This window comes from Anneissia japonica, unplaced genomic scaffold (assembly GCF_011630105.1).
Source record: "Anneissia japonica isolate Jap-2015-1 unplaced genomic scaffold, ASM1163010v1 scaffold287726_len2788222_cov184, whole genome shotgun sequence".
Taxonomy (NCBI): Eukaryota; Metazoa; Echinodermata; class Crinoidea; order Comatulida; family Comatulidae; genus Anneissia; species Anneissia japonica.
Window position 1 is genome coordinate 1,144,736 of NW_022705125.1, and position 53,499 is coordinate 1,198,234.

General features: G+C 33.4%; 2 protein-coding genes across 2 annotated transcripts; both read right to left on the bottom strand.

Moving 5' to 3' along the window:
• Window positions 1-6,794: 6,794 nt before the first annotated feature.
• LOC117105282 (HEAT repeat-containing protein 6-like) lies at window positions 6,795-40,633 on the bottom strand (the record flags this gene model as incomplete). The annotated part of the gene is given in 21 exon segments (XM_033246390.1): window positions 6,795-6,962; window positions 9,128-9,259; window positions 10,923-10,999; window positions 11,696-11,856; window positions 12,788-12,912; window positions 14,477-14,599; window positions 17,295-17,429; window positions 19,084-19,185; window positions 21,904-22,093; window positions 23,395-23,782; window positions 26,762-26,861; window positions 27,511-27,640; window positions 28,992-29,068; window positions 30,868-30,987; window positions 32,368-32,904; window positions 33,604-33,699; window positions 34,331-34,445; window positions 35,973-36,088; window positions 38,677-38,817; window positions 39,327-39,431; window positions 40,440-40,633. Coding segments are annotated over 21 exon segments (3,303 nt in total), but the record flags the coding sequence as incomplete, so codon positions are not given.
• A 3,471-nt stretch (window positions 40,634-44,104) lies between these two features.
• Window positions 44,105-46,024, bottom strand: LOC117105319. The gene has a single exon (XM_033246439.1). The coding sequence runs from the start codon at window positions 46,022-46,024 to the stop codon at window positions 44,105-44,107; it is 1,920 nt and encodes a 639-aa protein (XP_033102330.1).
• Between the last annotated feature and the right edge of the window lie 7,475 nt (window positions 46,025-53,499).

Genomic DNA, 53,499 nt, shown 5'->3' on the forward strand with positions numbered 1-53,499 from the left:
TCCCCCATTGGACAAGCGATAGAAACTTTCTCAGTGAACACTACCGGGGATATTTATTCTGATATCCTGACCGAGGTTCAAGTCGGCCCCTCATTTCGGACCCCCTGCGGGCAAATTTCTGGAGCAACCTCTGGTGACAGCATCATTTTTCTCACGACTGAAACAACTTTACTTCCCTAATTAATTACCTTTACTTAATTAATGGGTATACGGACCACCCTCACAAGAGGGTACAAAGTATTTAGTTTTAATTTACAGTATGTTTATGTGATATACTTTTATGAGTTATTTTTCTTTTGGGAAATTTTTGAATACTGCAGTTTAGATCTAACTAAGTATCATTTTGAAGTTGAATTTTGTATTAAATTATGGATGCGCCGTTGTGTGGATAAGTGCCGGTGTTCTAAAAGCGTATGCTTCAATAAATTTGATTTGATTTGCCTTCCCAGGCCTTGACATGAGGCTTAGTTTATAAAGCATAAATGGGCCATGTGGGAGAAAAGTGGATATCTGCTGAACCAGTTATATACCACTAAGAACAAAAAAATATTATATAATATAAGAAGGTATAGTTTTTAAAGATGAAGCCTGAATTGGCTGTTTGATGGATTGATGCCAATATGGGAGGATGAATAAGTAACTATGACGATGGATGACTGGGTGAATAAATAGCAGATTTGAGAATGAGTTTTGATGGATGATTACGACAAATGTTGACGGATGAACGAGTGATAGGTAGTTAAATAAATGAATGGGTCGCTAGATGGATAAATGAGTGAGTGGATATTATGTAGGTGGATGAATGAGGTTTAATGAGCATGAGGTTGGGACGGGCAGGAATGAATTGGTGTTAATCACTAGTGTAACAGGTATATAAATGCATGCAAATCAGGAATCCGGTTTCAATAATTTAACTTGCATCTAGTTTTTACTTTTAATGCCTTTCCTTCAAAATATATATGTTAAACTGATCATGATAATGGTGTTAAATTATTCAATGGTCTTTCCTTTAGTTACTAGAAATATTACTTGCAGAAACGATTTTAGAGTAGCAATTAAAAAAAAAGTATTTATTAAATATATTTCAGATCCATTTATTTAATTCATCTTATCACATACATAATTTTTAATTTTATAATTACTTTTGTTTATAATATTTGTTATTTCTTTATCTCCTGCTTCCGTTATTGCTCGTCCAAATTAATTTATTCAACTTATTGTAAATCTAGAATAATTGGTTTGTATTGTTTTTCATTAAGATGGTGTTAAGCTTAGATAAGTTTTAACTATACCTTTGTCAATTATGATATTATTAATATTGCTGTTGACAACAAAGTTGAAAGTTGAATTATATTAAGACTGTCATTTGCCAAACTCATTTTCCAATATGATGATTACAAAAAGAAAAAGCACAAGATATCAATGGCATATTTAAATGCAACTGGATATACAGTACTAACATTGATGAGTATTCTTGAATAACGTTATCAACATGTTGATATATGTACCAAAAGAAATTGTGTCATGACAATGCAGGAACGTGCAGTTTGAACTTTAAAAGGCAAAAGTTACAGATAAAGACAATTTGCTGGGAAATTTATTTAGGCTGACGTCGATCCTGAACTTTAAATTCCTTGCAGTCTGCGAAGAGCTATAAAAAAAAACCCTTTAAAAATAAAATAAAATCATTTTGTATTGCTTTACTGTGTATATTTAAGAAAGTTATTAACTGTCAATTGAACATTTTAATGAAAATTTTTGCTGCAAATTAATGGGCAAATAAATAATAATACTCAATTTCTTTTGCATAAATGATTAATAGCTAATTTAAAGGCGAGACACTCTTTATTGATTAACTTATGAAACTCATTTAAGTAAAAAGTATCAAAATCAGCAAAAAAACCTTAATTGTTTCTATGTGTAAATCACTGAAACCTAATAGCATATTTGATATACGCTTTTGAGTGTTTTCTTTGAATTTTCCATATCTTTGAAGAAGCTACTGTACTTTAGCATATGGTTTCTAATATGTTATTTAAATGTGTTATTATACATGTTTTAGCCTACAGAATCAGATATTATATTTATGTTTAAATATTTCATAAACACCAATTTTTAAACTCTAAAATTGGTAATGAAATAAATCAAGTTTCATATTCTGGACAAAACCATACTATTCATTGCATTGTTGGAATATTAAAAAAACAATTATTGGAATATAATAAACAAATTTGACAGTGTAGCCATAAAATACATATTAAATTTACACAGCTGTTTTGTGATGATTATGCAAAGTGCACTCCAAGCCAAGCTTTAAGAATAAGCACATTTGAATATCTAATCAAATGAGATTTAAGTACACAACTTGTACATTACATGGGCAGGTCGAGTGGCTAGGCAGGGGCATCACAGCCTCTAGACGTAAAATAATCCAATTCAACTGCACAGGCGCATATCAAAATCAACAGACCTTTCCCAAATGTTAATCAAACTAAACAACCGACTAATCATAACAGCGCTAGGAATACGCAAACACACGTGTTGTTCCACAATCGCATGTTTTAACATTTTCATCTTGTGGGACCTTAACAAGAATATCCAAGGGGCGGGACTTAGCAAATAGATCCATTGACAAACACCATACATACACACAACATTGGTTAATGTTGATTGACCTCTATTGACCTTCGATACGAGCAGGCGCGGCGGTTTCGAAACCTCCTTGTTGGTTTGTTTTGGTAGTTTTCTTGGATAAGCATTCAATTCACTTCTCGCTCTGCCGCTGTTGTGAGAAAAAATGGGCTACCAAGTTTTTTTCAGAAGCATGATATGCATCAGTGTATGATACAAACCATTATTTGTTGCATTCCTCAATTTCCTCGATTTCGATAAACAAACAACTTAGCTCCCTTTTATTTTCAGACTTACATGTTCCAAAAATGAATGAATGCCACAGTATGATAAATACAGAATTTATTAACAAATAAGATTAAGTATATTAATAATTAAAATTTTAAATTTGCTAATATTAAAAAATTTTTATTTCTTAAAACTACCAATTATCAAATATAAAAATAAACATACAAATTCTAAATATGAAAATCTCTGGCTGTGAAACCATTAATGGGTGAGGTTTGGTGGGGTTCCATTAAAAATGATTTTAAGCTATAATGAAAATTACATGACAAAATTTAGCTGTAAAAGCCATCAATGGTCAAGGACACATTTGCATATAAATTACGTAGCATATCACATATAAATATTCATCTGATAATTCAGAATATGTATGATAATATAATATACAGAAAAAAACTCAAAAAACACAAAATAAATCTGACCTACTTATTATTTTCAACCTTAATGCTTTGCTTTTTAATTTAATTTTAATGCTTTGTAGTATCAGAATAGCCTTCCTTTAAGGATATAACGCTGACATTTATTCCTATGAATGAATATTACTGTGTGGAAACAAATTAACTGATTAATTAAAATATATTAATTGCATAATTGCACATACCTTATACCAAATACAATGTGCTCTATTTTGTAATATTGTACAGTGTATAACCATGGACCTATTAATAGGTCCATGATATAACTTATCACAGGATAAATAAATTAGATAATATCATCCGTAATGCTTCATAAATACTATATTATTTCAAACACAAAACCATAGACTGTAAAATGTTGCCACTTTTTGTTACGATTCCATATTAGTATTTAATACAAACTTTATATATGGTAGTTATTATATATAGTACTGTTTTTCATATACAATTTTAAAACATGTATATGATGTATTACAATAATATTTGTTCTATCTGGTCAAATATCAATTTGTAAGTCCAATTAAACAAATCACAAATGAGCACAAACAACGGAATTTGAATTTAATACCAGCCAATAATATTTATTTGCATATGACATATGGAAATGTCTATGGTATTCATACGTCTACAAATATGCACACGTGTTGAATACTTATATATCAGCAGGTGTGGTTATATGTCTATAAAACGTATAAAACTCCATTCACAAATGCTAACTGCTTGCAATGGGGCAATTCTATTGCAGGGATTTTATCTACAGACATGGTTTTTTTTTTTTTTTTTTTTTTTTTTGTAAGAAAGATGACCCAGTAATGACAATCTCTAGCAGTTAACCAAATATTACTCAGTATATATCTTGAATACTTGATCACATCACAAAATTCCTCATTCATCTCTCCATGTAAAGTCGACATGATACTTAATACCTCTTAACCGGAAAAAAAATTTACTTGAAGACTGCAGACTAATTTAAGACTCAATGAACGGAAACGTAGTCATGTTTCTGAAAGTATCATCCCAACCCCGAGTTACGCCAGGCAAAAGGTCACGGCTGCGTAATGAGTTCCGACCGAAGCGAGGAACGTTTTTGGAGTAACATGCCGGTAATTAGAAAGGGAAGCATGTAATTAGAATACTTCATGGTTATAGTGGACTACATGCACACGAATTGTCCAACGTCAGCTATGATTGAGTACTCCGAGCGGTAGTAATATATGCAACTTCTAACAATTTACACTGGTAATCGCTAACGAGCAATTTCCAACTATCAATAAACTTCCAAGTAATAACTTCTGACAAGTTCTGTTAGTTCTTCTTTCTAAACAACTGAAGATAGTAATATTCAAAAAAGGACCTACACAGCGAAGGCTTTGGATAACCAATACCTATTCTTTATCTGTGATCTATTACAAGGAACATAACCTTATGATTGAGGAGAAACACCCTCGGGCTTCTATTTATTTACATTGCTGTAACAAGTCTAATGCTTCTCCACTGCCTTTGGCAAGTCGTGAACGCTGATTTTTTTCCTTCTTCATGATTTGCATTGAAATTGACATAAGCAACATTTTGAACAAGTGACAAACGAGCGTATTTCTAGATCTTTAAAACCCATGAGTAACATTACAACTCTGTCATCGTGTAGTCCTCCAGCTTTGCCTTAGTAAATAAACCGCTAAAGCAATCTTTAATGATGAGAGGTAACACTAATGCATACGGAAGGTTTTCCTGAATAAACGATATCTATCGATCTATATAGCGGTTTCAGGGATTCCTCAAAGATGTTTTATTAAACTTGTCACAGATACGTGACATCAAAATAAAATTATCTCGTAAGATTTAAAATGAAGCTGCCTCAGCTCCCCCTATTTAAATATTACACAATTTCAAATATTATATGCAAATCTTCTACACATGTTTTATGTAGTGGTTATATATCATATTTTTTCCATCATTTTAATTATATTTTAAATGTGAACAGATTTTGCCCAAAGGGCCACTGAATAATTTCAGATAAGAAAGTATAATACACACTCGAAGCATAGACAAGCTGGCGTGTATCTCCACAATTGGAGTAAACATACTCTCTAAGAGCTTTTATGGCATGCTTTTTTTTAATTGGGATATTATATTATTGCATGAAAATATCAAAAGACCTTTCCGCACTTAACATTCAATTCACCTTCTTAACCAATCTGTTCATAAATATGTCAAAAAGCAATATCAGAATGAAATTGTTTAAACCGGAAATGAAATAAAACATTATGTAGTGGTATAGAAAGAGATTAAATGCAAGCATAGTTCTCATTAGAAATTGCAATAACTGGAATTAAAATGAGTAAATCCAAATATATGACATGATCATATGACGATGCGAATCAGGAAAATGTTGCCAAGAAATGGTCTTGGGAATGTCATTAACTACTAGAGATTTTGTAAACAGATCACGTCAATAACGAAGAAAGCGGCTACCACAACGGTAATAGTATCATCGTAGCTAACTGTTATTATAACAATCTGTCTCGAAAAGTGCAAAAAATAACAGCAAAACAAAATACAAAGCACAAAAAATCCGGGGTGGATGCAGGATTTGGCGGTAGGGGGTGTGTGAGAGTCCACACTACCTCAGTCCCACGATGGTTGGGGCTAAGGTGAGATCATTTTGAGAATATGGACAAGGAAATTACACTCTCATACCTTAAAAATCTTTACTGGTAATTCATATCAACAATACAACAATTGTTTTTCTTAATACAATTTAGGGGATGCACCTTCTGCACCACCCTGTATCCACCCCAGCTCATCTCGCTTTAGAAAATCCTTTAACCCTAAATCAATTATGGTTTCAGTGATAAAGTATATCTTAAGTACAGTGCTGTGCAATCTAAACATGTGTATTTAATTTTATTGTTCATCCTTTGTTAACACAATTATTCACTCTCACTGCCATTACCTCTAGCCATCTCACCTACTGTAGCCTATTGTTTCTAACATTTTTGCCTCACTTCTAACGACAGTTAAATTTGCCTAAGTCGATCTTATTTTACATACTAAATTTTTGCGTTTTCCATTAAATTAACAATCTTAAGTCCAATTTTATCTAAGTCGAACAATATTTCAATGGCATTTTGGATTTGACTTAGGCAAGTTCAACTGTATTTACTCTCTGGCTCTTTTTAGCCTCACTTACTCGCCACTGAGGAAGGACTAGTGTTGTTCGAAAGCTCTGGTTCTATTTCTGGGTGTTCACTTTTTACTTGTTGCTTATCAAATTTGTATCTCCACTGAGATACAACCACTGTTTCCAATAGTCTTGTTGTATTTTGCTTTTTAATCTTTATTATGTATTAATTTTATGTATTTTTGTACCTAATATTTTTTTTTATATTTTGGTCATTTATGCAAGTGTAAAACAAATTTCTGTAATCTCAGACAATTAAGCATCTCATGTGACCCTCTTACCTGATGTGTTAATGTCTCCCTGTACTTCAGTTCAGATGCTGCTTCCACCTTGCCACTCTTCTCAAGGCCTTCAACTACACATGTCACTAAGTCAGTAAACTGTTTCTGGTTGCCATAGCAATGTCTCGTCATCGGTGAGCACAACGCTAATGCGCCGTTAATTCGTACCTGTGAAGACATTATTACTAGTAGAATTTCATCATCAAAATTATGAATGTTCATATTTTGCTGCATTAAACGGTTATAACTCGATTGCTGAGTAGTACAATTTTAGAAAACGGTAAAAGAATATCAAAACATGTGTAATGAAATCGTGTACAGAAAAAGCTGTTTTTGAGATGCTGCTTTACTGTGAAGCTATTTAGCGATTACGCTGCAATAACCCTAAAGGCTGGTATACTGGCTTTGCGGGTCAGGTGACGTTATTGGGGGTAACCACCTGACCAGTTTGAGTAATATGATGTAATTTTGTGACATCATCATTGCCAAGTCGTTCTGACAGCCTCGTACGTGTTGATTTTTTTGAAAAAACAAATTTATATTGAGTAATTTGACAATATACAGTATGCCAACATGCTTTACGATTGATACTTTATGACTCCCAAGAAAATATTGATGATGACGATTATCCAGGAAGTGATTTGGAAAGCGAAAGTGAGGTACACAGTGTAGTTTCTAGCCCTAGGCTAGGCCGATCACGATAGTGCTAGTGCCAGCAGTGGTACTGATGATAGTTGTGCGTCGGGTTGATGGATGGCTATGGTAGCGGTACAGGGCCTAGAAGGTGGTGGTGATGATTGTAATAAAAAAAAAAGCATATTTTGTCGAAATAACTCAGGGTGAGGGTGCCGCAAGATGTAAATAATGCAGGGTTCAAAGAGTTAAAGAGAGGTTTTATATTAACAAGGGGGTTGCAAATAAATGATATTTTGTGAACAGGAGTTGTGAGAAAGTGTTACTTCACTTGCAAGCAAGTTATGTTAGATGTTCAGGTTAAATTCTATGCAAGGAGGGGGATATAGGCATGGGTGGTATGGAGAGGGCTACAGGAGTGTGTTTTTGGTAAAGGTTGCATTGTATGAAAAGAGGGGGGGTTAGGTAATGGGGTGTTGTGTTTAGGCATGAGTATGGGTGAAGTGTCATGCAAATAGGTGATGTAGTGCTGAGGGTTGTGCAACAAGCATGAATTTTCTGTCTTATACGCACAACACATAAAATTTTATGATTTTAAATCATGTTCGTCTTATGTGCGGATCGTCCGTAACATGTAAATTTCCTAACTGTTAGTATGAATAAACACAATTTTAAATGCGGAGAAATAAGATTTTGATGAACATTTAAAAGCCCATAAAAATGGTATTGTTTGGAAGATTAGTCCTACATTTGGCTTGTTTTTTTTTAAACCAGGTAGATGCAGTATCAAGACTATAAAGGACAGCAAAATCTAGGAATTATCACAGTGAAATGGGTGGTGGGTGGGGTACACCCCACACACAAAATTCATCCAAAAATCATCTCAATCGAGGATACTGTATATGGTAATGTTTTTTTTTTTTCTGACCCCATTATTCTTAAAACAAATTTCAGTCGTAGTTCGAGCTAATGAAACGTCATTTCGTATGAAAACGAACTTTAGCACTACGACTAAATGACGCGAACCTCGACCAAAATGATAACTCCGCAGGTGTTTTTCTAACTCACGATAAAGTGAAACGAATAAAAACGATTGTATACACAGGTTTGATATATCTTCGGTGTGTTAAACAACAGAGACATCAAGTTTAACTTCCAAAAAGAGAAATTAACATGTTTTGCTAGCCACATGCGATATATTTGCACGAAATCCCCTCGCGTTGCGATCACCTACTGTAGCTTCACTATAACAACAACAAAGATGACGTCACCTTCGCTCGGGCTCAACTATATAGTTCTCCAAAGAAAGCAAAGTTTCAGTGACTGTTGGAATTCTTTATCGTAATATGTTAACAACTAATATAGTTATTATTATAGAAAATTAAGCGAATGATGGTCTATTGTGAATTATGAGGAAATACGTTTTTGAACCAAAGAAAGCAGCTTAATATTCATCCGCGTTACCGGATCTCTAAAATTTCGTCTGCCATTAAAGTTAGCCCTTTTCATTGGTTAGTTTGATAGTCGTGGCTTGCCAGTCGTCTTCTGTTTAACTAAAACTAGGACTTGATTTAGTCGTAGTTAAAACTTTGAATGTTTGTGAATACAAATTGAAGTTGGAAGTTGCAACTAGCACTAAATGAAGTTCTAGTTCAAAGTTCGACTAAAGTTTCTTTTAAGAATACGGGCGTCAGACTTACTTTAAAGTTTTTACAATCCAGTATAATGTTTGATATAGCTTTGTACAAATCATTAGTCCAAGAGGCAGAGCCAATGTCAAGGTGGGAGTTCTTGAAGGCATTGCTTATAGCATAACAGGCATTCCAGCGAACCTGTGAAACAAGTGAAATAAGTTGTGGTTATTTTTGCCGACATATGTATAATTTTCAAAAAAATATTACCACACTCATCAATGCCATAACAATGAACATCATTACCACTATTATCATCATAATATTGTCACTATCATTGTTATCATCATTATATTATCACCACACTATTATTTTCATTATCATCATATCACCATCACTATCATCATCATATTATCATCATCAACTACATCACCATTATCCCTATCATCACCAGATTTCATTATAGTAATTATAAGCATTTTACACGTTATCATCATTTTTAAATAATAATGTTGTATATATAGCACACATTGCACATTGCAATGTGTGCTATGAAATGGCAATTGGTTAGGATGATATGATCGATAATGTAAAAACACAAAATTGCAAGTAGATGACATCACGCATGACTGGTCACATTGAGAAGCTTATTGTGACTATTCCAGGCCAAGTCAAATGTTCCTTGAAGCTGCCACATGCGTAGCTTGCGGCAATTTTGAGATATGGTGCGAACAAGAAATGGGGAGAAATGTAGAATTAAAAAAAAGATCTCTGACAACAACAAGAGGCGATCTGTTCTGTGAAGCGGATCACCAATAATAATGATATAATAATAATAAAAATAATAATAATAATAATAACAATAATAATAATAATAATAACAATAACAATAACAATAATAATAATATTAATAATAATAATAATAATAATAATAAATAATATTAATAATAATAATAATAATTTCTTTTACCACCCCGACCTATATCTTTATTCTTCCCATTTTCTCTCATCTGCATAATCATCTTCATAAACCTTGGTATGGCATGATCACTCAGCATCCATCACTATGGCTGTCAGCGTACCTGTCGCAATGACACTTCCTCTCAAGCATTTCAGATGTGTGTAGATAAATCATCCTTACATCTGGCCCGTTGGCATGTTCCTCGTTTTAGTCATGTGACTCAAATATCCAAGGATTAACATAACTCACTTGCCACACTAATTCTTTCTCATCACATTTTCATACAGTTCCCAATAATGGCTGCTGTACTAAATATTCTGTACTCATATACAGCAACAAATGCGATCTAACTCTGCTCTTTTTACAGATTTGGCTTAACACACATGTTTGACAATATATAATCTTGTTTGATACATATAGGTTGGGTCAACACTGTATTATGTATTCAAGATTTGTATTGAAGTTGTCAATGAAAAAAAAGTATGGATTATATTTCTTTTCCAGAAGGCAGGAGAAAAATGCAACACTGTCCAAAATGCATATATAGTATCTAAAAACAGTGAAGTTTGGCTAATAACTGCAAAAACGAAGATGTATTTCTCGTTTGCAATTTGATCATCCTCTTTGAAGTTTTTTTACTTTTGAAAAATATTGGTAAATTTATTAATGTCTAAATATCCATATGTGGAGTTTATAAAAAAAACCAATTTTAGAGAAAAAAAAGAATCACAATGCTGTATATATTGAACATATTTTAAGTAAAGTGATACACCAATATTGAACAATTCATGAAGGAGATTGAACAATTCATGAAGGAGAAATTAGCAAACAAAACACCGCTGATTGAGATAACACATTTTCAACATGTACGTATAATAAACACCTCTGGTAATGGATACGCACCTTCATTGCACCGCTTCTGATGTTTTTAATTAGTGCATACATTGTTCGATCAACCAAGGAGGGAAAATTACCTTTTGCTGTGAGCAGAAGTGAAAAAAAAGAGCAATTTTTAAAATATAAATTAAAAAATGTTAAGCCAATAGAAAGATTACGTGCCATTGTTTAATCAATATCATTTAGGAATAAATTAATCTGTGATGAATCTAGAGAGAGTGTCTAGTATTTGAGGCAGGGGGAAGAAATTGTAGAGCAGTTATATGAAATATTGCTATGTGAACTATATTTTTTCTTATATAGAACTCCAGGCAGAATTCTTATGTTTTGGAATATATATTTTGTGCTCTGGACTCTTGGCTATGTAACAATGTATTAGTAATTTATTATCTCATGAACTTGTGCTTAAAGGCAAAGCATACTGTAGTGAATAATTTAATTACTATTCTTGCTTCATTATCATATTATCAATAAAATGTATTACAATAATTATAATCATAATATTATGTTAATAATCATTAAAATTTGTAATGTTTAATAATAATAATGATGATGATGATAATATATATTGAAACATAATATTAATAATAATCATAATAATCACAATCAAATAATCGAAATAATAATATAAATATAATATTTCTTAAGCCACGAAAATAAGAAAATTAATAATATAATATAAAAACATAATATATATATATTAATAATACTATGTAAATTATACTTATGTAAATTTCTTATCTTTTATCAATTAGATAAATAAAAAACAGGGATTTTACCTAGTGTTTGCCGGTTTATGAAGCGTATAAGATTTCCGAGCCCTCGAACAGAGTTCGACTTCACTTTATCATGGTCAGTCGAGCCTTTGATTGCTGCTTCAAAGAGTCTTTGCAACAGCAAGTCTGAGAATTCTTCTATAAATACAGAATCATCATTCTGCCTTTAAAAAAAAAAATCTATCACTCAGGACACTTTTGGTGAAAATTAATGCTCCACAAAGATGCCGAACTAATTTGTAGCATCTTTACATGATGTGCTGTGGTGTTTTGCAAAACAATAAATTCCAATCAAAACATTATACTTTAACAGTAACACACATTCAATATAGACAAAACACACCAAATTATCATGTAACTGTTTTGAATCAATGCTGTATTTAATGTTCATAAGTGGAACGCTAAATAACTCGCAGTGTGTGACGCAGGTTTTCACATTACTTTCTGCGTTAGTGAGAACATTTCTAAAAGCAGGTTTGATATTTTAATTTGGTTCGAGAAAAGATTCTATATATGTAACAAGGTTTTTATCTAATGGATTAAATAACAAGATTCAAGAATCAGGATTCATTTTATTTGGCCAAAACAGGAAAATAGGTCGAGTAGTGAGTATATTTAAAAGATAGTTAAACAGAGGAACATGAAATATGTCTTTATGTAAACTTTGTGGATATATTTAATTTTCTTTTATTTATTTAAAAATTCACACTTATTATTTCAAAAAAAATATATATTAAAGATGTTACATATAACCAAAGTAATTATGGTTAAAAGGTAAAGAAAATTTCTATCAGATGGCTACGGAAATTCATAACATAAAAAAAGAAATAAAAAGGAGAAAGACAGGATGCCACATACTCCACAACAAGCTAATATTCAATAAAAATTCATGTATCAGTCTATGGCCAAGCATTTGTAAACAAAAATCGTAAGAACTGCCTCTCTAGATTTGATGCTGATTTTTTTATCAGCAAAGTGAATAGAATCTAAAAATAATTTTATTGTTGTTATCAACACAATGTCAAAGAAAAAAATTGAATTGTGTAAAAAAAACTAAAAAGAACTGGCATTATATTTACTAAAATTGAAACCTACTTATTGATAATAAGTGCATCACTCAAGTTACCCAGCGACCAGGCTGCTTTCATTCTAACATTTATGAACGAATCTTCCAATGCACTTAGGACAGCATTAGCCGAGTCGGCTACAAACATAACATCCTGTAAAACAACGCACAGAGATGAGTATCATCAAAATAAAAGCTTATTGAATTTCAAGATCCTTTGCTTTGATAATCATCAAATTCAAAAGCACTTTGTGCACTAATTCATAATAAACTGTTTGATAACCATCTTATTAAGGCAGATTATAAAATGAAATTTACTACCACAATATAAATTTTTACAAATTATGATATGTATTGACGTAGAATATTAGTACATGAAAACTCCAAGATTTTCATCATGTTAAAAAATAAAACCCTCATGAATATCTGACCAACTCTAGCAAAAACAGACTGTCTTGAAAAATGAGATTACAGATTACTAATTAATTATAGAGACCAAAATTGCTAAGACCATGGAAACCAGACTGCAATAAGAGGAAAGGGAGACCTGTATTAGATCTTTGTAATCTAGAGGTCAAAAGCTATAATTTATGCAAAAATTGTTAAAATCGGATAACAAACAGCAAAGATATGATAATTTATATTTTTGGTCCACCATGAAGATGGTCAATACATTTTCGCTAATTTGAAGACTTCTGTTTTTGAAGACAAAGCATCTGGTTTTGCCAGAGTCAGACATGTATTGCTATTGGCTATTAAATTCCTTGTACTTGTGCCCAAAAGTGTGAGTTTGTAAGGTGATTATCTTAACTACCATCCAACACTTTCATTCTTTCTCGATAAAGGCAAAATATGAATTATCTTAAGTAAAAAAAAAAATATTATGAGTCATTCTGTGATTAATGTGATGAAAATGAATCACTCTGTTTTTCGTGGAATAAAATTGAATCATCGTGTTTATGTGGGATACAAATTAATAATCCTGTTATTAATAGCATTAAATGACACAAACAATGTTTAAGCTCCTACTAAAAAAAAGATACAAAAATGAAACTTAAAAAAAAAAAAAAAAAATCAAAATTACTACTTATTTAAATGGAGTTGAATAGCTCAGTGGTTAAGATGCTTGCCTTCTGATCCCAGGATCCTGGGTTCAATCCCTGTCACGGCAGGAATTTTTCTCACGACTCAAAACAACCCCACTCCTTAAGCATCATAAAGAGGCTTAGTTTATAAAGAATCATTCTCATCCTGCAAGTGATGAGTGTACTTGCTGTTGAATGTGAGAGAAATATAAAAAAAAAAAAAAAAAAAAAAAAAAATGTAAAAAAAAAAAAAAAAAAAAAAAAAAAAAAAAATGTCTATCATTTATGTTTTAAAGACGTATATTTTGATGTGATATAGAAATTAACACGTTCGCTGCCGGGAAGCGAGTTCACATCCAGCAAGTTTTACTCAGGGTGCAAGATGTGAGTTCCCGTCCACACCTGCCTAAACATACAGTACCACTATCTATTGTATTGTACGTTAACTCGCTGAGAGTGATTGGTAGCATGTGTAGTCTCGTTAATGGGAATGATTTTCAGTATAGTGGCGCCCTTTACGCCTTGGCATACACGATGAAACTAGAAAAAAAAGGCTTGTCAGTCAACATGTTAAGGATGAAAATAAAAATGACAAAGAATACATTATAAATAAAAGAATTAGAATTGACTCACTTCTCGAAGGCATGGGTAGAGAATATACACCCCCAGGGCCCGGATGGCTGACGCTTTGACGCGGTGGTCTTCATCATTAGACAAGCCAAGTAACAAGGTCACACAAAGTATCCTCTTGTCCAACTGAAATTATATAAATATTCTTTTATTATCATCTGAAGAGATTTAAGAAGAAAATATTAAGGATATACAACATATGATGATGATGGTGATGATGATGATGATGACGATGATGATGAAGTTGATGATGATGACGTTGATAATGACGATGATTATGTTGGTGATGGCAATGGTAATGACGATGATAGTGATAAGATAATGATAGATGATAATGACGATGGTGGTACATATAATGTAAAGATACAAGAATACGAATGCATAACAATAAAATTAAAATTAAAACCACAATAACAATAAGGTTATACAACAAGAATCTTAACTGTTTAATAATAAATAGTACAATATTCTTATATTCAAAAGAACATGTTTTTAAAATAAATCTAATAATTGTTAGAACCCCCTTTTCTAAGGCAAAAGAGACTTGAAAATTCTTGCCAAGAGACCAGGGCCCATAGGGGCAGGAGCTTATCCCCAGTTCCTGTAGCATTACGCGCATGAGAATGTGATACTCCTTCCTGGGTGGGACACTAGTCCACCGCAGGTTACTCCTAGCAGTTTGTTGGTACCCGTTAATATATAAGGTAGACTGAAGCAATATACTGTAGAAAGTGCCTGGGTTCAAAGAAAAATCAAAATGCACAGCAAGGGATTGAAACCCTGACCTTTAGGTTGGGAAAACCAAACCATTTCTTCTGTGCCCAAACCTTTTCGAAAACATGAACTATCTTTGAACTGTTCAAAATGAAACTTACTATTAAGTAATAATTTTATTCAAGGAATAAATATATTATGTATATTTTATTAACATACTTATGACAATCAATCTTAATTATAAGTTAAAATATGCAGGGTATCTAGGGTATCGTAATGAAGGCAGTGAATATATAAATATATTTACATACAATGCTACACTCACACAAACACAGCTTTACAAAGTTCAAAACTATATGGGGCTTGCCATGTCAAACCAACGTCAGTGGCCAAAACAAGAAAATTTACTTCTTTGATATATTCACATTCTCCACGTTAAAGACGTATTGTCCCCATGCTAAATATTTAAAAAATCATAAAAATATTTTTTGAAATTAACTTGCCCATTTTGAAGTAACATAAAAGTTTTGCCCATTTTGAAGTAACATAAAAGTTATCAACTTGAACATAGAAATTAGTGTTTCTAAAAATGTCTTCTTATCAGTTTACAGTGAAAAATGATAGAAACACTTCCAGTCACTGGAAGTGTTTTATTATTTTTAATTATAATTTGTTGGTTTAAAAATCAGGGCACACATTTTTTTAATTCAATAATTTCTATGCACAAATTAGTAATTTGTATGTTACTGCAAAATGAGCAAGTTTATTTCAAACTTATTTTTTTATGATTTTTTGACATTAGCAAGGGACAGTACATCTTTAAAGCATTTCAAAATAATGGGTCATTTACTTGAATCGACTTTAGTGTTGCCATTATAAGTAAAAGTAATTACAGCTTCTCTGTACCACAATACTCCCACATTTTGATCCTAATTATTCAGTATAACATTTAACGACAGTATGCTTGTTATGTAATGGCAGGCCCCATGTGAAATTACAATCTTAAAACAATGAATATAACATATAGTGCAATATAATAATTTTGCTTATTTAAATTATCACCCCATGTCATTGAATAAATCTCCTATGAAACACATTTTGAGCTCCTTTATGGAGGACCATTTTATAAGCAGCTAGAATCAGCAGTTGGCACGGGATCATACCAGGTACAAAATTACCACGCCTCACACACTTGGCGCATTTGATTTCAAGCTTTCATGCCCACAAAACATATATCACATCCTACTTTCAGCCCGATGTCAGATTGATAACTCCACTCCACAAGTTTCATTATTAGACTTAGTTATTAAAAGCATAATTAGGCCCTGTGGGGGGAACAGTAGATATCTACTAAACAGGAAACCAGTATAATGATGAAAAATTATCTATAAAGTTTCCCGTTAAAACATCATCTGCGATTTGCTTTAAGTTATATACAGTATGGACAAGATCATGTCACAGCACATGGGAACAACACGGGTATTTTCCACAAAAAACTTCGAAAGTGTGGACTTCTAATGTTGCTCTGTTTAAAACCTGATGGACTTGTGTTGTTTTCGTTCCTTGATCTTAAAAATAGGTCAAAAATGTCCTATTTAACGTTCAGTTTAAATGGTTTATTAGGGTTCATTGATTTAAGAAATTCCTTAATTGTTCACACTTAATATTGAATTTGAAGTAACTTTCTTCAGTTTATAATTAACCTTGTTTTACAAAAGTTTTAATTACAATTCAATTTCCATCGCGGTACTCGATATCTTCGCAGTGACGAAAAAAATGAGGAATTTTTTTTTTGCACACAAACCTAAAAAAATTAAACCAAGCATCCACTACTAAAAAATTATTGGGCTGTGGCGATAGGCAAATAACATTGGGAATTGCAGTGATGACGTCACGATCGACTTATAAATAAATCTTAATCGACAAAAACATGTGATATGCCTAAATATGGTCATGATGACATCAAATCATGACCATATACATAAGCACATCATGACTATATATGGGCATACAACAGTTTTTTTGTCAAATCAAATTTAATAGTCTGGGAAGCGCAGGTGTGGATTAACAGAGGAACACGGGGAGTACATGTCTGCAGCGTACTTACCGGAAGCAGTTCGAATGCACAAGGCCCGATGGTTGACAAGCAGTCACATGCAAACGCTTGGAGGACGAGTGTACGCGGGTGCTGAAGAATTACAGGCAATGGACCATTCAGCAAACTTAACCACAATGTAACAACCTGAAAAAGAAGACATTTTTTTATACTTTGTTTTGCAAACCCACCACCTGCCAATATTAAGTACGTTGAATAAAAATAAAATATTCTATTATGACAACCGCAGGCGTGTGAATTGAAAAATCTAGGAAAAAATAGTTTTTTCGCAGGCATCAATCAATCAATCATTCCATTTATATGGTGCCATTCCAACAGTCCTTGTATGACGTCTGCTGGTAAATATTTTTACTTTTAATTAAATCGATATTAAGCAATATGTATCAGTCTACTGAACAATTGTAAAATACCAATGTAATGAGATTTCAGGCATGGGTATAAAGGGTGCCCTCAACTACTTTTTAAACTGTTGCATTTCTCTATTTCTATTCTTCAATAAAATTTCATTTTTCTTTTCTCCTCCACCTAGATGCATTTCTCTATTTCTATTCTTCAATAAAATTTCATTTTTCTTTTCTCCTCCACCTAGATGCTTATGGTAAAGCCATTTGCAAAACTGAGAAACTAACACTGTATTTTTAGTATTATTCTTTTTTTTACTAATCTGAAAGTCATTCAAAATCAAGCTTGTTAAAAGGTATAAAAATAGTCTCACCCAAACTGTATAAACAAATATAAAAAGGAATAAAAAAAACAACTTCTTTATATTTTCTTGTAAGAATGTAGGTGAATTATTCACTCTTACGTCTCCGTAGTAAATTACATCATTCTTCAAGACATTGTTGAATTTCTGTTCCATGACAACTTTAATGTCATTTGAATTAAAATAAAATTTATTGGTCAAATACATAATTTTTTTTTCCCAATTACAGAAGTTTGGTACTTGTCAGAGACTCATATATGACCTATTTATCATGAGCATACACGCAAGAAAGGCTATAAAGGCCAACAATACAGTGAAACTCAGAAATGGTATGTGATTTGCCAATTGAGCAAGTGCTTCTGATTATTAACAACTGTGATATCTACATTTAAAAAAAATTCTCAACATAATAATCACTTTTGATTGCCTACATTTCTCTGTTGTTAATGTTAATTTACATTGCATTGTTATAATTCATAGACCTATGCTATGGTTCAGTTCAACCACTGTTGTTGTGGAATGATGTGAACTAAGAGCCGTTAAGGTAGGCTATTAAAGTAGTCATGGACCACGGCCATATGCAATTCAACTATTATGACACTGCGAATCATGGGTTATTCCAACTTTATCCTCTTTATTTAACACAGTAAGGATACGCTATAAATGTATTATACTAATGATTTATATTTTAGTGGAAATCTCAATGTTTTTTTTTTATGTAATATAATAATTATTAATATCTTTTTTCTTAAAGGAAATCGTTTTCGGAAGTTTTCAGGTATTAGACTACAACTTGAAAGATAGATTCCAGAAGAAAAAAAACGATGTACAAACTGATTTTTCTAAAATACAAAAGTGGTTTTTGAAAAAAAAACTGGGGAAAAAAGGTATGGTATTTTAATAACCAAAAATCTGTATCTCATTAATCATTCCTGAGATTTTTGTCAACACTTTTTCTGTGTTTTATAAAAATCACTCTTTTCCTCCAGAGCCTGGTTTGAATATAAAAAAAACCTAAGTTTTGAACTTGAATGTCAAGAAGATTTAATACCAAATATAAAGTGAAAGATGCAATACCTCATCAACATTTATGGGAGGGTGAATTGCTTGAAGTCGTCCTCCTACACTACTATCAGGATTCAGCTGGTAAAGTAAAGCTTTGCCAAATTCTTCTAACACCTACAAAATAATTAAAATAATCATAATAATTGTAATAACCGTAATACACACAATAACGTTAATATTGATTTATAATATATGTTGTTGGTGAGGCAGAACAATGGTATGACAATTTGTGGGATAGAGTGGAATAAAGGTGGCGAGAATGCCTAACAGATGACAAGACAAGTGAAATATGATTCTATATTTTGTATGGGGAAAATAACTTGAATTGACTAAGGCTGGGCCAGGGGGAACCTACAGTAGGTCTTTTGTGAGGGCTAGAGGCAAGCACATATAAGTGGATCAAGCATACTAGTGGTACAAATGATTTTGATTGGAAATAGGGACCATGTTTTAAATACAGATTGATTTTTTTTTTCTTTTTTGACTGACCAAATAGACATGTAGGTTTTTTTTTTAAATTTCCCCCACTGGTGAGACAGGTAGTGAGGATGGTGGTAAAAAAAGTTGTGAAATATGGAACGACAGGTGGTTGTGATTAGACATTTTCAATAAACACCTATCTTAATTAAACGCAATAAAACAAACATTTCTAAAAATTATGCAAGTGGCCTGGTGCTTGCTAATACAGTATGTATACTCTACTTCTGATAATTTGTTATACATTTCCAATTTCAATTTGAAAAAGGACAAAAAAAAAATTATATATTACATATTTTTTGGTTCATTAAAAGAACATAGCTAATAGATAGCAACAGAAGCTCAAAATTAGCTCAGAAGTCAAATAAAAAAAAATCTGTCAAAAGCAATAAAAATTCTGATGAAGTATTACAAGAAATATCATATTTTACGACAGAAAAAAAATGAAAATCAGGAAATATTTGTTGCTATATATCACAGTTGCTCTGTGCTCTGAGACCGGTAAAACTATAATAACATTAATAAAATCTCCTTTTTTTCACAAATATAGGCTAGTAGCATACAAACATGCAGTTGGATATGTATTTATACAATCATGCATTAAATGAGTAATTACGTCGCCATGTCACAATACCCCATAATTACTGAGCAACAACAGTACCTGCCAAGTGGTTGTTACAGTTGAACGCCTCCACAGTTAGTCACAGTTTAACACACAAAACTTTAGCAGCATGGTTTATACTATGTACAGGGGCGGAGCCAGTAGGGATGCACAGGCAGGGGCATGCGCACCTCTCCCCCTCCCCTGTTTTGACATTAATTTAAAAATTTCAATGCATATTAGTGTTATGTTACTTATCTATTCTGAAACTGTTGTGTACCTGCATCCACACCACATCACCCTGTTGGAAATACTGTACTCTGGATCTGCCCCTGATACATATATTTGTCAGTGTAAATGTACAAGGAAATATAGAAACATCGCGGTGAAGTTAACTTTAATTGAAGTCACGTCAATTGAAAGGGTGCAAGCCGTAGCTTAGCTGTGAAACACTCAACTGTAACGACTGCTTGGATAGCATTGATATCATTAACCAGGTGGTTTCACATGGTGTTGTAATAACAACACAGAACTCACCAGGGAATGAGCAAAAGATGGCAGTAAAGAAAACAAAGTTATTTTGGTTTCTGATATCTATAGAGCTCCAGACAGTAAACCTGTATTTTTTTTTAGTATCAGTTGGTTTTATTTTATGTTCACTTCATTATTATATAATAAAGATGAACGATATATTATATAATATATTTCATCTATAATTATAGTAATAGCAACTGTTTAATTGGTATTATTTTATGTTCACTATGATAAAGATGAAATATATATTATATATTTAGTCTTTAATATATGATAATTAAGTGAACATAAAGACGAAGCCAACTGTTAGGGTATCAGTTGGTTTTTACTTCATGTAACCGCGAGTGTTATTCATAAAAATAAAAATCATAATGGTAACAATAATAATAATAATAATAATAATAACAATAATAATAATAATAATAATAATAATAATAATAATAATAATAATAATAATAACAGATATTACTAATAAAATAATAACCATAAAAATTAAAAACAATGTTAATAATTTAAATAAAATTTATTTAACCATCAAAACATTTACATAACATAAATACAAGGAAATGAAAAAAAAGAAATAAAATATAAAAAAATAAATAAAGCAATTATTATAGTCAGGTTCTGAGTGCACTGTTGGAAAATAAAACTCAAAGGAGCAACTATTTCCTGAAAAAAAACCCCAATATGTTAAGGCCCAGAGCCCTGAACGCAATTTTGTAGGAAATAACCAAAATAACAATAATTGCTTCAAGGTTCAATCACCTTGTTATCTCAATGGCCTATTTTTTAATCAAACTGTGGTAGTAGTGGTCAATTGTTGCTAGAGTGATATGACCAATATCCAATAATAATAAATAACATAATGATGTCATTATTAAGTTATAATAATATAGATTTCAAAAATTTAGAGGAGGGGGGATGGGTGGAATGGACTACAATAACATTACAGAGCTTTCAAGTAGAACAACTAGGAATGTAGAATGGATTCACTCATTTGTGACTGTCTTCGCGCATGTTTTAATTCTTTAAAACAATTTCAATTTTTTACAACTCATATGTGGATATATCACAAATGCAATGGCTGATTCACCAACGTTTAATACAGTACAGCGCTCTTTCTGGCCAACAACCGTTTCAGATTTCAGAAAATAACGTAACGCACAAATGTTCTACGTTTTACATCATCGCAAAATCGAAAGCTCCTTATTGTAGATTACCTTGAGACCATGAAGCTGCATTGATGGGTCCGGATCATCTATACAGCTTACAATTATGTGCGATATTGATTGTAGTACAGGTCGGACAACAGCGAAATAATTCTTAGCTAGTTGGACCAATACTTGCAAGGCCTCAAGCTTCACTGGTAATACCTCTCCTACTGCGGCACTTGTTGGGGTCAGTTGAAGCCTGTTATGTATGAAACAATTTTGATGTGAGTTTGCTTCGGGAAAATATCATAGGAGTGATGTTTTGCCCTACCTTACGTGCTATCGTACTGAATACTCATTACGTTCTTAAATAAAAATGTGCGGTACTGATTGTGGTACAGGGTCAAACAATGCTGAAATAAATAATACTTGGGGATCGAATTCAACACTAGCCACAAAGCGCAAGCTTGGTGGTCTTGTGGCTATAACACCAGACTAGCTATGTGGAGGTCGTGGGTTCAAGTCCCACAAGAATCACTTGGGATTGCTTTTTCGAAAATATTTTGAAACGTAAGCCTACTGGGTATTCAGTACGATAACATGTCAGGTAGGGCAAAAAATCACTCCTATGTATAAAACAAGTAATAAATACATAGTATAATAAAAATTATAATTATAAATTTGCATAAACTATAATAAAACAATAATAAAAAATTAAAAATATAATAAAAATATTGAACATTGTTTGGAATGCTGATGAATACAAATTTCGTGGATGGAACACAACATCAAAAATTCAATAAAAAAAAAAATTAATTGCTAATTTAAAAATGTTAAATAAATAAATAAAATGTTAATCAATAAAGATTTAAATATTTGGTTTTTTTCAGAGATTTACATACATATTAATACCAATGTTTTTGAATTAATTACTATACAACATAAAGGATTTATGAAAAAGAGCAAAAGAACACAATTACCTTCATTTATAAATCATACATGTAGATTTATATCTCAATTATATATACACATGTTTGTTATAAATAATTATATTCCAAAAATTTATCCACAAAAAAGGAAGATAAATCAATTGAAAGAAAATGATTCTAACACATATGTGAATTTCCTTCAAAAGAAATTCTGATACTATTAACTTGTCACCATCTTTGTGTATAGACAATTTAAGAGTACATACATACAACCTTTGATAATTTGATTAATACTAAGATCTATATAGCCGATGAAAAAAGTAATAAATTTCTCTGTCGAAAAATATAATAGTCTTTAGAAATCTGGAACTGGAGTGTGTCACTGAAAGTGCATTTACAATAAGACAGGAATAAATAAACAAAATCCCTCCAGTTATTAAACATCTAAAAATCAGCTCCACAAGTCAAGTAGAAAACATTCCACAGTTGAGCACACACAATTCACCACTCATTAATTTCAACTGTTCACTCGTTAAGAATGATTATCACCATCAATCAAACGGCCACAAACATTATAATTTTAATGGAATAAAGAAGCTGTGATTATCTTATAATATCGATCATGAAGTACCTGTTTATTAGTCCTGTGCAATCTGAATTGGTACTTGGGATTATAATCCCGCGACAAAATCTGATCACCCATGGCAACCTATCACTTGTTTCTGATTGGCTGCTAACTGTTGAATCCTGAACGGTTAGCCTCTGACCTCCATTAAGGTGGCTCTCTTGTACAAAACCTGATGATTCTGTGTGGCTTGCGTCTGAGTTGCTTACGGCTATGTTGTCACATTCTGGGGCAATAACTGCGGCTGCTGCTGCCATATTAGGAATGGTTCCGGAACCAGTGGATGTAGGCATCTCTTTAGCTTGGAGGAGTAGCGAGACCTCCGGGAGTGGTGGGTTAGCGGCAGCTATGATTGACCCAAGACAAGTCAGGCATGCTGTTCGAATGTTATTGTCTGAATTGTGAAAAGAAACAAAAGAATTCCCATTTGTAATACAAGAAATGTTTTTTCTGTAAAAACAATATAAAATGAATACAGTTATGAATTATGTTTTCTATTATAACTCCTACTAAAATAAAGTAAATAAAAACCGTAAATACAATAGTACACTAATAATACTACATTGTACACAATACAAATTGTGTCAAGCTCTCCAACAAAAGGAAAAGCTACTCTTCCCAATGGCCTCCTGGCCCACAGTTCTTTCCCTACTAGTGCCACCACTGCAAAATAAAGATCAATAGCTTTTTATTAGCTAGTATTTCTATAAATGAAGATTTAAAAAATTACAAAAAAATTTCAAGACATACAAAATTAGAGTAAGTCTAACATTCAGATATTAACAATTTGAAGCAGGCTTGCCTGGCTATGTGAACCACATACGACAGTTTATGACCACATAGTGGTTGTTATTGGTATTTTTAATATTTGGAATGTTACAAGTGTTGTTTTCATCTGGGGCGAGTGGGGGGAGGGGGGATGGAGGTCTACGACCCAAGGCCATATTGCTTGGCCGAAACACTTAAAAACACACTCATCGGTCAAAGGGCAAACTGACACCAAATTAAGCCTGCTCTAGACCAAATGTAGGCCTACCCTAGGCCTACAGTAGCACTCAGTACAAGATCTCAGGAGTCATAGTGTTCGATTCCCGGATCTGTCAAAGTGAAGCGTAACCTAGACAGACTACTATGAAGCCTGGCCTACTGTACGATGTAGTAGGCCTAGGCCTATTATTAGCCTACTACTACTAGACTAGCTAGGTTTGTTCCTTCCGACCGCCAATGAGGTTGGGACTAAGGCCTGGAGGAGGCTGTCACTAGGTGAATGATTGGCGCACTTCAGTATGTACCGTAGATACATCATTTATGCACAAGTAATTAGCGATACCTAGCAGCAACAATCGCAACTTGTGTATCGCGAAAACAATACAATCGTATCATGCTGTAGAGGATCCATTTCAACTTGAAAATAAAAATTGACGGACCACACGCGGTAGTAAATGGACAGCGTATATTTGAAAATCTTTAGCACTGTCTTCTATTTCTGTATTCTTGAATGAGGTTGGGGGTGTATAACATCACAATATACTGATTTAATGTTTACCCTAAAATGTTTTCAAGCAATATGGCACAAGTAAAGGAACAGTGACAAAAATCATAACAAACAAGTGTTTGGAAATGCATTTGCGAAATTGCCTGTTTGCGAACTATGAAGATGTAACATACACATACAGACACAGACACATACACACACACACACACTCACACACACACACACACACATACACCATGTTGATCACAAAGGTTATGAAGCAAAAAAGTGATGATGACAAAAATATAAGACCAACTGATGACGATGGTCACAATATAAGACCAAATAATGATGATCATGATCACAATGCAAGACCAATGACATTGACAACAATATAACACCAAATGATGAGGATAAGAATATACTGTAAGACCAAATGATGATGATGACAACGATGATGGTGAGAATATACATGTAAAACCAAATGATATGAAGAATATAAGACAAAATGGTGACAGTGATCATCACAATAAAAGACTAAATGATGTTAACAATATAATAAATGATTATAACACGTTTAAGATGACGATGATGATGATAACCAAATGATGATGATGACAATAAAATATGACCAAATGCTGATAACAATATAAGACTTTTATGATGATGATGATCACAATGTAAGAACAAGTGATATAACAATATAAGACCAAATTATCATAACAATATAAGACCAAATGATGATGATCATCACAATACTGTATAAGACCAAATGATGATAACAATAGTACATGGCCAAATGATGATAATGATGATGATGATCACAATACTGTATAAGACCAAATGATGATGATAACAATATATTATGGCCAAATGATGATGATAATAATGATGATGATGATCACATTTAAACCAAATGATGATGATAAAATTAAAAGACAAAATGATAATCACAATAACAGACCAAATGATGATTACATTTAGACCAACTGATGATGATCAAATTATAAGACAAAATGATAATCACAATAACAGAACAAATGATGATGATCAAATTATAAGACAAAATGATAATCACAATAACAGACCAAACGATGATCATAATAGCCCAAATGATGATGATCAAATTATAAGACAAATTGATAATCACAATAACAGACCAAATGATGATTACATTTAGATCAAATGTTGATGATGACAACAGTAGAGACCAACGGCTGATAATGATCAAGAAAATACCAAATGACGATCGTCACAATGTAAGACCAAGTGATATGATAACAATGTAAGATCAAGTGATATGATATGATAACAATACAAGATCTAATGATAATGTTAATGATAATAATATAAGACCAAATGATGATGATGATGATGATCACAATACAAGACCAAACGCTGATGTTAATGATTGTGACAATGTAAGACCAAGTGATACTGATAACAATCAAAGTCCATGATAATGATGATCACAATATAAGACCAAGATGATGACCACAATATAAGACAATGGTGATTATGATCACAAAGTCCATGACAATGAATATGATCACAATATAAAACCAGGAGGCTGACAGGAATAATGCTATGCAAAATATTATTTCATTTACAGTGTCTGAAGCACAAAGCAAAGCTAAAACAATGTCTTGTGAGTTCTAAAAGCAAACAATATTAGCACCAAATAGAAATATTAATGAAATAAATATTTGAGTTTAAAAGCAAGTACTATGATTATTACCATACTTCAGCATAAATATATACCATACATTACATCAAATATATTGAGCATAATATTTATATACTTCCCAGGTTCATACTCCTGTCTGCCACCAGATATACATAGATTATAACATAAGGAACAGCAGGAGAAATCAAACTCCGCTTCTAAATGAAACTTACCTTTGTTACTAAAAAATGGACGGATAGTCCTGACTATTCTGGTTAGTAATCCCTCTTTTAACTTCTTATATGGAACATTTTGAACAAGGATCGACAGGCACTGAAATAGAAAATAAACAAAAATGACACAAAAAAAGATAATTTATTGTCCAATAATATCATTCTTTGACAACAAAAATAAATTAAATTTACATGAAATTATATAGCAAATAAAAACAACGATAAAGAGAACATAGTAAAATAAAAAAAAAAAAGACACATAAACATCAACCAGGTTATTCTGAAATCTAAAGTTTTAAAAGAGACTTGATTATATCAGAACAGCAAAAGGGAAAAAAAATTTTAATTTATGAGTGAAGTAAAAATGGCTGGAAATTAGGTAAGAATGCAATATCGTATAGAAGGTTCCAGGGTCAACACTGCATTACTCAAAATCATAAAAAAAACAAAAAACAGAATGAAATAAAACATTTTCGATAAAAGTTGTCACAAAATGCTGAAAACAGTGGCCATTCATTGTAGACATTTGTTTCATAATATCTCCCTCTGCAACAGAGTGATTTATCTTATAACCTCTGCTAATTTCTCCCAAGTGAGTACTCCAAAGTTTAATTCGAGTCAAACTGAAAAAGCAATTTTCCGACATATGTCCATTTGGGATTTTCTAGAAACTTTGATGTGTTTTCAGGTTAAAAATGTTTTTCTTTTTTTTAAATATCTGGGGTAAACTTGCATATAAAATCTCATACTTTGATTATTTGTGTTATAGTCATGGAAGATGTCTCCGCAACGAGGGCTAATAGCAATGAACGGTGGATTTCTTTGATTGACATCGCCAGGATTCTGGAAAAGGGCGTGAATGCTGCATGTCGTATTTCTCTGGAATGAAACAAAAAATAAATACTAAAAATCAAATCTTCTGAGCCTCAAAATGAGACAATATTTACTGGTAAATGCTTGGGAACTTTCATTGAAACAGCATTGCAGTAACTGCTGCTAGTTGGCAATCGGTTTCAACAATATTCACTAACAAGTTTTGATGTCAATTTGTTATGACACCAAACTAATTATCTGAAGATCGTGGGTTCGATTCCAACACGAATCATTTGCAACTTTCTTCCGCAAATATTTAGAAAGGTACTGAGTATTATTCAGTACAATAACACGTCAGGTAGGGCAAAACATCAATCCTATGGTATTTTCCAGAGTTTCTACAGTTGGTGTATTTCTTCGAACAAACATTTTACAAGAGGAGGCCATGGACTAAAGAAAGTGCATGACTACAGAACAGGTGTGGTCATGCAATAACCGAGGGCATTTTAAAATTTTTACTTTTAGACAACCATGTTTGGGCTTGCCTGCAGATAACGTTTGGTGCTTGGGCATTTTTTTTAATGTATGTTAATATTCATACGGGAGGCATTTAAAATTTTCTCCAAACTTGTATGGTTTTTTTTAAAAGATCAACCTTTAACTTTAAAAATGATATTACCCAAGATTTTTTAGCCCTTCACGTTCACAATATGAGTGAAAAAACCATAAGATTAGTTAGGCCTATAGTATAAAAAAACATTTGAAAAGGTCACAGTGCTTGGACAAACCCACAATTGCTTGGGCCTAAAAAAATTGTATATTTCATATTATTTTTGAAGTCTTAATATTCGACTGTAGAATATCAACCTTTAACTTTAAAAATGATAGTACCCAAGATTTTTTAGCCCTTCATGCTCACAATCATGAGCGAAAAAACCCTAAGATTAGTTAGTCCTATAGTATAAAAAAAAACATTTGAAAAGGTCACCATGCTTGGACAATTCCATAAGTGCTTAGTCCTCAAGAAATTGTCTTATATGTAATAATTTTTATCACAGATAGATTCTTAGGCGCAGTTTCTTTGGTTCCCCCAATGCCATACTGAAAACTTTCTTAGCCAAAAAATTATACTCTAGAAGTTAAAAATCATTGGAAATCACATTTTTCTTAATGATACCCAATCACTTTCCCATCACCATCCCAATATGCCCCCACCCCACTCATTTTACATCAACGCCACTGTTGTTAGGTAGGTAATAACTTACCAGAACCATGTGTCTGTGATTTATCTGACTAAACTGCCTATATGTCTACTTGTCTGCCAACTGCCTGTAAATTTTGCCTGTCCATCTGTTTTTCTATCTACATATAATATGTTTTTTTTTGCACACTAAACTCTTTTATCAAAGCATTTTACCTGTCATCAGCAGCTGCTAAGAAATTTCTTGATCCTTCTAACATGGCAGACAGAACAACTACACCAGCAACTCTTGCCTACAAATAGAAATGGTCAGTGTGAGAATCAAACTTTCCACTAAACCCCGCTCCTTAATATTGTTGCTGAAGAGTCCCACGAAATGACAGTATAAAGTATAAAGATACGCAAACAAATATATATATATATATATATATGCGTTTTGCTCTCTGTATGCGTTTTGCTCTCAATGTTGATTATTATATCGTAATGACGTAATGATTATTATATCGTTATGACGCTCGCCTTGACAGCGAGAGGTCGCAGGTTCGAGTCCCGCCAGAGGCATTTTATTACACAATTTCTTTATTCATTTATTTACAGGACTACATTCGTTGAGAGCCTGTCTCTTATACACATCTAGATGTGTATAAGAGACAGATATATGTGTGTGTGTGTGTATGTGTGTGTGTGTGTGTAAAAATTTACCCAATATATGGGCCTTATAATATGATGGTGCTGTATATCATAAATTACGATATAATAATCAACATTGAGAGCAAAACGCATACAAATTATGATGTAGTGTTAAATTACAATTAAATAATAAGATATTAAGACATACATTTTCTTAGGAATGTCGGCGAAGGTTTTCTGACAGGTACTTTGCCTCATCCTTTTCAAATTACTTTCAAATATATTTGTATCCCCCACATTAAAAGCTTTACAATGACAGGTCAATTATTGAAATCGACTTATTATTGCCAAAGATATGTGTAAAAGTATTATGGCTTTCCCTGTACAGTACTAAAGTATACAATACTCCCATATTCTTATTGCTAATTAATCAGTTTAACAATTAACATCTCGACGAGATTTGATTGACAGATAAACCGACTAATCGAGAGCAGCTTAGCTCAGTCGGCTAATCTGCTGGTAGCCACTGTGTGTGCGCTGAACCGTGGAGATCTCTAGGTCCCCGGTTCAATTCCCATCGCTGCCTCTCCTTGTGTTTCAGGTAGAGGGCTGAAATACAAGTTACAATTAGCGCACCGTCTTTCAGATGAGACGTTTAAGCCGTTGGTCCCGTGTGCATTTATGGCCCATGTGCATGTTAAAGAACGCAGTACACTCTTCGGAAAAGAGTAGGGGATTGTCTCCCGGTGTACTGTCCAATCCCCACCAGAAGGACCCCACTGGAAATAAGTCTTCTTCTAGACTTTCGTGGGCTATCCTTGGTGTTTACACCGAATAAATCCAATCCAATCCAATCAGCAAGCGTCATTTAGTCGCGTGATCAAAAACTTTTTCTCGGACATTTTAATTTCCTTAGACAGCTGGTTTAAACACGAAACATACGTGAGCCTAGGCCTAGATGTCTATATGCTTGGTTACAGATACCCAGATTTACACAAGCAGTGCGCATCAGGGACTTGGCCTTTGCTGACAACAAGGTTGACTGAATGCAGCTTTTCCCTCTTCCTTTGGGAGCGAAATACAGAGGCTTTTACAACAATTTCTCAGCCATGTTCCATGAAATAGATTAACACTATGAATATATGATTCATTTGCATACCGCCTACCCTGAATTCTCTTTCTTAAAGAAGGTTGTTGATATCAAAGAAAATCTTCACCAACTCGGTAAGTCTAGACGCCATTGTCTAAGGTTTTCATGACTTTGTGGGCGGGGCCTCGCGTCCTTGTCGACATGTCAATTAGCGACAGTAAACTGTTTTTGGGATGGCAAGCCTCACATGAAGTTACATGTTTCCCATTACCAACCCTATATACCCTCTCTACTATGTTAAATCATATAGACACTTTCACTGATCATATACAGCACTGTTGTAAAGACCAGATCAACTTATAATTACTATACCTTGGGTGATGAATCCTTCAGGATGCTGGTGAAAAGTGTGTGGGAGGATGATCCTGGCCTCGGAGGGCTGTCTGGAATGAATGCTGACCAATACCCAAAGACAATTCGTTTCTCAGTATTCTATGAATTAATACAACCAAAATGTCTTCCAATCAGAATTAAGAAAAAAGTGCCTTGAAAAACATAAAACCTATTTTATCCTGTCAGTGGCCTATGAGTGCTACACTTTTGAATATAAAAAATTAAGGATACCTTCTCTTAAAGATGTATTGTCCCTTGAAAAATGATTTGCTCATTTTGGAGTAACATACAAATTATTAACTTAAGAATAGAAATTACTGAATCTCAAAAATGTGTACCCTGATTTTTAAACTGGATAATTTTACAACAAAAAAAATGAAACACTTCTAGTTACTAGAATTGTTTCTATCATTTTTCATCGTAAAACATTTTTAAATACACTACTTTCTATGTTGAAGTTGATCGTCTTTATGTTTACATCAAAATGATCAAGTAAATTTTTAAAAATCATTTTTATGATTTTTTGGGTATTTTGCATGGGACAGTACATCTTTAAAATCATATACATATAAATATGAAATTGCAGAAAAAAAAATTATGGTTGATAAAATTTCCTGCTGCCAAAATATCTCAAATGTTTTCATCAGAAATAATTGATAAAAGCTATTAAATATAAAGCAATTATCAATTATCAGATGTTTTTCATTGCCACATTACATTCATTCAAATGCTGTGATGTCAATTCAGGACTGAAAAGCACCACTTCTTACTTAAGCACTCACCATGTATTTATTCATCTTTAATTATTCTATAATTATTTTCTCATCTGCTTACAAGCTTTATGTAGAACCATTTTGCTAAATAAGATAAAATTCTATTTCAATTTTCCCCCTCCTTTGAAGAGCTTTTAATAAAAAATGTTACTAAACCAAAAAAAAAAAAAATTTAACAATTGTAGAAGCTTACAATCACATAATTATCATCTAATTAAGGCGTGTCGTGGCGAAATGGTTAAGTTGTCGCAAAATCCAGTATTGGGTAAATGAGCTTTAAAATATGGGAGCTCAAAAAAAATTGCCTAAAAATCCAAATTTGTTTTTCACTATAGATGAACAGCTTAATGTCTTATTAATCATGTCCCAAAGTATTAGTTCTGGAAGTGGTCAACAAATTGTTTATTTAATGTTATTTTGATAGTTCATTCTATTAAACAATGTATCCACAAATAACTTTGAAAGGCAATTACTCAAAATCATGTTTATCTTGACTCTAAAGAGTATGTACTTTCACTTTCCAATAACTTAGGCTTGAAATGTCCTATTTGAATAAATGAATGAACCCTCATTTTAAAGATCACATTCTCAGGTATTTGAAAATACCAAAAACTTGAATTTCAGTTTTTGCTACAACTTAGCCATTTTGCCACAACATGCCTCAATTAAGTTTTTATGTAGTTAAAAAAAAATTGCATTTACTTACTTTCATTACAGAATGCAAACATAATAGTGATGTTTGCCGAACTTTAGACATCATGGATCTTAATCTTGATGATTGCCCTCCCTCTGTATCTGAGTACTCAGACTCTGAACTGCTCACACGACTCCAGAGAGGCATGAGGGAGACTGCACTATTGATGGAAGAGCTTATAAAACCTGGATGCAGGCTAGAAGCTCCATTAGTAACTAGTTGGTCAGGTTCATCTTTGCTAGACATGTGGTCATTTGAAGCACTCGGGCGACTAGTACCAGGAGAAACATCCACTCTACTGGCAGTCGTACTTTCCTGTTTGGCACGGGATTTCTTTTTCGTCTTTTTTCCAGATTGTAAAGCTGAGCTTCTCAACCCTCCGCCTCCTCGACCACCAGGTCGTAAACAGACCTCATCCTTCACCTCTTCCTTTTTCTGTTGACTACTCGAGGGTGATGGCGGGGTTGGTTCTGATTGGAAATAGGGTGACGGGTATAGCGTTGACGGAACTGGTCCACTGATTCCAGGTAAACCAAATAACATATACACCTAAAAAATTTTGAAAATATATATAATACAAGTCTCTCACTAATGAAAGACCCCTCCAATTAAGGACCACCTCCAATTAAAGACCACTTTTCTGTAGTCCCAAATTAACAAATGTCTTTTATAGTAATATTCTAATTAGAGACCAAAGCTGATAAAGACCATAGAAACCCTGATCCCAAAAGTGGTCTTTACCTTGTGGGAGATATTGTTTTGTGAATTTAATGGGGTTTTTATGTGTGTACAAACCAGAAAAAGTAAAGCACAGAAAAAGTGGACTTTTAGTTAAAAAAAAAAAAAAAAATCTCAGACACCTAACTATGGAGATTGATTTGGTTTGGTTGTTCAAACCACTATTTGAGTGTACCTCTGACAGAGATTAGATAACTTTCCTACTCTCCACCTTTCATAATATACCATCGAAATGATGATGTGATATTCCATCTACATCCTAGAATTATTCAGCTCCAGGGCTTTACCTCCTTTTCCCTACCGGAGTTCTTTCCTTGGCCACGAAAGGCCCCCAACCAGGAAACATCCTTAATAGATGCCATACTCTCATAATAGGTAACTCCTCCCCTAAAAAAATTCTTGGTTACCCAACTTCTTTTTCAAGACTTTAAAGGTGAGCTACACAACTATACAGTAGCTTTTTTGTATACTCCCATCAACTGTGAAGTTTGAATTATATGTAATATTTACCTTTGCAGTAGCTAAAATATCTCCTAATCTTTCTAGTTGAATCTTCTTGTTAGATGTGAGTATAACTTGAATCCCTCTTAAAGCACCATACAGTATCTAAAAAAAAAGGAGGAATAAAATGTTAAGATAAAAAAAAAAAACAACAAGATTAGAACTAGAGAGGAATGGTGTGAAACAAGAAAAAAGAAATGAAACAGGGAGAAACATTAAGATGCAATGTATCATAATTATTTAGTTATATTATACCACCCTAAAAAGTCAAGGATAGGAGAAGGATGTAGTCCACGATTTTTGTGATTATCACACACAAAAATCTGGTTTGCAGGGGGCGGATCCAGTAGGGGAACTGGGGAAAGGGGCACATGCCCCTGTTTTGCCACAATTTTTTAAAATTTCAATGCATATCAATGTTATATGCTACTCACTTATCTATTCTGAAACTGTTGTGTGCCTAACACCCCCTGCCCCTCCCCCTCCCAACCCGTTCGAAAATTTCTGGATCAGACCTTTTGGTGGTACATTTGTGAATGTGCACATGTCTTTGCAAAGACATTGGCCCAAATCTAGTGGTTCCCTACCTGTTGCAGATACAAATTGACCTTTCCTGATAAAAAATGTGATGGAGACCAGTATAAAAATTGAAGACCTACAGTAAGCAATGCAATTGAATGAGAGGAAACGCTGGAACATTGAATAAATGAATGTTAATTATGAAACTGTACCGTACCCTACAATATTCTAATTCATCCGTTTTGGGTTCCTTTTGTGTCTTCAAAACTTGTAGAAGAATATTTAGACACTTTCTTAAGTAAGATTCATCGATTGCTTTATTATCAGAGTCTCTGAAAATAACGAAACAAACAATTAATCAAGTCTGATAAAAACTAATTTCATCCAGAACAAGTTGATGTAATTGGAATGCAAAAAAAAAAAAAAAAATTTCCTGATAAGTTAATCAATTTTTTCTGATTATTAGGAATACTCGAACTGAATTGGATGGCTGAGCATTTAAGACTGGTGCCGCAATGCACAGCCATAATATTAACGCTGTTTCGAACAGCACGCTCACATATGGTTCTGGTCGTGGAGTAAGTCTTCTCGGAAAACTGTAGACAATTTGGCTTAGAACCCTGTACAATTACATTTCAATGCTTTATATTAACAAAAGTTTCTTTTTGAGGTTTTGTGAATAGAGAGCTCATAACTATATATTACTTGTACTCCATAAACCAAATCCTATCCATATGAAGGCTTTTGAATGGAAAACTGATTATTTTGTAAACCTTGATGCTCTGCAACAAGTCTTTTTTGTAATGTTTTTGGCAGTGGAAATCTAATAATTTGAGACCCTCAAATACGGTACCTGTATTCTTTTTACTAGAAACGCCCAGGGAATTCCTAGTGAGAACAAAAATTAATTTGTTAGAAATAAGAATTGATGTGATAATAAACATAGCTCTGTAGGTGCAGCAATACCATGTAATAAATAAAATATACTGTACTGTAAAATTTGATTGATGAATGAAATATTTACATATTAGGAATTGAATTACATTATTAAAAGATAACACACTGAATATATTAAAACATTTTTAAAAATAACCATAGTAAAATATTCCATATAAAAAAATATAAAAATAGACATATAAATGCAATTAAAACTAGCACTAACATGACAAGATACATTAGCAATGAAGATAACACTACAGATATATTGTATGATGGTGTATTTAAACAGTGAATTTAATTATGTTAGAAATACACATTTTTATGTTTTATATTTTCTTCTTTTTGTGTGTTTATTGAATTATTCCGTAGTTTGCATTCATTGTTTATTTAAATTCTGGCATGCTTCTTACACACAACACCAAGTACCATTACTGCAAAACCTCGAATTGAAGCCATGGGCTTCTTTTTGAGATGGGCTACTTTTTGAGATGGGCTTCTTTTCGTGACTACTTTTGCAAAGTAAAGAGGGGGACTTATTTTCAAAAAGAATTCTGTAAATTGTTTGAAGTTGTACAATTAAACAATAAATAAGGTCAGTGTAACATCAATCTGTATTATGGAGTGTATTTAACTGGCATTAAATTGCCTAAATTAATGTATAAACCAAGCTTGTTTATAATTTATTTTGTTTTTGGAAATTCATGCTCAGTGTATGTACAGTACTATCTCGAAAAGAAGCATGCTATTTTGAAAAGAAACCCATGGGCTTTCTTTTTAGGATAATTTTGCAAACTAAAGAGGGAAGGCTTAAATTCGAGATGGGCTTCATCTCGAGATTAAGCCCACTGGACTTCAATTCAAGGTTTTATGGTACTTAATTAATGAATGAGAATAAAATTTAAAATATTAATGTTACTTACTGCATACATAGGTTTCCAATACAATGCAATACCAGTCTTTTCACCTCAGTGTCCGGAGACTCCAGCAATGTGATTAGCAACCCCTTGGGTTGGTCAAACAGGAGTTCATCAATAAACTGAAAAACAATCAGTGTGCAGAAGTATTAATAACACATACACATCAAAACATTCATTCATTCTGATTATTGATTTTAATTATTTAAACTAATTCTTCTCATTTCTTTAAAAATATCTTTATTTAATTAGTCTCATTCATCTTACTAATAGCTCTTCTACAGTATTTCCTTAAACTAAAGAGAGAATTTTATTTACAAAATTAAAGCAGTAAACAGCCCATCAGCTGTACCCAATTGTATACAACGGGCTTCCAAATGCCTTATACAGTAGCTATTTATAACGCACCAGATATAAATCTTTTGATTGGTGGATTTCATGACACCATTTAAGGGCAAAATAATTGCACATTTTTATTTGCATCACTTTTCATGCAAATGTAGGGCTATCCATGAATATTTGTTCCATTTGTTTGTCCCACTGCACGCCTCCACCTAATATAATGTTTTCATTTGTCGAAAGAAATGGACAGTTCCACTTAGAAGAAAAGTCAACCTAACTTGTTTTCCATAAAAAATATCAAATAACAACTAGAAATTGCAAATTGCAAGTGAAGTGCTGCGAAGTACAACTGCATAAAATGTTCTTCGAACAAAATTATTTATGGGAGTCAAGTGAAAATAATGAATAATAAAAATATAACAAATAATATGAGCACGACCCATTGTCTATATATTATTAGAACAGCGTTGGTACCGTGTACAATAGTGTTTTGCTGCAGTGACATCTCTCTGCTGGCGATGGCTCGCAGCTGCTGGCGATGACTCGCTGCTGGCGAATCGATCTGCGCATGTATATAAAATGGTATTTATTTCCGCAAACACTATGCCAGTCTACAACAAGCGTCGCCTAAATGTAATAATTAGCACGTTGAAATAGGCTAGTAAATAAGTTTAACTGGGTTCGTAAATAATATTCTAGATGTGTATAAGAGACAGCTACTAAGTGGGTTAAAATAAAGTTTTCATACAAATAGGGATTTAGTTCCGCATTGCTTTTCCATTAGCCAGGCTCTGACTTGATCCCTCTGATTTTTTTTTATGAGATACTAGTGAAACAATTATAAAAAAAATAAATAAATGGCCAGTAAACTAACAATAACTACCAGTCCATAAAAAAAAAAACAACAATCTTTATTTACATAACAACTGGAATGGAAAGTATTTAATAAAAAAAAAAATCTTCCACAGGGACAGTAAAAAAACTAATAATATAAGTCAACAAAATAAAAACAATTAAATATTGCCTAAAAAATTTAGTGTGATGCAATATTAAACAAGTTAAATAATAACAATAAAGAACATGATTAGTTTATCACCCTCACCTACATATCTACTATAGTATTGAAGAAAAAGAACATTTTGCATTTTATTTTTTCATATATTGTTTTTCTTTTTTTTAAATAATTATAGTATTGAAGAAAAAGAACATTTTGGATTTTATTTTTTTTTTTATTTACTATTATTAATTTTTTTAAAATAAATAGTTAAAAGATATTGTTTGTATTATGTAAATCATGCATTTTCCTTATCACTGTTCCAGCCTAGATAGGATGAAAAACTAATATTTCAGGCCTAATTGCTCAAAAGATAAATTTTATGAACCACAGTGTATAAAAACTGAAATCGTTTTATTGGTGATGTCATTGCTATAATACTAACAATGACATCAGTCTGTTCTTGCCAACTCTATGACCACATGACGTATGACCACAGAGTTCATTTTTCTTGACCTCGAGTTATAAATAATATCAAATAACAACTAGAAATTGCAAATTGCAAGTGAAGTGCTGCGAAGTACAACTGAAGTGAAAATAATGAATAATAAAAATATAACAAATAATATGAGCACGACCCATTGTCTTTATATTATTAGAACAGCGTTGGTACTGTGTACAATAGTGTTTTGCTGCAGTGACATCTCTCTGCTGGCAATGGCTCGCTGCTGCTGGTGATGACTCGCTGCTGGCGAATCGATCTGCACATGTATATAAAATGGTATTTATTTCCGCAAACACTATGCCAGTCTACAACAAGCGTCGCCTAAATGTAATAATTAGCACGTTGAAATAGGCTAGTAAATAAGTTTAACTGGGTTCGTAAATAATATTGTCCTCAAAATATTGTGGCTGAGACATGAGCCGATTAAACGTAGAAATAGGAAACCTAGAAATATAGTAAAAACGCTGAATATTACTCCAGCGTCGCGACATGCCGACGTTGGTATGAGTAGGTTAGTCAACAAACGTCGGTTAAAGTAATTGATTTTACCCGGCAGAACGAAAGAAGGAAACTCCGCTTTTCAGTTGTCTCAGGCGATTGATTTTTGACAAACAATGACCTTTTAGAGGTCAAACTGCTGTCAAGAATATAAATTGGCTGCTTCGCAGCAATGAAAGATCTATTTTAGGTGTATTATAAAACAAATATTTAATGTTTTGTATTCATGCAGTGGAAAGAATACTTTAATTTGTGGAAATATTTATGGTACATATTCAACTTAACTCTACCTAGAACGGAACAGTCGAACTTTCAAATCATGAAAACATTCTTCCCGCTCATAACTATTCATTATTCGTATAATAGTATACCTTGAGGCAGGTGGGACCATTTTCGTACAGCAAAGCACCAAGAGCTCTTAGGACATCATGTTTCATCCACTCTGGACTTCGACGAATCACCTCTATGACATATTCTACTACAGTTTCTATAGTGTGCGGTGTCAAAGTATTCTAGAAAAAAAAATATTTTAAAAATTTAAGTACTGTAAATGTTCAAATAAACACCTCTCTTTAATAAATAAATGGCGTTCTTGTATAAAAACTGCACCATAATTTCTAATATAAGTCAATCGTGACATCATCACTGCAACTCCCAATGTTATTTGCCTATCCCACAGTCCACTTTTTTCCACCAAATCTGAATGGTATTTTCTAAAAGATGGGACAAATATCGGTCTATGTAGCGATTTTTATCTTCATTATTCCAGGAGATTTAGCTTTGTAAAAACTGTACAAATTTAAAGGAGCAATTACCAGCATGAAAAAGGGGTACCTAAAATTCAAAAGGCCGTAACTTAAAATCCGCTTGGAAATTGGAGCTGAAATTTTGGATTCTTTCTTTTTACACATCAAAGTATTTTTAGAATTTTTTTTCAGGAAAATCCAAAAAGGGGGGGGGGGCAGGTTCACATGGGCATGGTAGTTGACCTAAGCCAGAATAACCCTTTAGCATACTTTACCTTCAGATGAGCCACAAAGACAACGAGCTGGCAAGCCTTGGCAACCAGAAGATCTTGACCAAGTGGCACTAGAACACATAATCTGCATAAGGTCTCATTGACATCCTAAAAAAATTACAGATTTAAAAAAAAATGATTGACTGAAATTATTGCCATTTCTTTGTATATTTATGTTAATTGCACTTCAATTCCAAAGCATCAAATTACAAATTAACAAGAAAAAAAAATATAAACAAAATTCAGTGTACTGTACAATTGAGTTGAGTTGAATACTTGGTGGTTAAGATGCTTGCCTTCCAATCCCAGGGTCCTGGGTTCAATTCCTGTCAGTGTTGCAGGATTTTTTCTCACGACCAAAACAACTCCACTCCCTAAATCCCATATTGAGATTTAGTGTGTAAAGCATCATGTGTGTATGTTTGTCTTGTGTAAGGGATTGTCACCTACAAGTAGGACAGTGATATTCGCTATTGACAATCCTTGGACATGTATTATTGTGTGCCTAAATAAATAATTTAAAAAAAAATAAAATAAAAAATAAAATGAGAAAGAATGCAGAGGATAACTTGCCCTGAGGCTTGTTTCTGTAGAGGTTCCCACCAATTAATAATTGAAAGTGGTATTAAAAAAGTGGACATTTTTTTCCCAGTACTTTTCGGATGATTAATGAGGGCATATTCCAAACCATAAATAATCATGAGAATGGAAACTTGAGTCATGGTGGTGGAATACATTTTTATATAAATTGTATTTAGGCCTAGGCCTAGGCCTATAGGCTATGCCTAGGTTATGTAAATTCTTCAAAATATGTTGTACATTACTATACTCTAGCTAGGCTAGGATTTGAAAAACTGGAAGAGCATGTGACATGTGAGAAAAAAACTGTTCGGGAGTCAGGTTACCAAAATGGGAATCTCCCGATCAAAAACGGGAATGTTGGCACGTATGCTACTCTAGCTCTGACATACAAGATCACTTCCTCATATTTACGCACACCACTGCATAAAAGCGCAAGAGATAAGCTTAGGCCTAGGTAGTGTCCAAAATTTCAGACCTCACTCACAAGGATAGGCCTGGCCCTAGGCTAGCCTACTAGCTAGTTCCAAAACAAACCTTATCTGGAATTGAACAGTGTGAGTAATTGATGGAGTTGAGAGTATCCAGAGTGCTGTTAACATCACTTTTAAAAGATTCATCTGTGGTTGGGACTAGCGATTGCAATTTTATCAAACAGCAACTAAAACGCTGCTGTTCTTCCCGACTGATTGCCGTCTCCATGATGAAGATTAAAAATTAAAGGGCGCCACTATGTGACACACTGGCTCAAAATACTATAGCGCGCCAAAAAGGACAAATCATAAACTTTCATTGATGGCCCGGATGTAGCAGGAATAACATACCTGTTTTCTGCAACAAACTGACGTTGAGGCATGTATTGTTTCAGAGATGGTAACTGGCATATAAGCCATACGGACGTCTTCCTTCTAGGGTTAAGACAGATCATGGCACTCAGGATAGGAAGAAAGTACCGTTTCGATTTTATTTGTATAATATTCAAATCAACCAACTTTATTTTTCATCATCATCATTATTTTACATGCATTGGGGATTGAAAACATGTTTATACAAATAATATTTTATCAATTACGTACAGTCACGGGCTAGACTGGATTACAGTCCCTAATTTTATCTTGATCAGTAAAAACTACTAAAAATAAATTCCCATCCAAATTTAACAACATAACAAAAAACACGCTTTTGGCGATCTTTGAAAATATTTACAGTAACACTCTACGAAAATATAATAAATTAAAAACGTGCCTAAAACGTCACTCTTGACAATCGAGCTGAATATGGTCCTTGATTCATGCAAAAGGCATGAATCGCCTATTAGTGACAGATATACTACTGTAGGGGAAGGGTTGTCTAAAAATTTGATGACGTAACCGTATTCGTTATGGTTTTCGTCGTAAGCTTTCAAAAACTCCCTAATGTTTCAAAATGAACACGTCTGCTAGCATTCTGTGTTAGATATATACCTCATACATATATGCACAATTATTTAATAACAACATTTAATTGGTCAGTAGGATATTGACTAGTTTCCTGCATGATGTGTATAAGCAGAAGCGGAGGAAAAAGCACTACCCAAAATCGATTACGGTATCTCATGGCTGGCTATACGAGAAATGCGTATACTTTCCACATGAGCAGTTAAATCAGCATGTAATGTACACTATTATTTGTTAATTCATGAGATATAATAAAAGTAATACACCATGATTTTATTTCAGTGTTGGATGATTGGGACTACTACCTTGCGTCTTTCTCTATGTTGAAATCTTCTTCATAAATATTCTACAAACACACGATGAAAGACTGTATATAGCTTAATATACTTAATCTAATGTCACTTATTTAGCAGACTTTTTGAAATATTACAAAACTTCCGTAGGTTGCTATGGGAATTTTGCCTAATTATAAGGATATACGGAAATAGACAATACCGTAATTTATCATAAACCTAGACCCATAAATAAATAGGTCAAGTCCTAAAAAAAGAAATTTTCCATCAGGATCGTTGGTTACATTGTCCCTATATGACAACCGTCAGATTAATGATAAATGATTGTGGAAAGAATGGCCCGTAAATTATCATCCTCAATCTTTAAAATTCCACAGTTGTTATTATCCTCAGTTGTACGTAATTTAAGCAACCCATATTTTGCACTTAAGACAAATTGTAGTGCTACGGATATTTTGTATTTACTTCGGATATTTTAGACTTGGCTACTGAAATGCATTTTACTAACTTGAAAAGTCTGATTTAGGTACAAAACAATAGAATCAGGAAGGGAGGCTGGCTACGTGAAGCGTCTGTACACACAGGCAGATATCAAGATTTATTAACATTTGTTTAGGTACAACTTCGATAGAATCAGGAAGGATGAAAAAGACTGATGTAACTCATGGTGCATTACATAATCATAGCACTTAGGCTACGTCCCACTTATGCATCTATGGATAGGACTTATAGGGTGTAGGGAGTTATATAATAATAGATATCTAAAGAAAACCTAGCATGCACCGATGAGATAATGAGCCACAGGTTGTTTTGATACTTTAAACGTATTTAAAACCATCAATCCAAAAAATAATATAAAAAAGGCTATGAAATTGGAACGGAAAATTTATCAAAACTACAAATCGTGTATATATTTTTACTCATGGTCAATTCATTATTTGCTGAAAATGAAAAAAAAAATCAAAGTGCTTTACCTAATATGGATCAAAATCGATAATTTATTTCGAGAGGCATCGCTTCAATAGTGACGTTGCAAATTGATAAAATACTCAGATTATGATTTCAGACTGAGATTTATTTGACATTCACTTTAAAAGGTGGCACACATTAAATATTGGTGCTTCCAGACTTGTACAATTATATTACGTAAAAGAGCAAAGCAAATATTTTATTAATTTATAAATTTAAATTCAGCGTTATTATGACTTGATGCGTATTTATTACGAGTTATATCAAATTAAGGTTTAGTAGCATAGAATAAATACCGTGATGATACCATAGTCAATTTTCTTAACATTAAAACTTAAGTTCGTCATCGTTTTTAACAACAATTTTATCAAATAATTACTATTCTTAATCCTTTCTCACAAATCTAGTTTTTCTAATCATTAACTCACGATTCGTAAACTTTCTCACATAGTACCACAAATGTTAAACTTGATACTGCTTAAAACGAAGGTACTTCTTTTGTATCATAATAATGCTATCATTCAGACTGCAAGGTGAGGACCCTAACAGAACATACAGGACATGGTATTAGTGAACGTATTCTGTGTCATTGACAATAAATGAGGGCGCTGCTGCGTTTTCTGTGGCTTCATCTGCCTCTTATCAACACTTGCTGTAGTTGCTTACTTTGCAACCACTAGAGTCGGTCAGACCATTTGTTTAAATTTACAATTCATTACACATGCAACAAAAACATGCTTAATTTTATGCAAGATAGTTAATATTTAACATTTAAATTATTATCAACAAGTGCCGCCTTCAATTGGCTGGCTTTAAGTATGTCATCACTGAAAAACGAGTGTTGACCATTCTACATTACCTTACCATACTCATTAATAATCGATCCATATTTTAATATTTTTCATCCACATTTTGTATGCCTGTCTGCTTGATTTCCTCTTCCTACAAAGATACCTTTACGCTGTGCTGTCTGCTGTTAACAGTGACGGCGCCAGAAGTTCCCAGAAAAGGGGTCTACGTCTTAAAGGGTTTCCAAGGTACCCGACGACAAATCCCTCAACCCAAGTTCCACGACACGGGTCCAAAATCACCTGTTTGGAGAAAATTTTGAAGAATAGGGTTCCTCTTCTAAGCGACTTTAGCAGTGTTCACCACCAAAATAATTAGTTCAGGGTTCCCCAGGGGTGATTGTAGTCCCTGGACACACTATCTGTAAATATTAAGTGATTGGCAGGAATCAATAACTCTTCATTACTGAAACAGCCTGTCCGACTTATTTTTATCATAGTTTATAAAAAACACCACTATATTCAAAGCAGATTCTCTCTGTAGCATCGGTTGTAATTGACCACGATTTACCTTGATCTAAACACTGATAATAACACGTACAATATTTCTTTATACTTTTTGGACAAGTTGATATAAACAGGTCTACTTCTTTGTTTCCATACAGAAACATTGTTTTAAATTTTACATTTTTACAAAGAAAAGTAATATTTTCAATTTAGTAATTAAAAATCTTAACTGACCTATCACCATGGTTTGTCAGAGCAACTCTTCTTGGATGATAGGAAATTATTGCTAGTCCCCATGGAAAATTTATTCCATCTTCTTGTGTATCAATTCGTTTGATAAACGTGCCATCACTATTGAATAGCTGTAATTTGTTTATACTTGATATTATGATGTTTCCATCATCATCTACAACCACTCCTCCAGGCTTCATTATTTTACCACTATCATCTCCTGGCCAAACAAGCACCTTGCTGAATTGTTCCTTATCAAATAATTCTAGCCTATTATGAATATGATTTAATAAAAGTAATTTTCCCTCCTTTGTAAATGTGACATCATTGTAACCATTATGGTAAACATTGGTTTTGTTGATCACCTCGGAGACAAATGTCACATTTTTATACATACTAAACTTGAAGGCACCCTTATTGAAAAAACTTGTAGCATAAACCTTTGTAAATGCCTCATTTACTTTGACTCCAGATGGCGCCTCCAAACATCCTTTTCCAACTGTCTTCTTTACCTGACCGTCCATCGTACATATTTTGATAGATTTGTAATTCCCATCATCACTGAATGCTAGTTGACCATTCTTCATTTTGTGCATTCTGTTGACACGTACGCCAGCTGGTAACGTTATCTTACCAATGTATTCTCCATTTTGCTTGTACTTGTAGATGTCATTTTTCCAATATGCAACTAATAAGCAGTTTTCTTTATTACACCATTCAACATCTGTAACCTTTTTACCTACTTTAATAGTGTTCACTAAACCTTCTTTTTCTACATTTATCATTATTGGAGAATGCTTGACTGGTTCACAATCAATACTAATATCTAGTCTGTATACACCAATACTTGTACACACTCCTTTAACAATATAATTACCATCATCATCTTCTTGAACTGGCGTCATGTTGGTTTCTCCTGTACATTCGACTGTCCATGTTGCTTCTAGTTGACTTGCATGTATTTCACATTTTTCTATTTTGACTAGTTTGACAGTAATTATTTGGTATTGTGTCGCACAAATATTTCTACTACAATTTACTTTTAAGCAATCTGCTATCTTCTCACTCACAATGCCAATTCCATGCCTTTTTAATGCAGTGATTTGATGTTTATTTTGAAAGAAGTGAATTTCTTGATTATTTTCGGTAGCTCCCTTGTTTATTTTACTGGGCAGTTCTTTGATTCTATCTTTCAATCCTGTAATAATTGCTTCACTTGATTGTGAAGATGTTGCTTCATCACTCCTTAAAAGCTGACTACTAACATTGAATTTTGTCTTTACGTCTGATATTGATGTTCTCAGGTCATGAATTTGGGCATCAATTTCACACTTTTTCTTTTCACGTTTCCTTTCTACTTTCTTTTTTAATTCTTGTCCTTTATCCTTGATTATCTGGAGCATTTCTTTTACATGATTGTCAATATCTCTCAAAATAGTATCATTATTTTCATCTAATTTGTTAACATTAAGATGCATTTTTGTTAATCCATCTTGTACTGTGGTTGTGTTATAATTGGCATTTTCCTCGATTTTGTTACCAGTCTGTTTAAATCCATTGAATTCTTTGGAACTATTATAAGCCTTATTACTCCCATTCGCTGCTTTGTGGTCAGTAATAGCACCAAGCGTACATCTTACAATTTTACAATATTTGCAAAAAAACTTCACTGGTTCATTGTGAAGAGAGTTACACTGGTGACGATGTAGTGAAAAAAACTCCAATGGCGTCATGGATCGCACATCTTCTGTTGGGTAAAGCATGTGATTTGTAAAAGCTCGAAATGTCTTATTGTGGTCAAAGCAAATGGAACATATGTACTGTCTACATTCCTGACAATAGTATGTTGCCTTCTTGTCAATTTCACAACTGCATTCACATTTATCTCTTTTATCCATCTCATCAATAGTTTGTAATAAGTTATTGACAAAGGTTTTTGGAGGAAGTTTCTCAAGCCCACCTTATGGAATTGGTTATAATTTTAAGCAAATTGGGCATATCAGCTCGCCCTTTGCCTCGACTCAGGTAGTACGAGACAGTTTAATGACTTAGAATGCTGGGGCTTTTTGAGGCAAATGGATCATTTCAATATCTTTCTCCTAGATCTTCTATATTTTTTTTCTTTCATCCAGGTTGATGATGTTATCCTTTAAAAAACAAATATATATTGTACTGATTTTAAGTGAAGTAAGCACGAATGTGTATATATTTTTTGTCATATTTATTAGACATGGTATAGTAATATTAGTTTTTTATGTCACGGCAGTATTGTACATGCCATTACAGCAACATCCAAAACAGTAATAACAGCAACAGTAAAAATAAATATGAATTAAATCTTTTGTGTTATTTTTAAAATGCGTTGTATTTTTTGTCAACTTACGTCCATTTGGTTCTATTATCAAGGATTTCAGTTCAAGAAGATTACCAGTTTCTTTATTAAGGAAATATGAAAAGATTACTCTTCGTTTGAACAAAGCCGAATTGGATTTTAATTTTTTACATAAATATGAATGAATGAAGAAATGAAATGAGTGAATGAGTGATTGATTGACCAGGGGTGGCGCCAGCAGTGGGCGGGGGGGGGGTTTAGCTGGCCCCGGCAGGGGTAAAAACCACAACTCGGAGAGAAAAAAAATATATGTATTTTCTACATATTAGTAGACTCTAAGATCGAATGATAAGCATTTGAAAGTCAGACTCCGGAGAAAAAAAACGAGCTACAGATTTTTGAATATTAAAAACTGGGGGGAAAAATGGCATTACCGACCATTTTTACACCTTTTTCCCCCAGTTTTTAAATATTCAAAAATCTGTATCTCATTCACCGTTGCTCAGTTTTTGATCAAACAACTTTTTTGTGTCTTAGAAAAATCAGTTCTACAACATATCAATTTTTTTCCCCTCCGGAGCCTGACTTTAAACCCCTGAATTGTCAAAATGGACCACTTTCGAAACATTTTAAGTGACGCTTGACCACGCCCACTTTGCTCTCGTCAGGAAATCTTCCCCCTCGTAGGGGTCATCGGCCCTTGTCATGAATCTCGGACACACCCCCACCCCCACCCGCGTCGGCCAATTCCAGGCTTCACCTTTGTGAATGAGTGAATAAGTGAAGGAGAGAATGAGTGAAAGAATGAATAAACAAATGAATGAATCTATGTATATATAGGCCTATTACGATTATACATTATTATATGTCATTATATGTAATTATAATAATTATATATATATATATATATATACATATATATATATATGACATATAATATAATATAACATATTTATAGATTATAAATAATTTATTATTGCCTGAATATGATATGTCTTTTGCACCTAGTTATTCCACTGATAGCACGAGACATAGAAATGTCGGTAGATGTTTCATTTACATTTTAACCTCTCCAGTTGGTCTCTCTTATACGATGCAGCAACTTTACATATTCTATTTATAACTTGTTTTTGTATTTGAATGAGCAAGAATATATTATATACTGTATTAATATATATATTATATATATTATTATATATTATATATATTATTATATATAATACATACTTGAATAAACTGACCAAGAAAAGGCTGAGGTCTTTCAGAATCGGTTTTATGTGCAGGAATGTAAAGAACTGAGGGAATCAAGGCAGATGAAAAGGAAATTAAGAGGGTACATGAAACTCCTACAGGCTCGTATTTAAAACCATCAAATGAAACTCTATGCCAATATCTGAACTCATGCAACATTTTAAAGCACACTTCTACTTCGACCAAAGCAATCCCCATCACCTATGCCAAATGAACTCAGAAACCCACCCAAATTCATCACATGACTTAAGACCTGTTGGAGATTATGTCTCCATCGATCAAGAACCGCAATGTGGGAGCGGTTGGCGCATCGGTTGTGGCTTGGACTCCCAACCTCGAGGTCGGGGGTTCGAAACTCCCGTTGTGCAAATCACTTGTGTCCTTGGGTAAAGCACTTTATCTACAACGGTTGCTTCTCTCCACCCAGGAGTACAAGTGGGTACTGCGCTGATTACTAGCTGCAATATTATGGAATTCTCCCCAGGGAGCTGAGTATGTGTTCCATATGTGTTTGATCCAATGACCGGGGTAGTAATGTGAAGCGCTTAGAAGCATTGTGCATGAAGCGCTATATAAGAGCGACATATTATTATTATTATTAATGTGCTAAAGAAATATTCAGAATTTAATCAGGTCCAAGAACATAGCAGCCTGATTTGCTGGTTTTTAAATTTTGTAATGCGGGTTTATGAGAACAGATTTGAAGAGAACAACAGCACTCCACCGTACCTAAATTCAATTACCGAATCCCTACAGCAGCAACTGATCGGTCTCAGAGGTCAGAATTTCCAACCACGGGTGCTGCCATTCGACCTGCACTTGCTATGCTGATGACACAACACTCTCTGCCTCTAGCACTGAAGACCTTCAGAAATGTTTACAAATTATTGATCAATTCTATAAGGAATTCCATCTAACAATGAATGTTGAAAAGACAGAGTCAATGATTTTTTTTTTGAATTTCCGAAGTAAGGAAATTGAATATCCGAAATCCATAATAAAGCTTGGAGAAACCACGTGAGGTTAACACTGTGAAAGGTTTAGAATTATAGGCAGCATGATTAATTATAAGGAAATTGGCACAGGCAATGCTGAACTGAACTCGCCTATTCAAAATGCAAAGGCAAAGTTGCCGATTACAAGCAACTCTTGACGAACTAAACCATCAGACTTAATGTTAGGATGGCCTATACTATAACGTGTTTAAAGGATCCAGGTTAACATATGCATTTTAAACATGGCACTTTACATTGGCCCAGTTCAACAAAATAGATGCAGCACACAGAAATATGCTTCGTAATATGATCTTTGATGGGGAAAAGAGGTTTGATGAAAATGAAGAAGAAAATTAAATTATGAAAATTGTTAGAAATCTGCAAATCTGACAACTAATCAGCTTAAGTTAAGAGGCAACAGGTCAAATTTGCTGCTCACATTGTGAGACAGCCCAACTCTAGCGAAACAAAGCAACTATTATTTAATGACAAAAACGTTAAACAGGACACTTGTACCAAATCTAATCAGAATACCAGCTACTAATTGCGGATTATCCAATACTGACCACTTCGCTAGGGAATCCAGTGTTGGAGAATTTCTGTTATCTGGTTATCTGCGATAATTCACCAGAAAGACAACCATCGAAAATTTGCCATATGAACAAATGTGATGAAGAAACCTAAGTGAATATTTGAGTAATAAATAAATAAGAAGCGAGGTTCAACATTACATTTTATTTATACCTATAATAGTTTCGTGCCACATACATAGTATGGGACACTCTTCAGATAGAATTGCCTACTGACTAAGAAATATGAAGATACAATTGAATAAAATAAGATACGCATGCGCAGAAAGTAAGAGCAGTATTTCAAAAGAATTAATTAGTAGGGGGCTTGTTTAAGGTCTAATAAACAATAGAAGGGATTCAAGTGATAAATATAAGTTAATTTGCAATGAAATATAACTATGCGCTTTACATTCTGGTATAGAAATAAAACAACAACAAGAAAAACTTACAAGCCATCATATACCTCCCCTTTTGCGTAGTAGTTAAGATGCTTGCCTTCCAATCCCAGGGTCATGGGTTCAAGTCCTGTCAGTGTTGCAAGATTATTTTAACCTCATATTGAGATTTAGTTTGTATAAAGCATCATGTGTGTATGCTTTTTTTGTGAAGGGGATTTTCACCTCCAAAGTAAGACAGTGATAATATTCGCTATTGACAATCCTTGGTGCAGTGTTGTGTGCCTAAATAAAATAATAAAAAATAAAAATAATAATAATAATAATAACACTGCTATGTAAAGATCGTAATAAACTATAACAATTTAACGTCCTATGACGACATTGTACTTCGAACACTCTTTGTTATTCCAAGGGTAAACCAATTCACTTTGTATTTATTTGCCTTGTGTTGCCGAATTGAATAAAATAAAATAAAATCAATAGGCTTATTTCACAACTTCAACTAGGCCTACCTTTATTAAGAAATTAAGGAATAGTTTAATATTGACGTAGTACTTACTGTGATACCTTGAAGTAGAAAAAGGCAGAAGTTAGTATTACATGTTCAATAAACGTAATGCAAGCTGAACAGTCACGAACAGTTTTATTAAAACACATAAAGGGGAATTTCCAGTCTTCGTCATGTGAAATGGAATATGATCAAAGTCCCACAGGATATAAATTGGCTAAGGACAGATTTGCAATCGTGATGGGATGTTTCGCCGAGTGCCAATTCGCCAACAGGCATTTCGCTGCCAGACAATTGACAGAACTGCCGACAGGTTTTTGGCTTACAAGACATTCACCGACAAGACATTTTGACGAAAACTAATTCTCCGACAGCCAATTTGGTGAAAGACAATTCGCCGAAAGCCAGTTCGCCGACAGCCAGATCACCGACAGCCAATTCCCCACAGTTATTTTGATTGTAGTAAAGACAGTACTTTTTAGTTGATCATTCACCGAAAAAAGGGCGTTTTCGTGACAGGAAATTTAAAATTCTGTGGATTTGTGAAAATTGTTGGCGCTTTCTTTAGGGCCGGCGGAACGTCTTTCAAAGTGGCGGGGGTGGGGGAGGGGCTCACTAGCATAAAGTGGGAGGGGAAATCTGTATAGACATACTTTATTTAATAATAATAATAATTCTAAAATATCAAGTATTATGCATTGCACTATAAATTCACCTGGGTTGACATAACGAACTAGTAAAAAATAACACTTTTTAAAATTATTTACATTTAAAAATTATTAGACATTATTCACTTAAACAATAGACCAAATAAGGCCTATATATTTTAATTTTATTTTGCTTATATATATTTTCATATTGATGTTAACATCTGTTTAAACAATGGTCTTGCACAATAGAATACAATTAAAAGTAATGTTACACAAACACCGTCCATATAACAATACAATTCAAATTATACACAATAATATTATTTTAAATAGTCACATATCGAACATAATCAATAATACACATAATATTACTGGTCAGTACGATATTTTCGACTACTCCCCTACATGTGCATATTTAAGAATACGCGGTTGTGGGGGTACTACCCATTTCATGCCTGGCTACGTGAAGCGTATGCTAACCCTACACATGAGCAGAATCAAGATTCAATGTACACTGTTATCTAATTACTATTCATGAGTCCGCGGGTGGGGGGAGGGAAGGGAGGGGAGTACTACCCATTTGTGCCTGGCTACGTGAAGCGTTTGCAAACTGTATTACATGAGCAGAATCAAGATTCAATGTACACTGTTATCTAATCACTATTCATGAGATATAGTAAAACAAATACAACATGATTTTATTTCAGTGTTGGATGATTGGGACGCGTATTTCTCTATGTTGAAATATTATATAAACGCACGCAACAAAAAAATGTATGGCTTAATATTTTATAATAGTTCATTAAAATCTACAGTGTCACACAACAAATCCATCCTTATATTCCTAGGAGGTTTCGGAGATCTAGTGCAGAGTCTCTACTTGCTCATTGTATTCCTTCGTTAACAAAGCATTATGGCAATCGTTCTTTTTCTTGGGCTTCTGTCTTTCTTGCTTTGCCTATTACAAACCGACAGACAACTTCCATTGTTGATTTTAAGGCAGCTTTAAAAACTCACCCTTTTAACGTGTATTTTTTTAAATGTTTTTCTCCTGGCATTTTATTGTTAAGCGCATTAAGGCTTTGGTATAATGCGCTATATATGCCAAAAATATTATTATCATTATGTACAAAATAATAGAATCAGAAATGGTATTATACACTGAAATGTAACTCAATGTTCATTACATAATCACAGTATGGCACTTAGGCTGTGTGTCTTATGCATATGGATAGAGGATTCCGTGTATAGGAAGACGATTTTCTACTACTACTTTTTTTTACTACTTACCATTCACAGTTTACAGAATAACTATTTACATTGTAAGTTTGGTTTAGGATAGTCAAGTGAAGATAACATATCAATCAAGACAACTCGAATTGAGACTAGATTCGGCCAGTCCATTGGTTTAGATGTAATGTACGAAATACAGTATTACAATATGTAACAAAAACATGCTTACGTTATACTAAATAGTTAATATTATTATTTAAAATTATTATTTTGAAAAAATAGTGAAGTCTTCAATCAGTTGATTGCAGTGTGCCACCACTGCTAATGAGTTTTGGCCATTTTACATTATCTTACCATTCTCATTAATAATCGAACTATATCAGGTTCTGGTTCTGGTTGGTACAGTCGACGTCCTACAAAGGACTCCAAAAGTTTAGGAGTATAAAAGATGGGGTAGAAATAGAGTCAAATGATAGGGAAGGTCCACCACCGCAGTTTAAGACTCGTAGCGTCAGTCATAAGCAGGATTGCTTTACCGCCTCAGGCCACATTGGACCTGATAGGTAGGACACTTGCGGTACAATATTTAAGCGAAAATTACTCCTTCAGAAAAGGATGCAAGAAAAATAGGATGTTAGTGCAGTACAAGTTAAAATACAATAAATTAAGAAAACGATATAAACCGACCAACACACTCCGAAAGTTGATAATTACACAAAAGGATCTTGTAGCCAAAAAAAGGAGTTGTCAGGCCTGTCTATCACATTCAAGGTGAATCGTGTGACTTAAACTATGTAGGAGAAACTGAACGTTCTCTTAAGTCACAGTTTATGGAGCATCTTCGTCAAAGCACAGTTCGTTTGTCTATAGTTTCAAAACACATTAATACGGAAAAGCTGGACCTGGCATTGTCCTGGATAAGACTAAGATCTTAAAAGTGTAATAAAATGGTTTGAACGTGGTGGGGGGTGGGGATAACGAATCAATCTTTATAAAATTAACAAGCCCGACGCTGATCAGAGATGCAGGTAGATTTAATCTACCCGCCGTTTGGAATAACATCATTAAAGAGCAGAAGGAGGCGAGAGGGCCTAAAGCCCACTGAGGGAACCGCTCTGACATCATAATAAGATCAGATGACGTCATGTCATGTTGTGCTCTGGTTAACAGTGAGAGCGTTAAAAGTTTCCAGACCAGAGGTTCAAGACCGAAAGGGGGTTCAAGGTACCCGACAAAAGATCCAAGTTACCCGACCCAATTGCGTTCACGACGGGGGTCCAAATCCGCCTCAGCGTTAATCAGTCCGTGTTAGGAGAATAATTTTAAGAATAGGCACCTCTGAGTGACTCTTTAAAAATACTTCTATAAAGCACTGTTTCTTGACGAAATTATTAGCTTCTTCCTTGACAGACGGTTCAGGGTTCCATAAGTGTG

Bases quoted from the DNA above. Each gene is read 5' to 3' on its own strand.
- LOC117105319 (XM_033246439.1), bottom strand. From the start codon at position 46,024: ATGGATAAAAGAGATAAATGTGAATGCAGTTGTGAAATTGACAAGAAG.